This window comes from Cervus canadensis, chromosome 32 (genome assembly GCF_019320065.1).
Source record: "Cervus canadensis isolate Bull #8, Minnesota chromosome 32, ASM1932006v1, whole genome shotgun sequence".
Taxonomy (NCBI): Eukaryota; Metazoa; Chordata; class Mammalia; order Artiodactyla; family Cervidae; genus Cervus; species Cervus canadensis.
Window position 1 is genome coordinate 39,963,629 of NC_057417.1, and position 68,898 is coordinate 40,032,526.

At 60.6% G+C, this 68,898-nt stretch overlaps 3 protein-coding genes and 1 non-coding gene across 4 annotated transcripts; 1 reads left to right on the forward strand and 3 right to left on the reverse strand.

Annotated features, from left to right (window-relative positions):
• Nucleotides 1-2,830: 2,830 nt before the first annotated feature.
• Nucleotides 2,831-3,969, forward strand: SSTR5 (somatostatin receptor 5). Its single transcript, XM_043456654.1, has one exon. It carries the CDS (start codon nucleotides 2,859-2,861, stop codon nucleotides 3,966-3,968), a length of 1,110 nt encoding a protein of 369 aa, XP_043312589.1. The 5' UTR covers nucleotides 2,831-2,858; the 3' UTR covers nucleotide 3,969.
• Nucleotides 3,970-8,037: 4,068 nt separating this feature from the next.
• C1QTNF8 (C1q and TNF related 8) lies at nucleotides 8,038-14,171 on the reverse strand. Its single transcript, XM_043455859.1, has 3 exons — nucleotides 14,073-14,171; nucleotides 12,420-12,636; nucleotides 8,038-11,827 (listed from the first exon to the last, which is right to left on the reverse strand). Exons 1-3 carry the CDS (start codon nucleotides 14,073-14,075, stop codon nucleotides 11,277-11,279), a joined length of 771 nt encoding a protein of 256 aa, XP_043311794.1. The 5' UTR covers nucleotides 14,076-14,171; the 3' UTR covers nucleotides 8,038-11,276.
• Nucleotides 14,172-16,490: 2,319 nt separating this feature from the next.
• On the reverse strand, nucleotides 16,491-23,521 carry TEKT4 (tektin 4). The gene is made up of 6 exons (XM_043456153.1): nucleotides 22,879-23,521; nucleotides 20,985-21,055; nucleotides 20,507-20,650; nucleotides 18,821-19,043; nucleotides 17,332-17,486; nucleotides 16,491-16,760 (listed from the first exon to the last, which is right to left on the reverse strand). Exons 1-6 carry the CDS (start codon nucleotides 23,410-23,412, stop codon nucleotides 16,544-16,546), a joined length of 1,344 nt encoding a protein of 447 aa, XP_043312088.1. The 5' UTR covers nucleotides 23,413-23,521; the 3' UTR covers nucleotides 16,491-16,543.
• A 36,078-nt stretch (nucleotides 23,522-59,599) lies between these two features.
• TRNAR-CCG lies at nucleotides 59,600-59,672 on the reverse strand. The gene has a single exon. It is a non-coding gene; the product is annotated as a tRNA-Arg (tRNA).
• Between the last annotated feature and the right edge of the window lie 9,226 nt (nucleotides 59,673-68,898).

A 68,898-nucleotide genomic window follows, 5' to 3' on the forward strand; every position in this document is an offset into this window, starting at 1 on the left:
AAAATAGATGCTTGTTCATTTTACTTCTCAGAAGCCAAATTCATTTCAGAATATTTTTATCCATGCTTGGAGGATCCTAAACATTTCCAAACGTATCTCAAGCACACTTCTTCATTTTCTTTTACATCACCTCGCGCTGCTGATTTTCCGGGTCGAGTTTCCCAGTGGCCGTTAGCGTCTGGCCGTGGCGGCCGGTCAGGAGCAGAGAGTGTATCCCTGCTGTTGCCAGTGTTGTTTATACTGCACCCCCTTGTCTACCAGATGTCACTCGCCCACCCCCCAAACCCAGGGCCCCCAGCCCAGGCCTGGCAGCCGCTGGGGATGCCCTTTGCATTGAGGTGACTGGGGGGGCACTGAGGGTCAGCTGACCCCAGCTGGTCATCACAGCCCTTTCCAGTTCCCTCAGGGCCTTGTCTGGGTCCCCTGGGGGCTCCTGGACCCCCATTCTGGCTGACGTGTCAGCCCCCATCTTCCCTTCCTCTTCTGCTTCTCGCAGAGGCAGTTCCTTTCTCGTGAGGATCACCATTTTTATGAACCATTTCAATGTACAGAAAAGTACCAGAGTGATACAGTGGGTACACGTGTGCCCGTCACCGCGAGCTTCAGCTGCCACCTCCCCAGCCACGCCCTGGCTATTTCTCTACAAACCCATCACCCCTGAGTCGTCCCCCGCATCCCCCTGCCCCACATTGCCCCCCCGACCACACACACAGACACACAGACACACACACAGAGACACACAGACACAGATACACAGATACACACACAGACACACACAGACACACAGACACAGACACACAGACACATAGACACACAAAGACACACACAGACACACAGACACACACAGACACACAGACACACACAGACACAGACACAGACACACACATGCAGACACACACACACACAGACACAGACACACACACAGAGACACACAGAGACACACAGAGACACACACACAGACACACACACAGACACACAGATACACAAAGACATACACAGACACAAAGACACACACACAGACACACACAGACACAGACACACAGACACACACACACACAGACACGCAGACACACACATGCAGACACACACACACAGACACAGACACATACATGCAGACACACACACACAGACACAGACACATACACAGAGACACACAGACACACACACACACAGACACACAGACACACACACACAGACACACAGACACAGACACACAGACACAGACACACACACACACAGACACACAGACACACACACACAGACACACAGACACAGACACACAGACATACACAGACACACACAGACACAGACACACACAGACACACACACACAAACACACACAGACACAGAGACACACACACACACACACAACACAACACACAGACACACAGACACACACACAAACACACACACAGACACACACAGACACACAAACACACACAGACACACAGACACAGACACACACACACAGACACACACACACAGAGACACACACACACACACACACAGACACACAGACACAGACACACAGACATACACAGACACACACAGACACACACACACAAACACACACAGACACACAGAGACACACACACAGACACACACAGACACACAGAGACATACACAGACACACACACACACTGACACAGACACACACAGACACAGACACACACACAGACACACACACAGACACACAGACACACACACAGACACAGACACACAGACAGACACAGACACACACAGACACAGACACACACACAGACACACACACACAGACACACAGACACACACAGACACAGACACACACACAGACACACACACAGACACACACACAAACACACACAGACACACAGACATAGACACACAGACACACACACACGTGCGTTTCTTCTGTCCCACAGCCCGGGCTGGAATCTGCCTCTGCCTGTCGTGTGTTACCTGTTCACGGGGTGGGTTCCTCACCGACCCACTCCCGCACAGGGTCCTCTGCCTGGGGCTACAGGCTGCTGTCCGGGGGCTAGGGGTGCGGGCCCCACCCCAGAGCACATGCAGCCCCGTCTCCGGTCATCTCCGTGGCCCAGGGGCATCCACGCTGCAGCGGGCAGCTGCTAGGGGCAGGGAGACCAGGTCCTCTTGGCCACATGGCCGGGCTCTGCTGGGTGACGCAGACACAGCTCCAGGGGCAGAGCCTCTGTAGCCTGAGGTCTTGCTTTTCAGCCACACGGAAGGCTGGGTACCTCTGGATGGTTCCAGAGGCCACCTGGAGTCCAGCTCTGGGGTCCCTCAGCAGAGTTGGCCTGGCGGGTGTCTCCGCATTCTGGTTTGCCTGTCTCCGCGCTCTGATTTGCCTGGGCTGGTGGTGCCAGGCTGCTGTCTCAGCCTCCTTGTCCCTCCCCTCCCACCTGTCCTGCGAGTCCCTGGGGAGGCGACTCCGAGGGTCCTCGGTCTGTTACCTGCGAGGTGAGGTATCTGTGCCCTCCCAGGACTCCGCGAGGGCAGCCTGGCTGAGCCTGGAAGGGCACCTCTGGGTGCAGAGGGCTGAAGGGACAGTCAAGTCTCTGGGGGCCACTGTGGCATCTCGGCTCCAGGGGTTGCCTGCCCGGTGCCTCCATGGCCGCCGACCCGCTGCTCCTTCCTTTCCAGGTTTGTTTTCCAAACAATTTGCTTAATGTGATTCCCAGCCCAGTTGAACATGAGTAATCGTGTTTACCCGCCGCCCCGGGGTAATCCCGTGCGTCCTGGGCAGGTGGGGCGGGCGCAGGGGAGACACCCTCAGCTCAGTCGCTCCGTATCCTTCCTTCTCTTGCAGCAGACGCCCCGGCGCTCTCACTCAGCCTGCCCTGCCCGCAGTGGCCGCAATGGAGCCTCTGTTCCCGGCCTCCCCGCTGACCAGCTGGAACACCTCCTCGGCAATGCCCGGCGGCGGCGGCGGCGACGAGAACGGGACGCTGGCGGGGCCGGGGCCCTCACCGGGCGCCCGGGCAGTGGTGGTACCGGTGCTCTACCTGCTGGTGTGTGCGGTGGGGCTGGGCGGCAACGCACTGGTTATCTACGTGGTCCTGCGCCATGCCAAGATGAAGACAGTCACCAACATCTACATCCTCAACCTGGCCGTGGCCGACGTGCTGCTCATGCTGGGGCTGCCTTTCGTGGCCACACAGAACGCCATCTCCTACTGGCCCTTCGGCCCCGTGCTGTGCCGTCTGGTCATGACGCTGGACGGCATCAACCAGTTCACCAGCATCTTCTGCCTGACGGTCATGAGCGTGGACCGCTACCTGGCCGTGGTCCACCCCATCCGCTCCGCCCGCTGGCGCCGCCCCCGGGTGGCCAAGCTGGCCAGCGCCGCGGTCTGGGCCTTCTCGCTAGTCATGTCGCTGCCGCTGGTGGTGTTTGCCGACATCCAGGAGGGCTGGAACACCTGCAACCTCAGCTGGCCAGAGCCCGTGGGGCTGTGGGGGGCCGTGTTCATCATCTACACGTCCGTGCTGGGCTTCTTCGGGCCGCTGCTGGTCATCTGCCTGTGCTACCTGCTCATCGTGGTGAAGCTGAAGGCGTCAGGTGTGCGCGTGGGCTCCACGCGGCGGCGCTCGGAGCGGAAGGTGACCCGCATGGTGGTGGTGGTGGTGCTGGTGTTTGCGGGCTGCTGGCTGCCCTTCTTCATCGTCAACATTGTCAACCTGGCCTTCGCGCTGCCCGAGGAGCCCGCCTCCGCCGGTGCCTACTTCTTCGTGGTTGTGCTGTCCTATGCCAACAGCTGTGCCAACCCCCTGCTCTATGGCTTCCTCTCTGACAACTTCCGCCAGAGCTTCCGGAAGGTTCTGTGCCTCCGCAAAGGCTACGGCGCTGGCGCCGAGGATGCGGATGCCACGGAGCCACGGCCGGGCCCGAGCGGCCGGCTGCAGGAGGTCACAATGCCCGTGCGCAGCTGCAAGGCCAACGGGCTCATGCAGACCAGCAAACTGTGAGTGCTGAGGCTGCGGGGGCAGAGGGGGCCTGGCAAGGCTGCGGGAACCCACAGCCACCTCTTCTGCCTTTCCTCCTGGAGTTGGGGGGCTAGAGCAGAAAAAGAGACTTAGCCAGACAGCAGCGGGCAGGGTGAACCACCTCCTAAGGCAAACAGCAGACTGGAGAGGCCGTGGGCACGTGCAAATGCTGGACCCCGGAGGAATTCAGCTTTCAGTCTGGTCTGGCCGGAATGGTCCTCTCCACCCCCAGAAACACCAGCTCATCCCACCCCCTCCACCCCTGGCCCCAGGCCTAAAACAGGTCCTAGAGAAGGTGCCTGGCAGCATTATTGGGGGAGGGCTGTGCTCCTAGGTGTCCGGGCCTCACTGTGATCACAGCTGGAAGGAGAAGAAGGACATGGGGGTCACTCGCCCACAGGCCCCGCTGAGACAGCCCTACCCAGTGTCCCTCCCGCAGCCGGCATCCACAGCTGGACCAGAGGAGGAAGCAGAAACCAGGGGGGCGTGGGGAGCGGGCAGCACCGTGCTGGGCAGGGGAGAGCCAGGGTCAGCGCTGCTGGGGCTTCGGCACGGACCCCAGACCGAGGCCAAGCCCTGGAAACAAGATCACATAACGAGGGCGCTTGTGTTTGACGACCGCTCCCTGAATAAATTAGAGAATAAATGTTTGACTCTTTCCCAGAGCAAACATTGTCCCTGGAGCCGATCGAAGCCGGTGCACATCAGAGCGGGCAGATCGCAGGCGGCTTGGGCAGGGCGGGCAGCGGGACACCCAGATAACAGTGAGGGGAGCGTCCACACCTGCAGAGAGGAGCCACAGGGCCGGGCTGGCAGGAAGAGGGTGTGGCTACAAGGATTCGGGGGGGCGGGGGGTGGAGGGCGGGAGCATCCAATCCTTCCATGGCTGCCGGGTGTGGGGAGTGGGCAGCTCGCCTGGGGCTCCTGTCCCCGACGCTGGGTGAGTGGGGTCCCGGCCGCCTCCTCTGCCCCAGCTTTAGTATCGGCTCCACCTGGGCTCCGCCTAGGAGGTGGAGGCCACAAATCCTGGTGTCAGTCACAGGGAGCTGGTGACCAAAGCCTCCCCGCCCAGCCCTAGGGGAGAGGCATCCCGTGCAGGGGTGGGTGCCTGGGAGAAACAAGTCCATTCGATCAGTCACCCCCCTCTGCCGGTCAGGTCACCACAGATGGATGCAAAGTCCATCTGTGACTTTGGGGAGCAAGCAGATGGCACGGAAATATCTGCTCGGGTCAATTTCTCCCAATTGATTTGACATGGCGAGCTCCCTCCCGGGGCGGTGCAGATGCCAGAGTGCCTGTGAAGATGGTGTGTGTGGACATGCCTGTGTGTCCATGTGCCTGCTTCTGAGTGTGTGTGCATGTGTATACACTCATGTGAATGTGTGGGTGTGTATGCGTGTGCATGTGCCTGCTTGTGGGTGTGATGCATGTGTGGACATGTGTGTACACACATGTGAATGTGTGTGCCTGTGCGTGTACATGTGTGAACGTGTGTGCACTTGCACTCGTGTGTACACATGTGTGTGCCTGTGTGTGTGCATGTGTGTACACGTGTGAATGTGTGTGCACGCGCCTGCTTGTGGGTACCTGTGTAATGCATGTGTAGACATGTATGTACCTCTGTGTACATGAATATGTGTGCCTGCGTGTACACATTTGCGAGTGTGTGTGTACACATGTATGGAAGTGTGCACCTGTTTGTGCACATGTGTGAATGTGTGCCTGTGTGTGCACGTGTGAATGTGTGTGCCTGTGTGTACACATAGGTGAATGTGTGTGACTGTGTGTGCACACATGTGAATGTACCTGTGTGTGCACGTGTGAATGTGTGTGCCTGTGTGTGCCCAGGCCCGATGGACTCAGCAGGTGGAGGAAGAGATGCCAGGTGGCCTGTAGGCCCTGGGTCTGGGTGGGAGCTGGTGGCCAGGCTTGGCCAGTGTGAACAGTCCCTAAAGCCCTGGGTGGGGGCCACTGAACAGGAGAGAGTGAGCACCTGGGCACCCCTGAGGGCCTGTCGAGGTGCAGGGACAGGAGTGTCCCAGAAGGAGATGAGCCCACAGAGCCGTGGACATGGCACAGTGGGTGTGAGGATGCAGCCTGGCCCATCCGCTGCCCTCCACGCCCAGCACAGGCTGGGGACAGCTGCAGGGGCCACAGAGCACCACACTGCTTGCAGGTCTTGGGGCCCCAGGCTCCAAGCAGGGTGGGGAGGGCAGAGCAAACACCCTCAGTGGAGGGGGTGACCTGCTTTACTGTCTCTCTCTCCGCATCGATGGGTTTTATTGGCCGCTGGGCTCCAGTGGCTCCCAGAGTGACCTTGCTCAGGAAATCCGGCCCGCAGGACAGGGTGAGGCCGCCTCCGGGATCAGGATGGGCTGAGGGGTGGCTATTTGCCAGGCAGGGGGGGTGCGGGGTGGCGGGGCACCGTGGTGCAGCCCCCACGGGCAGAGCCCGTGCTGTGGCCCAACCTGGGGCTGAGAGCGGGCGCCCCTGGAGGGGTCAGCGGGGCCCATCCTGGGGTGTGTCGGGACAGGAGGTGGGTAAATACCAGGAAGAGCTTCCGACCGAGCCTGGGGGCTGAGAGCTGGGATGCCCTTTGGGGGTGTCAGAGAGCAGACTGACTGAGAATAAGGTCTTTGCTGGTCACCTGTCAGGGCCGCCGTGGAGCCTGGGACCTCAAGGACTGGGGTGGCTGAGGCCCTGCAGAGACCACTGAGGCTGTGACCCGCTCCCCCTCCCAGCCTGCGGGGCTCCAGCCCCAGCCTGCCGCCTGCTCTCCCTGCTGTCCTGGCTGCTCACGGCTGGTCCGGCCACTGTGAGCCTCTGTCCAGGTGGAGTCCTCACCTTGAAGGTCCAGCAACTATCCAGGAACCTGAGGGGGTCCCCATCACTGCCCCCCGCCCTGGACTCTCAGGCTCACCCCTCCCCACTCACTAGGCTGCACATCCGGCCGTGGCGGTGACAGGTGTGCATTTGTTGTATCTGCGCTGACGGGGGTCTGGGGGCTCCATCTGGGCACCTGCGTGGGTCCTGACCGGTGTGGGGGGGAGGGTCTCCATCCAAGCAAACCCCCTCCCTGGCTCCTGCCTCTGGGGAGGGAGCTTGAGTCCCCTTCTCAGCCGTCTCTTCTCTGACCTCTGCACACACGGCAAACCGTGGCCATGGTCTGGGTGTGGGCCACCAGGCCTGTGGGTACAGGGGCGGGGGCACCACAGGAGGGGAGGGGCATGGCCATCCACAGGGGCTGGCTGTCCAGGTGAAGGAAACTGACTGTGGGGCAGTGGGGACTGGCCCGATTCCCTTCTGCTCTGCACCCCCGAGTGTCTACTGTGCCCCCACGTGTCCCCCCTCCCCCCATGCCCAGGAAACAGGCGGCCCCTCCATTGCTCAGTTTGAGGAGGGTTTAATGAAAGGACGTTTGCAGAGTGGACCCAGGGTCCTCCTATGGCCAAGGGCAGCAGCCATTCTGGGGGCTGAGGGCCCGTCCTCTCCCCCTCACCCACATGGCCCATGGGGATCCATGTTCTGGTGGTCATCAGGCCTGAAAGGGTGGCCAGAGGAAGGGTCAGCTTCCAGAATCCCATTACCTCTCCCCATTTGGAACCCAGGACCCACCCTCCCAGCTGAGCCCCCAGCCGAGGGGGCTGGCTCCAGGCGGGGGTCCAGGGGGTGCAGGTGTCACGAGAGGGGCCAAGGCTCCCAGGAGCTGTGCTGTGGCCCCTCGGCCCCCTGGACAGTGCACCTGTCTGCCCGTGCATCCTCTGGAGGCGCTGCCCAGAGGAGGGACGCAGATGATGGTGATGACCGGGCAACTTGGAAAGGAGACTCTCTGGATGGACAACCTTGAACACCCTAAATGTTGCTGAGTTGTTCACTTTTCCAGCTTCCCTGCTGGCTCAGCTGGTAAAGAATCCGCCTGCAATGCGGGAGACCTGGGTTCCATCCCTGGGTTGGGAAGATCCCCTGGAGAAGGGGAACTCCAGTATTCTGGCCTGGAGAATTCCATGAACTGTACAGTCCATGGGGTCGCAAAGAGTCAGACACGACTGAGCGACTTTCACTTTGTTCATTTTAAAATGGTACATTTTATGGTTTATGACTTTCACCCAAATTCTAAAAATGGATGTTTTGTTGGAATTCCACCAAACGGAGAAAAACTGAGACGGGAAACGGCTTCCATAGGATTCCGCCTCTGGGCTGCCCCGTGTTCTGGTCGTTTCCAGCTCTCTTCCCCAGGGCAGGTGCACCCTGGTCCCCCCACCCCACCCCAGGCTGCCGTGCGGTTCTTCGAGGATGCTGTTCACCCTCTCGTCTCCTGAGCGAGCCGCACAGGCACGGATTCCTGAGTCTGGAGCTTCTCATCACTTTGTGGACATGACGCCTTCCCCTCACCCCACCTGTTCTCAGTCGTGGGTTTTCACTAAGCCGGGGGTGGGGGGAGGCAGGCCTTGCCGCCCATCCTGCACCCACCTGTGGTGTTCCTGGCGCGTCCCGGGCACGGAGGCTCTGACCAGCAGCCTCCACGGGGTTCTTGCTCGCACTCAGGGGAGACACTACCTGGCCCCTGTTCTCTGAGGGCAGGGGTGGCCTTTACTTTGGAATTGATCGGACACCATCTGTTTGGCCTGCTCTGCCCTCTGGGCAAGCAAGGGGAGCAGGGCTGTCCCGGGGGCTCAGTGGAGCCGCCCCAGTGCCTCTGGTCCAGGCCCCGCGGATGGAGTGAGGTGAGAGGGAGGCCCAGCGGGCAGCAGGTCCGCAGATTTCATGGGAATGCCCCCCAGCCCTGCACCCTCAGGGCCCAGTGCACCCCAGGGCCAGACGGGGAGCCCGAGAGAGCCGGCTTTGCCTGGGCTGCTGGACTGGGCAGCCCTCCCGCCCCCACCCGGCCAGGCTGGCCTGCAGCACTCGCGGGCAGGGTCCCAGTTGGGGGCAGGGAGTCCAGACCTGGGAGGATAGAGGGAGGTCCTTCCACCCCTCATGTTCCTGTGTGGGTGCCTTTATCTCTGCCGTGGGACCCCCCTCGGCACCCGCGGCCCCTCTGAGCACTCCTGATGCCCTGCTGGTTGCCAGGCACCCTGGGCGTGTCCAGCTATTCCAGCCATAAAAGGACCCAGGCCAAAGGGCCAAAGTGCAGCCTGAGGCTCCTCGCCCCAAGCCAGCATCACTGGCGGGGGGGTCGGCGGTACCGAGCGGGTCTCGGGAGGGGCCGGGAGCAGTCCAGGGCCGCCCTCTGGTGCCCCACGGGCTCTTCCAGCACCCTCTAGTCTCAGTGGGGTTGGGCTCACCAGTCCAGGGTGCCCCACTCAGCTCCCAAACCCTCGGCTACAGCAAGCCCCCCGGAGTCCTGCTGCCCCCTGCCCTGTGCCACGGCCAGGCCCAGCTGGGCCTTGGGGCTCCTGGGGGCAGGCATCGCTGTGAACCCTGCCCCCCATGCTCTGCCTCTTGGGGTACAGACCCTGCTTGTGCTGGGGGGTTGGGGTCACAGCCCCGCCCAGGCCTGAGCTCAGGGACCCAGGCCTCTGAGTCCCAGCTTCCTCCTGGGATGTCCCTGTCCGCTGGTGCGGTGATTGTAGGGCCTGCATGGGATGCAAGGGCCTCATACCTGGGACCCCAGGAGCCCCCGATCCTGGTCCAGAGCTGGCCCGAAAGCCAGCCTCAGAGGCGGGACTGTCACAGCCCTTGAGGCCCTGCGGAAGGCTGCCGGCTGGAAGCCCCCTCTCCCTGCAGACTCGGAGTCCCAGTAGCCCCTCTCCAGTGGGGGCCCTCCCCTCCCCCCATCCCAGGCCACACTACAGGAGTCAGCCCTGTTTGAGGGGGATCCAGCTCCCAGCATCACACACACTTGGAGGTCTACACACCCTCGCTGGACCTCAAAATCTCCACCTGTCCAGGATGCCCCGGCCTGGGAGGGTGGGCCCTGCTGCCCACGGGTGTATGTGGATGCTCTTGGCTCCAGCCTCACTCAGGGTGGATGTTCCTGAGGGTCACGGGGTTCCGTGCAGCAGGGGTGGGCGCCGTGCTCCCAGCCGTGCCTTCTCCCCATGCGCAGGGACGAGAGGCTCCCATCCCCTCTCCACCCCCCCAGTCGATAACCATGGTCTGGGGAGGTCTGCCAGAGACCATCTCAGGATGGGCTGGGCTCCTGGGCTGGGGCGGAGGGCCGTGATGAGGAGACAGGACCCAACATGCAGTGTTCTGTGGTCTCAGGGCCCCAGGGTGGAGGCCCCGGCCTATTCATCACCCAGCAGCCCCAGCAGGCTCAGCCTGGCCAGCCTGCAGCTCCAGCCACATCCGCCTGGCTGGGGACCTCAGCCAGCATGCTGGGCTCTGGTGGCTCCAGACACTGCTCCTGCCAGGGCCCTGGCCACCTCACCAGCTCAGCATCCTCACTTGGGCGGAGCGGTCACAGGAGGGGAGGCCGGGGAGGGCCCAGAGAGGAGGCAGTGGGTGGTGGGGCCACAGAGGCCGGACAGAAGGTCCCAGAATGGCCAGAGGACACGTGGCAGGAAAGGAACAGGCTCCAAGTGGATCCGAGGGCGGGGCAGCCTGGTGGCTCCTGCGGGGTGGACAAGGCCTCTAGTGGAGAAAGCTGGGCCAGTCCACACACGCCTGCCCGCAGGGACGGGGCCAGCCTGCTCTCTGCGGGTCCCCACCAGGCCCAGCTTCAGCATGTGGAAGTGGGAGGTGATACCCTAGGGGTCTGGGGCTCCCCGGGCTCAGGCAAGCATCCTCCTCCCAGCCCACTCAAGACAGACCCAGGGATGCCGCAAGCCCCAGAAAATAGACCCACCGGGGCTGGCAGTGTGCTCACCCAGGCCGAGGCCTGTCCTGGCTCGGCCGGCACCCACCTACTCCACGTCATTGGTCCCGTGGCCTCTGCCGCCCTGAGCACCCTGGAATTCAGCACGCTCCACCCCTCCCCCGGAGCCTCACCAGCGTCCAGCCCAGCGCCCAGTAGGCGCTTTGTAATTCTCTCACAGCGCCGGGGCCTGGCACAGCCTTTATAAGCGGAAAGGGAACCCGACCAGGGGGGCAAGCTCCTTAGCAGAGGAAGGTGCCCCGCCCCAACCCCGCCCACCGCGCGCCTGGAACGCGGGCCTGCTCCGGAATCTCTTGCTGGGACCCCTCGGTTGGGATCTGCGTCTAGCAGGTTTGGTGGGTCTGTCTTGCTCCTTCCGGGGCCATGCTCAGCTCAGCGGGTGCACGCAGGCAGCGCTCAATCACAGCTGGCCCCACTCCTGGGCAGGGGGCTTGGGAGGGTGGGCCCTGGAGGCTGGTGGCGCCGGGCCGTCAGAGCTCGGCGTCCGGCTTGACCAGGTGGCCGCTGAAGGTGATGTAGAGGTCGCCGCGCTCGCCGAAGATGGCGTTGTCGCGGTCGCGCTGGAACATGCGCACCCAGACGGCGTCGCCCGCGGCCAGCGGCAGCAGCAGGCTCTGCGCCTGCATCACGCTGCGCTCGCTGGGCTGCGCGTACAGCACGGCGGCCGCGTGCGCGTTGCGCATGATGTGCAGGTAGGTCTCCTTGTAGTTCCAGGTGTGCACGTTGAGGCTCAGGAAATAGACGCCGGGCGCGGTGCAGAGGAAGCGGCCGGAGGCCAGGTCGAAGGCGCCGTCCAGGTTGACCAGCTCCATGTCGAAGGTCACCGCCTGGAGGGCGTCGGCGCTGTGCAGCCCCTCCCGTCGGCCCACCGAGAAGGCCGCGTAGGCGCGCGTGCACTGGGCGCCAGGCAGCCCTGCCTGCCCCTTCTGGCCCTTGCGGCCCCGGAGGCCCCGGGAGCCCGGCGGGCCCTCCTTCCCGCTCCTGCCAGAGTGACCTCTGACCCCGGCCTCACCCTTCTCACCTGCCGGGGAGGGGCAGGGGGTGAGGAGAAGCCCCTGGTCAAGGCTCCCAGGGTCAGATTCTCTGGCCACGTGGCCCTGCAAGTGACCTCACCTCTGTGGGCCTCTGTCTCCTCTCTCGAGGGGCGCTAACCCACCCTCCAAGGGGCAAAGAGAAAGAAGCCACACCCTGAGGGCCTAGCTGTTCTGGGGTCTGTGCTGACGGTCATGCGGGGCCAGGGGGGTCAGGCAGCCACCAGAGGAAGGGTCTGAACTGGGCTTTGAAGGAAGAGAGCGCTGGGGTTCAAGCTCGGTGCAGCCCCCAGGGTGTGGGCCTCCCAGAGCCCCGCCTCTCTCGCCCTCAGAGGGGACCCAGGCCCCTTCCCCTCCCCTGGGTGGTAGGGCTGAGGGTAGCCTCAGGACCCCTGTCCACAGCCCCTTCCCCGGGACACCCTCTGCCCACCCGGGGGGCGGCCGTGGGGAGCAGGCACCCGTCCATTGTCCCCTCGGGGCCCCCTCCTTCCCAGAGCCCGCCCTGGGCCCTGTCCCTCCCCTCAGCACAGGTGTCCCTGTAGGGCCGGGGGTGGGGGTGGCCGCCCCTCTGGGGATGCTCACCTTTGAGGATCGAGATGTCGATGGTGGGCCGCAGGCGGGGCAGCTGTGCCCACGGGTCCCCGTCGCTCATGTGGGCGCCCGGGCCGGGGGCGGCGGGGGGCCAGGCTGGACGGCAGCACTGCACGCACGGCCGGCGGGGCAGCCCCAGGCCACGCCAGGCCCCAGCAGGCAGTGCCAGGAGCAGCAGGAGGGCAGGGGCCACCATTCGGGCCAGGGCCTGGGGCCGGGCAGGAAGTGGGGAGGAGGGTGGGAGAGGAAGGAGGGGAGTGGAGGGCTCACCCTGCTGAGCCCCCAGTTCCCCCCACGGCAGCCTGGCAGCACCCCTGTGTGGGGGAGACGATGGAGGGCCCAGAGAGCCGCCTGGGTGGGGAGGGACAGCTGGGACCCCTCAAAGGGGCTGTGGTCCCAGAGACCGCAGAGAGCGCCTGGTCAGCCCCTCCTGGACTCTCGTCCCGCCCTGACACTGCTGATGGGTCCCTCCCCGGGACTGAGACTCCTCCCTGACACAGCCTGGGGGCCACCACTGCTGGGAAGGCCCCGCACCGCCCTCCCCGAGCCCTAGCAAGCGCCCAGGCGGCCGCCCATGGGATCTGGCACTTCCTGGGCACTGCTCCCTGCTCATGCCCCTCCCTCCCCGAGGCCTTAGTTCTGGGCGGCAGCGGGCACCCTCAGTGCCTGCAGCCGGGGAGTCCAGGTCCCCCAAAGCCCCCATGGCCGGAGACCCCCCACCTGGCAGATGCAGGGGGCACTGAGTGGGGAAGCAGTCCCCCAAGCCCCACTCGCCGTGGCCGGCCAGAGCCCTCCAGGAGGGGCTCCTTCAGGGAAGGGTATGCCCCCCATCCCATACCCCACACTCCGGGCAGCCGGGCCCCGGGCCCGTGTTGGGTGGGGCCCGACATGAGGCAGTTTCTGCCGGGCTGCATTGCTGGGCAGAGGGGACACGTGCATCCTGACCCCCCAGGAGGAGGGAGGGTAACCGGGGAGGCTGCCCCAGCCCCCACCCAGCTGTACAGAAGTTGGTCTTTAATCGCTGCCAGTTCTGAGCCTCCGGCCTCCACGTCCCCTCCCTCGGGAGACCCTGCCTGACCCTGGGCCCATCAGTGCCAGATGGAGCCACACTTTCCAGCTGCTGGGGGCCCTGGGTGAACTCCATAGGGGCCTGGGCCTCAGTTTTCCTGGCAAATGGACTCTGCCTACCCTGTTCTCCCAAGGGCTGCATCCAAGAGGCTCAGGCAGGGTTGGTCTCCTGCAAGGGCAGGTGTGTGATATTGCGGTCCTCACTCTTCCCTGTACCCTGGCCATCCTGAGCAAATACCCAGGCCCCCTCTTCCAGGAAGCCCTCAGGAATGCAGCCCAGGATGAGGGCCTTCCTCTCACATAGTCTGAGACCCACTCCCAGGCTGAGCTTTCCCGGCAGGTGGGACCCCTTCTCTCTACCACCTCCTTCTCAAACCTCGCAGACCCTCACCCAACCCCTGAGCCACATTGGACCCTGCAGGACTCTCCCGGACCCCTCCCATGGAGGAAACAGACCGGCGTGGGTGTCTCCTGGGCAGCCACCCCCGCAGGCAGGCCTGTGCTGCTGGGGCCCCTACCCCAGGTCCTGCTCAAGGTTGCTGTGAAGACCCCCACCCACCCCCACCGCCCCGTTACCATTTCACAACCGGGTGTTGCTGCCTGCCTGGCGGTCTCCGGCGTCTCTGCGCAGCGGCCAGTGAAAGAGCCCTTTCATGCCCACCCCAGGCACCCGTGGCTTCCCTCTGGGCCATCCAAGACCAACAGGCCTCGGGCCAGCTTCCGAGCTCCCGGCAGGAGGCTCATGGGGCCCCGTTGCCCGCCACCCGGCCTGCCACCTGCCGCAGCCCCGCCTCAGGGGCTCCGGGGACCTCCCCTAGCCCTGTTGTGGCGGGACTTGGGGGCCTGGGGTGGCCGGGACTGTGGGGCTGGCTGCCATCCGGGGTGCGGTGACTTAAGGGGAGTCGGGGAGGCTGGAGCAGTGGCTGAATGGAGACAGACCACTCGCGGGTGCCCATCGCTGGCTGGGCTGTGGGGGCTGGGCCTGGCGGGTGGTGCTGGGGGTGGGGGCAGCGTCTGGCCAGGCTGTGGTGTCTGCCCCCACCTTCCACCACACTGTGCCCGGGCCCTGGTGCCCAGCGGAGTGAGAAGCCTGCTGTGATACCCTGTCGGGGGCCCTTGACAGTAGCCCAGCCTTTCAGGGGATGAGGGTTATGTCCCTGTGATGCCAGCCCCCTCCGGCAGGAATGACTCATAGGGCGCCCGGGCAGTGGTAGGCGGGGGCTGTGACTACACCAGTACCTGGCCTCATGCTTGCTTGGGCCTGAGTAGCTGGACACTGGGCCCCGGGCAGCGCCTGGCGCCTCAGCCTCTGAACACGAGGCCGTGCGACTCCCTGAGAAGCATCCCCCCGCCCACCGCCACACCAAGCCAGGCTGCCTGGCGGCGGGGCGCCGACGTGGCCTGGGGAGCCGGGGCCGCCTTCCGGGAGGCAGGCTGCGGGCATCTGGGGCTGGCTTGCTGGGTGGTGAGCAGACCTGGTGAGGGCTGTGGTCAGGGGAGCCCGTCAGCTGGAGCCGGTTCCCAGATGTCCCCGGCCCCTGGAGGTGTGGGTTCACACTGCAGCAGTGCTCAGCCGTCCCCACACCTTGTCCTTGTCTGAACAAGCTCTGCTGGATTCCAGATGTGGGTGGCCTGGACAGAGGCCTCTCTGCAGACGCCACCCGCTCCCGACCCAGGGCTGGGCTAACCCAGGCTCCGGCTGGTGCTGCTGGGCCCAGGGGTGGGCCAGGGGCTCCTCTCTGCCCGCTCCACTTTCGTCTTGGGGGTTCCTGGGGCACCCAGAGAGAGGTGGACGCCCAGGCTCCACTGCTCCCGGCGTCCAACCTCGTTTCCCCATCTGTAAAGTGGGCACCGTGGACTCAGCAGTGGCCAGTGTGTCCCCAGGCTTCAGCCACCCTCAGGGCCCTGGTGTCCCCTGCGCCTCCCAGCTCCCCACTCCTGCAGGGCCTGAATCCCTGGGGGTGGGTGTAGCTGTCTGCCTCCTCCCCAGGGCTGCTGATCCCCCAGAGAGATGCAGCCACCACCTCGGGAACCTGCTGAGCAACCCAGGGCCATCCCTCAGCTCCAGGGCCTGGTCATTTGTCTCTACAAGAGGACAAGATTTCCGGCCTCATGGGTGGTCATGAGACAACTGCAGACAATGAGTGCCCGGCCCCCCGGGTTGTGGAGATAATGAGCCTCGCACAGCATCTCCGCTTGGCTCCCTGTCAGTGGCCACACTGGGGGGTGGGGGCTGGGACACAGAGGCCCTGGGCACTGATGGGGGCTCCGCACATCGCGGCCTCGGCTGATAATGGGATCTGAGAGCTGTGAGCATGCGGCCGGGTTATTATCTCCTGGCCTCTTAATGTAGATTGCCCGAGTCCTGCTGATGAGTTGCTGTTGGGGAGGGAAGCGGCCCCCTTGAGCTCGTCAGCAGCGGGCACAGGGAGAGAGCCTTGGCGGAGGGGTAGAGAGAGGGCCTGGTGCTGCTCGGGGGGCGCCCCAGAGGCAGCGCCCACTTCTGTCCGGAGCCGTGGACCACACCCCCCCCAGCTCAGGTGTGCCCTCTGGCACCCTCCCCGCGCCAGGTGGGGGTGGCAGGGAGTGGTCCCACAGTTCCCTGGGCGGTCACTGCCCCAGGCCTGCAGTGTACATCCTGGGGGCCAAGTCCCTCGCGGGGAGCCGGGCCAGCACCATGTTCTGACACCCCCACTAACGAGAGCAGCATGCCAGCCGGCCTTGGGTGACTGTCCAGAGCATGGCGAAGAACAGAGCTTCAGCCGCCACTGCGGGGCCCAGAGGATGTGACCCATGGTGATGGGAGGTGACGCTCTCCCTGAAGCATCTGGCAGGTGGCCCAGGTGGTCAGCGGAGGGCAACGAGGGGGACCTCGACTGACCCCTGTCCCCAGGTGGGGACTGGGGGTGCCCTAGGCAGGAGACCCCCGGCCTCCCATGGCGGGGACGATGGGGTCCACGGGCAATGCCCACCTGTCCAGGTGCGCACCCTGAGTAGAAAGCTAATGTGCTCTTTATTCAAGGAGGGGTGGGCCCTGCGCCCGGCGGTCACTGGTAGCCGGCCAGCTGCAGCACGGTGGGATAGTAAGCGCGGTGGGCCATGCACTTGTGGCGGTCGATGAAGAGGCTGTTGGTCTTGACCGCGATGTCCTTCTCCAGGCTCATGCGCGTGTCCTCCAGGTTGCGCAGGGACTGCTCTGCTTCCAGAAGCTTCTCCTTCAGCGCTGCCAGGGACAGGTTCAGCTCCTCCACCTCACTTGCCAGCCTGGGGTCAGAGGCGGGCTGAACGGGGCCACCCCAGACGCCAGGCCTGCCGAGGGCGCCGAGGGGGTGGCCCCGGGTTCAAAGGCTGAGCACCCAGGTGGGGCATCCTACTCAATACGCTCGGCCGTAGAAGGATCCCCAAAAGCCCCAGGGGAGACCCAGAAGCCAGGCTGGAGGGGGGTGTGTGTCCACCATGACGTCAGAGGTGTGGAGGGCCAGGACAGGTGGTCGGGGTGGCCATGTGTCTCGGGGACCTCTGCCTCCCAGACCCCGAGATTCCAGACCAGGGTGAAGTGGGGAGTGTGGCCAGCCCTGGCACTTGGAGACCCACACGGTGTCCCCCAAAGGGACATGCAGTGTCCAGTGGTGCTGGGGCAGGAGAAGGGACGTGGGAGCCCTGTGTGGGGGGCAAGGTGGGGGCCAGCATCTTTCCTCTTTACATTTGCAGGGCTGTGTGTTGGGGGGTGTTCAAGGGGGCCCCAGAGGCTGAGGAGGCCTGGGGGCGGGTGGACGATGCCCGTGTGGTGGAGGGTGACCGGCCCAGCCCAGGGCGGCCCCCGTTGCCACAGCACCTGAACTGGGCAGCGTCTCGGCACAGCTCCACATTGGGCCGGTGGGAACGCTGGTAGAGGCGGGTCTGGGCCACCTTCAGAGGCGCCTCCTTGTCCTTGATGGCCTGCTTCAGTGACGCAATGTTGTGCTCCTGGTCCGTGATCTCCCGCAACGTCTGCACACAGGACAGCCCGTGGGTCACCCCGCGCCTCCAGCCCTACCCACATAGGACGGCCCTGAGGGTCACCCCGCGCCTCCAGCCCTACCCACAGAGGACGGCCCCGGGGGTCACCCGGCGCCTCCAGCCCTACCCACAGAGGACGGCCCCGAGGGTCACCCCGCACCCCGAGCCCTACCCACACAGGACAGCCCGTGGGTCACCCCGCGCCTCCAGCCCTACTCACAGAGGATGGCCCCGAGGGTCACCCCGCACCTCCAGCCAGCCCTACCCACAGAGGACGGCCCCGAGGGTCACCCCGCGCCTCCAGCCCTACCCACACAGGACGGCCCCATGGGTCACCCCGGCCCCGAGCCCCGAGCCCTATCACACCCACACCCCAGGACCCACACAGGACGGCCCGAGGATCACCTCACACCCCGAGCCCTACCCCCACACAGGACGGCCCCGAGGGTCACCCCGCACCTCCAGCCCTACCCACACAGGACGGCCCCGAGGGTCACCCCGCACCCCGAGCCCTACCCACACGGGTCGGCCCCATGGGTCACCCCGCGCCTCCAGCCCTACCCACACAGGACGGCCCCGAGGGTCACCTCGCACCCCGAACCCTACCCACACAGGATGGCCCCGTGGGTCACCCCGCACCCCAAGCCCTACTCCCACACAGGACGGCCCCATGGGTCACTTCGCACCCTGAGCCCTACCCTCTGGCTCTGGGGGCGGTGTGGAGGCAGGGCCAAGGTGGCCATGCAGGGAGGCCCTGCCATGGGCACCCAGAGAGCCTGGGGTCAGGGCCCGGCTGCGCCAGGGCCAGCATCAGGGACACCCGCTAGATAGCTGAGCCCCCCACCTCCTTCCACTTTCCCTGCTCTGGCCTGCAGCCCTCCCCCGTATCAGTCACGCCAATGGCAATGCCACCATCCTCAAATGTCACTAGGTTTTCTCATCAGCTTAATGAGGGCCCTGGGGAAGTGGGGCAGCGGATGGGGTCGGCCCTGACCAGGGGTCCCTCATGACGGACAGGGCCAAGGCGGGGCAGGGGCCAGGCCAGGCTGTGACCAGGGCATAGTGGACAGTGGGAGTCTGATGGTCTGGGCTACCCGTTCTGAGCCTGGTCTTTGTAGTTACGGGCGGAGAGCCAGTCTCAGGGGCTGCCCTGGCGGGGCCAGGTCGTGAACTGGGCAGCCTGACAGAGCGATGGGCGTGGCTATACCATAGCCTGGGTGTGGCCTGGTTGCGAGACGGGCGTGGCTGTATCGTGACCAAGGCGTGCCCTGGCTGCGGGATGGGCGTGGCCTGGCCGCGGGCTGCGCGCAATCGCGAGGCGCCACCTTGCGCAGGTGGTGCTCCAGCTTGTGGCGCGCGTCCTCCAGCTCCTCACACCGCCGCCCGAAGGCCAGGTTTACGGCGTCGCACTGCAGCCGCAGGTCCTCGGAAGTGTCCTGCAGGATGCAGTCGATGAGGTTCCTCAGGTTGACCGAGGCCAGTCGCTCGCGCTCAGCGCGATACAGGTGTTCCTGGGTGAACTTGGCCCAGGTCTCGGGCGTGGAGGCACTGCGGGTGGGGGGAGTGGGCCGACACCGCGGTCGGTGGGGGGCACGTACCAGGGCCTCCCCGCGCCCGCCACACCCCGAGCCCCCAGCGCCTCGGCACGAACGACCACCCGCAGTCCTAAGGCCACGCCGCGCCCCCGTGCCTCTCCGGCTATTGCGCCCGTAGGACCTCTGCGTGCGCTCCCGGCGCTTCCTGCGCCGCCCGGGGTCCCCGCGCTCGCGCCCCCACTACCGTGGCTACGACGGGTGGTGGCCGCGCGCCCCCTGCCGGCCGCATGCGGAGCTGCAGCCCGCTCCCCCTTACACACACACGCGCGCGCGCGCGCACACACACACACACACACACTCTCTCACTTTCACACTCACACACTCTCACACATACACTCTCTCACACACACACAGACACACACACAACACACTTTCACTCACACACACACACTTTCTCACAGACACTTTTTCACACACACAACACACTTTCTCTCACAGTCACACACTCACACACTTTCACACACACACACACACACACCCTTTCTCACACACACGCTCTCTCTCCCTCTCACACACTTTTTTCTCTCTCACACACACATTTTCTCACAGACACTCTTTCTCTCACACACACACACAACACACTTTCTCTCAGTCACATACACACACACTTTCTCTCACACACACACACACACACACCCTCTTTCTCACATACACGCTCTCTCTCCCTCTCACACTTTTCTCTCTCTCACACACACACACTTTCTCAGACTCACACACTCTCACACACACACAACACACTTTCACTCTCACACACACAGACACTTTTTCACACACATACACACACACACACTCTCACAGTCACACAGTCTCACACACACACACAACACTTTCACTCACACACTCACAGACACACTCACACACACACTTTCTCTGTCTCACACACTCACACACTTTCTCACACACACACACAGCACACTTTCACTCACACAGACACACTTTCTCACACACACACACACAACGCACTTTCATTCAGTCAGACACACTCTTTCTCACACACTTTCTCACACACACACACTCACACACACACCCTCTTTCTCACACACACACTCTCTCTCCCTCTCACACACTTTTCTCTCACACACACACTTTGTCTCTCTCACACAGACACACTTTCTCACACTCACACACACTGTCACACAGAAACACTTTCACACACTCACACGTACGCTCTCACACACACACTCTCCCTCTCACACACTTTTCTCTCTCTCTCTCACACACACACACACACACACACCCCACCCTCAATGCTGGGTCCTGCTTCCCTCTGTGAAGCCCAGCTGGGACGGTGAACTGTGTGTGCCCGGCACTTGGGTGGGGGTCCCGCCGCTCGCCTGCCCACCCCAGGAGTAGAAGAACTGCACAGAGGACCCCCGGCGGAGGGATGGGGAACCTATTGGGCTCCCGCAGCCCCACCTCTCCTCAAACTTGGCTGAGTGCGGGTAGAACTGCACGTCGGTGCTCTGGTTGTTGTAGCGGCAGCAGGCCTCGTCGATGTTGTAGGCCTCCACCTTGTCAGACCAGTCCATCTCGCAGGTTTCCTTGTGCTCCCGGTTCAGCCTGTGGGCGGACAGCGGGCCGGGCCTGTGTCAGGGCGGGTGGGGAGCTGGGTGCACCCCCGACGCTGGGCACGGCCAGCCCCCAGGCAGCAGGGGGCCCTCATCTGCTGATGGTGGGCCCCGGGGTGCTGGTCTGGCTCTGGGTGTCCAGGCCCCTTGGCCACCTCCACCTGCCCAGTGCCCCCTCCCCGCCCTGTGCTCCTGGCTGTGGCCGGGGACCATCCGTCACCTCGCGGAGCCTCAGTGCTGGGTCACCCGACTTCCTGCCCACAGGGGCCTGAGGGGTAGGGGGACGGGGTCACCCCAGGGTGGCTCTGGAGGCCGCCCAGACCCACCGAGTCTGGCTCACGGCCTGCATGATGGTCCTTTTCAGGAGCTCCTGAATGTTCCGGATGAGCTCGGCCTCCTGGGGGAGAAGACCCCCACCCCTGGTGAGAATCTGAGGACCTGGGAGCTCTTAAACCCCAAGGAGGAGCAGAGTTTGGGGTGACGCCCAGTGGAACTGGGCCCTGCTGGTGGCGCTGCTTATTGACTCCCAGCCTCTTTGGTGGAAGTGGGGGCGAGCATGACTCTCACCGGATTTATTCTGGGCTTGGAGCACCCTGTCTGGGGCACTGCAGTGGGTTCTTTGGGGGTCTTCTATGGGCTGTGGGGAGCATCAGCCAGAGGTGGTTCCCACTTGCTGGGCACGCAGCACCCCCGAGCTCCGGCCCATCACTGGAGCCTTCCCACAGTCCCCGGAGAGCCTGGTAATAGCCTCTGAGAGCCCTGTTGACCAAGTCCCCACCTGGGACTGCCCTCACACATCCAGGACACACGGGAAACCTGTGTTTCCTCCTGCTTCCTGACGGGTTCTTTTCCTGCAGAGGAAAAGCCCTCCCCGGACCTGAATCTTCGCCTCTGCTGGGCTCTAAGCCTTTGCGTCCGGTTCTGACCCATGGGCCCGCCTTCCTGTCCTGACTCTTTTGTCCATGTGCTGCTGGGCGGAGGGCCCGGCTCAGAACAGAGCCATCATTCCTGGAGCCTTGGGAGGTTCTTGAGTGAATGAGTGAGGGTGGGGCCGTTGGGGGGAGGGCAGAGGAAGGGCCTGGGCTTGAGGGAGGTACCCAGGTTTGAGGGGGTCTCCGGATGCCTGACTGTGTGTGTGTCTCCCCACGTCTCATGAGTGCCTGTGGCTGTGGCCTGCTCAGAGCTGAGGCCCTTCCCCACCAGCATCAGGGGCCTGGCCTGGGTGACCCCCGGTCCTAGGGGGCTGCCCCAAGGACAGGTCCTGCCGGGTCTCTTTGTGGGATGCACGTGGCCTCCACCCCACCTTCACCGTCCACACCTGCACCCTGGTCTGAGGCTGGATTTCCAACACAGACATCAGAAGGGTGGGGATGTGGTAGGGCTCCACCTCTGGGAACTCAGGGTCAGGCTTCATCTGCATGACCCAGGGTGACCAGAGGGGCAGTTCAGCAGGTGCCGGGACCCAGGGGTGACTGAGGGACCACCCAGTAGGTACCGGCACCACCACGACCTGACCAGAAGGGTCTCCCTTGCCCTGCACACATCCCAACCCCAGCCAGCTGCCCCTGGGGCTCAGCTCAGGCCCCTCCTGATTTCCTGGGGACTGTGGAGGGGCAGCCAGGCCTGGGGAACAAGCCCCACCCTGCCTCAGGCAAATGTCCTGACACATGTTCCAGGATGAATGCCACCGTGGCCTCACCCCGAGTGGGAGCCGGGGTGGAACGGGCACAGCAGGAACCCTGGGCCCCGGGCTGGGCCGAGTGGACAAGCACCAGGCTCCAGCCCTGCCACCTGTGCAGGGGGGCACCCAGGCCACGGTGCCCCTCACCCAGCAGGGCCTGACTGGCCCACCTTGCAGGGAGCTCAGCCTTGCCCAGCACCCACTGTGGGGACCAGGCCGAGGGAAGGCCAGACCTGGCACCCGCCGGGCCCGGGACACAGGCCCCGCTCCACCTGCCTCTCCCCTCCCCCCAGGCAGCCCTAGTTCTGCCCCTGCCCCCAGCCAGGGAGGCCCCAGGACCAATTGCTTCTGGCACCCCGCCCCTCTGTTCCTGGGCGTGTGCTTGAGTGTCCCCACGTGTGCAGAGGGTGCAGGCTCCCGGGGGTGCCCAGGCACCGAGGCTTCTGCCAGCCAAGTCGAGGGGGGGACACGGGGAAGGTTGTGCTGCCTGGACAGAGCTGGGAGGCCCGTCTGCAGCTCCGGGACCCAGGTGGCCGAACCTTCAGCAGCTCGATCTCCACACAGTCGCGCACGAGGTCAGGGTGCTGTCGGCGCTCGCGGCACTGCAGGTTGTCGGTGACGATGGAGAAGGGCCCGGCCGTGGCGTCCAGGGCGCGCTCCAGCCGCTGCTTCTGGGCCAGCAGCAGCTCGGTCTCAGAGACCAGCTCCCCCACCTGGCGCTGCAGCTCCGACTTCCAGCCGTGCATGTCCTGCAGGCGCTCACCCACCTTCCTCGTGGAGTCCTGCTGCGTGCGCTGCGCCAGTGCCTCGGTCTCTGCCGCTAGCTGCTGGCTCTCGTGGCGCTGCCGCTCCGACTGGTCTCGGTCGGCGAAGGCCTGGTGGTAGCGGGCATAGCAGTTCTGGAACCACTCGTCCAGCAGGTACTTGGCCGTGCGGAAGCCGGAGGTGGCCAGGCCTGAGGAGGTGTGGGCGCCCGTGTTTCGGGCCACATCGTATAGCTTACAGGGCAGCTGGCATGCTGGCACCGTCTGTGGGGCTGGCTCCTTGGTCAGGAGTATGTCCGTCTGCGCCATGGCGCCGCCCAAGCACAGGCAGGAGTGGGGAGAGAGGGAGGGGGGCCGCTCAGCTCACTCAGCAGGGCAGCTCCGGCCACTGGGTCCCCAAGCAGGACGTGGCTTCTGGTCTCCCAGAGACCAGTACACACCAAGCCCTTCTGTTGCTAGGCAACCGGAATTCTCCCCCCTCCCACCACCCAGTGGCCCTCTTAAAGGGCCAGGCAGGCCCCAGCCCCACCTGTCCTGGCCACACCTGGTACCTGCCAGAGGAGCTGCACGAAGGCCAGGCCCTTGTCTCCTGTGTCAGACTTGTTCCCGGGCAGCGCTCTCCTGGGCACCCAGGTGTCCCTGATGGGGGTTTACTCAGCCCCCAGTGAGAGCCTTGAATCAGATCCTCAGATCTGCCCCGTAGGAAGGAGGCAAGTCCTGTCATGGGGACAGTGTCCCCAAGACCACCCAGGGCCTGGCCTGTGTCTCCTGGTCCCTGGGCTGCTCCTTGTCCTTCAGTTGCTCAGTCATGTCCTCCTCTTTGGGGCCTCATGGACGGCAGCACGCCAGGCTTCCCTGTCCATCACCATCTCCTAGAGTTTGCTCAGACTCATGTTGCTTCAGTTGGTGATGCCATCCAACCATCTCATCTTCTGTCTCCCTCCTGCCTTCAGTCTTTCCCAGCATCAAGGTCTTTTCCAGTGAGTCAGTTCTTCGAATCTGGTGGCCAAAGTATTGGAGCTTCAACTGCAGCATCAGTTCTTCTAATGAATATTTGGAGTTGATTTCCTTCAGGATTTTCTGGTTTGATCTCATTGCTGTCCAGATTACTCTCAAGAATCTTCTCCAGCACCACAGTCCTAAAGCATCGATTTTTTGGCACTCAGTCTTCTCTATCATTCAACTCTCACAACTGTACATGACACTGGAAAAATCATAGCTTTGACTATATGGACCTTTGTTGGCAAAGTCACGTCTCTGCTTTTTAATATAGTCTAGGTTTGTCATAGCTTTTCTTCCAAGGAGCAAGCGTCTTTTAATTCCATGGCTGCAGTCACTGTACTCAGTGATCTTGGAGCCCAAGAAAATAAAGTCTGTCACTGTTTCCATTGTTCCCCATCTATTTGCCGTGAAGTGATGGGATGGGGTGGCATGATCTTTGTTTTTTTAATGTTGAGTTTTAAGCCAGCTTTTTCACTCTCCTTTTTCACTCTCATCAAGAGGCTCTTTAATTCCTCATCACTTTCTGCCATTAGGGTGGTGTCATCTGCGTATCTGAGGTTACTTGATATTTCTCCCATTAATCTCATTTCCAGCCTGTGCTCATCCATCCCGGCATTTCACGTAATGTACTCTGTATATAAGTTAATTAAGCAGGGTGACAATATACAGCCTTGATGTTCTACTTTCCCAATTTTGAACCAGTCTGTTGTTCCATGTCTGGTTCTAACTTGCCTCTTGACCTTCACTTGCTACCTGGGGAGGGTGATATCTCCAAATGCCCACTCCTGGGCCAGTCCAAGAGCCCTGTTGATTCCCAACGTGACTGGCAGAGGGAAACATTGGCCGTGAGATGCAGTAAGGAGGCGGGGACGGTGGTCTGGTTTTCCCATCTCTTGAAGAATTTTCTACTTTTTGTTGTGATTCACAGAGTCAAAGGCTTTAACGTAGTCCAGGAAGCAGAGGCAGATATTTTTTCTGGAATTCCCTTGCTTTTTTTGGATCCAGCAGATATTGGCAATTTGATCTCTGGTTCCTCCTTCTTTTCTAAATCCAGCTTGAACATCTGGAGGTTCTCAGTTCACGTACTGTTGAAGCCTGTGCTGAAGGATTTGGAGCATTACCTTGGTAGCATGTGAAATGAACACAATTGTATGGTAGTTTGAACATTCTTTGGCATTGCCCGTCTTTGGGATTGGAATGAAAACTGACCTTTTCCAGTTCTGTGGCCACTGCTGAGTTTTCCAGTTTGCTTGCATATTGAGTGCATCACTTTCACAGCATCGTCTTTTAGGATTTGAAATAGCTCAGCTGGAATTTCATCACCTCCGCTAGCCTGTTCATAGTAATGTTTCATAAGGCCCACTTGACTTCACAGTCCAAGATGTCTGCCTCTAGGTGAGCGACCACCACACCATCTGGGTTATACAGGTCATTAAGACCTTTATTGTACAGTTCTATTGTGTATTTTTGCCATCTCTTCTTAATCTCTTCTGCTTCTTTTAGGTCCTTACGTTTCCTGTCCTTTATTTTGCCCATTTTTGCATGAGATATTGCCTTAGTGTCTCTAATTTTCTTGAAGAGATCTGTAGTCTTTTTCATTCTTTTGTTTTCCTCTACTTCTTTGCTTTGTTCTCTAGAGAAGGCTTTCTTATCTCTCCTTACTATTCTTTGGAACTCTGCATTTTTGGGTATATCTTTCCCTTTCTCCTTTGCTTTTCACTTCTCTTCTTTTCTCAGCTATTTGTAAGACCTCCTCAGAAACCGTTTTGCCTTCTTACATTTCTTTTTCTTGCAGATGGTTTTGGTCACCACCTCCTGTACAAAGTTACAAACCTCCATCCATCCATAGATCTTCAGACACTCTATCAGAGCTAATCCCCTGAATCAATTTGTCACCTCCACTGTATAATCATAAGGGATTTAATTTAGGCCATGCTTGAATGGCCTAGTAGCTTTCCCTACTTTCTTCTTCAATTTGAGCCTGAATTTTGCAATATGGAGCTGATGATCTGAGTCACAGTCAGCTCCAGGCCTTATTTTTTTCTGACTGCGTAGAGCTTCTCCTGGAGGAGGAAATGGCAACCCAGTCCAGTATTCTTGCCTTGAAAGTTCCACGGACAGAGGAGACTTAGGAGCTACAATCCATGGGGTGGCAAAGAGACCGACATGATAGCAGCTGAGCACCACCCTTCATCTTCAGCCACAAGAATATCCACCTGATTTCATTGCTTGATGCCCAACATGGCCAGCAGAGGGCGGCAGTGACCGTGAAATGCTGGAACAGGGACTGGTGTGTGTATGGATTTATCAAATGTATTGGTTTCCAAACCTCAACTGTGTCGGAAAAATTGAGCTTCGGACCTACGGGACTGCCCTGCTCCCTTCTCAGCAGTGTTCATTCGAACAGCGGTCTGAGGCTGCGCTGGGGTCAGCAAAGCTCTGAGGCCCCAAGGACAGGCTGCTTGCACACCCAGGACAGGATGCTACCCTCCTCACAACGGGGCTCTGGAGGGCGCCCCCCCCCCAGATTGCTCCTCCTGTAGTTCATCCCCTCTCATGAGCCCTTCCCTGTCTAATCCTTTAGGGTAAACTGAGGTGGGGAGAGGAAGGTGAGATGATGACACGCAGGAGCCCGCACCGCCCGTACCAGCTCCACCGAGAGCAGAGCGGACCCTGAGCCACGGCAGCGGGAGGCAGCAGGCAGGCTAGGCCCAGGATCTGGCAGGTGGAGTGGATCAGAGAGGGTGTGGTCCCAGCACCTGGGGAGCTAACTGACAGGAGGGGAAGCCCCGAGCTGGGAGGGAGAAGCCCCTGGTGGTTGTTCAGTTGCTGAGTCCTCTCTGACACTTGGGGACCCCATGGACAGCAGCACGCCAGGCTTCCCTGTCCTTCACCATCTCCTAGAGTTTGCTCAAATTCATGTTGATTGAGTCGGTGATGCCATCCAACCATCTCATCCTCTGTCGTCCCCTTCTCCTCCTGCCTTCAATCTTCTCTAGCATCAGGGTGTTTTCTAATGAGTTGGCTCTTCGAATCTGGTGGCCAAAGTATTGGAGCTTCAGCTTTAGCATCAGTCCCTCCAATGAATATTCATGGTTGATTTCCTTCAGGATTTTCTGGTTTGATCTCATTGCTATCCAGGTTACTCTCAAGAGTCTTTCTTCCACAGCACCATAGTCCTAAAGCATTGATTTTTCAGCACTCAGCCTTGTTTACTGTCCAATTCTCACATCCATACAGGACACTGGACAAACCATAGCTTTGACTACATGGACCTTTGTTGGCAAAGTGATGTTTCTGCTTTTTAATACACTGTCTAGGTTTGCCATGGCTTTTCTTCCAAGGGGTAAATGTCTTTTAATTTCATGGATGCAGTTCCTGTTCTCAGTGATCTTGGAGTCCCAAGAAAATAAAGTCTGTCACTGTTTTCATTTTTTCCACATTTACCTTGAAGTGATGGGATGGGACAGGATGCCATGATCTTCGTTTTTTCAGTGTTGAGTTTTAAGCCAGCTTTTTTACTCTGTTTCACCTTCATCTAGAGGTTCTTTAGCTCCTCTTCACTTTCTGCCATTAGGGAGATGTCATCTGTATATCTGCAGTTATTGCTATTTCTCCTGGCAATCTTGATTCCAGCCTGTGATTCATCCAGCCTGGCATTTCACATGATGTACTCTGCATACTGGTGGCTCAGCTGGGAAAGAATCCGCCTGCAATGTGGGAGACCTGGGTTCGATCCCTGGGTTGGGAAGATCCCCTGGAGAAGGGAACAGCTACCCACTCCAGTATTCTAGCCTGGAGAATTCCATGGCATATATAGCATGGGGTCACAAAGAGTCGGACACAACAGAGCAATTTTCACATAGTGACTTAATCTTTGCATATAAGTTAATTAAGCAGGGTGACAATATACAGCCTTGACGTACTCCTTTCCCAAGTTGGAACCAGTCCATTGTTCCATGTCTGGTTCTAACTTGCCCCTTGACCTTCTTTTGGTACCTGGGGAGGATGATATCTCCAAGTGCCCCCTCCTGGGCTGGGAGTCCAAGAGCCTCAGTGCTTCCCAACATGACCAGCAGAGGGAAACATTGGCCGTGAAATTCGATAAGGAGGCAGGGACGGTGGTCTGGTTTTCCCATCTCTTGAAGCATTTTCTACTTTTTGTTGTGATCCAGAGTCAAAGGCTTTAATGTAGTCCAGGAAGCAGAGGTAGATGTTTTTTTCTGGAATTCCCTTGCTTTTTTTTTGATCCAGCGGATATTGGCAATTTGATCTCTGGTTCTTCCTTCTTTTCTAAATCCAGCTTGAACATCTTGGAAGTTCTCAGTTCACATACTGTTGAAGCCTAGCTTGAAGGATTTTGAGCATTACTTTGCTAGCATGTGAAATGAGCACAATTGTATGGTAATTTGAACATTCTTTGGCATTGCCCTTCTTTGGGATTGGAATGAAAACTGACCTTTTCCAGTTCTGTGGCCACTGCTGAGTTTTCCAAATTTGCTGGCATATTGAGTGCAGCGCTTTCACAGCATCATCTTTTAGGATTTGAAATAGCTCCGCTGGAATTCCATCACCTCCACTAGCTTTGTTCCTAGTGATGCTTCCTAATGCCCACTTGACTTCAGACTCCAGGATGTCTGGCTTTGAGTGAGTGATCACACCATCATGGTTATCTGGGTCATGAAGATCTTTTTTGTCCAGTTCTTCTGTGTATTCTTGCCACCTCTTCTTAATCTCTTCTGCTGCTGTTAGGTCCATACCATTTCTGTCCTTTCTTGTGCCCTTTGTCGCTGAAAGTATTCCCTTGGTATCTCTGATTTTCTTTAAGAGATCTCTAGTCTTTATCATTTCATTGTTTTTCTCTATTTCTGTGCATTGTTCCTTTTAGAAGGCTTTCTTACCTCTTCTTCCTATTCTTTGGAACTCTGCATTCAGATGGATATATCTTTCCCTTTCTCCTTTGCTTTTTGCGTCTCTTCTTTTCTCAGCTATTTGTAAGGCCTTCTCAGAAACTGCTTTGCCTTGTTCCACTTCTTTTTCTTGGAGATGGTTTTGGTCACCACCTCCTGTACAAAGTTACAAACCTCCATCCATAGTTCTTCAGGCACTCTTTCTATCGGAACTAATCCCCTGAATCTATTTGTCACCTTCACTGTATAATCATAAGGAATTTGATTTAGGCCATAGTTAATTGGCCTGGTGGTTTTCCCTACTTTCTTCAATTTGACCCTGAATTTTGCAGTAAGGAGCTGATGAACTGAGTCACAGTCAGCTCCAGGTCTTGTTTTTTCTGACTGTGTAGAGCTTCTCCTGGAGGAGGAAATGGCAACCCCCCCACCCCACCCCCAGTATTCTTGCCTGGAAGTTAGATGGACAGAGGAGACTTGTGAGCTACAATCCATGGGGTGGCAGAGTTGGACAGGACTGAGCTCTGAGGACCACCATAGAGTTTCTGTCTTCGGCTACAAAGCATATATTAGATATATTAACAATTTATTAAGTTTATTTGTTTCCAAACTGAATTTGTGTCGGAGAAATTGAACTTCAGATGTGCTGGGACTGCCCAGCACCCTTTTCCGCAGCAGCGTTCAGACAGCGATCTGAGGCTGCGCTGGGGTCAGCAAAGCTCTGAGGCCCCAGGGCACCCGGACAGACTCTGCACACCCAGAATAAACTCCTTGCACACCCAGAGACAGGACGCTCCCTTCCCCACAGGGGAGATCTGCAGGGCGACCCCGGCTGATCCTCCCTGAGTCAGCCCCTGCTTGGCCCTTCCTGACTGGGCCAGTCTCGGGTAAGCTGGGGTGAGAGGAGGCAGAGATGGAGGAGGAGGAGGGCCAGACGATGACCAGCTAACGGGAGCTTGGAAAGCACCTGCCCCTGCTCTGCCGGCTCAGTGCCTGCTGTCCCGGGTGCAGCGGGGCCCTGAGTCACAGGCAGGGCAGCACGGCCAGGAGGCGGCCTGGCCTGGGCTGGGACCCGGGCTGCGGAGACCCAGCAGCTGGAGCAGCTCTTCAAGGATGTGGTCCCAGCGCCTGTGCAAGCTCCTAGAAGGGAGGGCGAAGTCCCTGGGAGGGAGCAACGTAGCTGGTAGGAACGGGGAAGCCCCTGGTAGGAAGGGGGAGCCCCTGGTAGGAAGGGGAAGCCCAAGGTAGGAAGGGGGAGCCCCTGGTAGGAAGGGGAAGCCCAAGGTAGGAAGGGGGAGCCCAAGGTAGGAAGGGGCACCCTTGGTAGGAAGGGGAAGCTCTTGGAACGAAGGGGGAAGCCTCTGGTAGGACACTAAAGGTCCCTGGAAGAAAGATGGAAGGCCCTGGTAGGAAGGAGGAAGCTTCTGGTAGGTAGGAAGAATCCCCTGGTCAGAAGCAGGAAGCCCCTGGGCAGGAGGAGGAAGCCCTTGGTAGGATGGGAGAAACCTCTAGTAGGAAGGGGGAAGTCCCTGGTACAAAGTGGGAAACCCCTGTGAGGGAAGGGGAAGCCCCTGGTAGCAAAGGAGAAGACCCTGGAAGAAGGGGCATTCCATGCTCAAAGGGGGGAGTCGCTGGTTAGGAGGATGAAGCCCCTAGTGGGAAGGGGGATATCCCTGACACAAAAGGGAAGACCCTGGTAGGGTGCTGAAGTCCCTGGAGAAAAGATGAAAGCCACTAGCAGGAAGGGGGAAACCCCCGTTGGGATCGGGGTTGCAAAACTTCACAGAAGGACTACACCAAAATGATTAATGATCCAGATAACCATGATCATATGATCACTCATCTACAGCCAGACACCCTGGAATGTGAAGTCAAGTGGGCCTTAGGAGCATCACTAGGAACGAAGCTAGTGGAGGTGTTGGAATTCCAGCTGAGCTTTTTCAGATCCTAAATGATGATGCTGTGAAAATGCTGCACCCAAGATACCAGCAAATTTGGGAAACTCAGCAGTGGCAACAGGAATGGAAAAAATCAGTTTTTCATTCCATCCCCAAAGAAGGCCAATACCAAAGAATATTCAAACTACTGCACAATTGCACTCATTTCCAATGCTAGCAAAGTAATGCTCAAAATTCTTCAAGTCAGGATTCAGCAGTATGTGAACCAAGAACTTCCAGATGTTCAAGCAGGATTCAGAAAAGGCAGAAGAACCAGAGATCAAATTGGCAACATCCATAGGATCATAGAGAAAGCTATATAATTCCAGAAAAGCATCTACTTTTGCTTCCTTGATTATCTAAAGCCTTTGACTGTGTGAATCACAACAAATTGTTGAAAATTCTCAAAGAGATGGGAGTACCAGACCACCTTACCTGCCTCCTGAGAAATCTGTATGCAGGTCAAGAGTCAACAGTTATAACTGGACATGGACATGGAACAATGGGCTGGTTCCAAATTGGGAAAGTAGTATATGAAGGCTGTATACTGTCACCCTGCTTATTTAACTTATATCTAGAGTAAATGATGCGAAATGCCAGACGGATGTAGCACAGATGGAAATAAAGATTTTTGGGAGAAATATCAATCGCTTCAGATATGCACATGATACCACCCTAATGGCAGAAAGTGAAGAGGAACTAAAGAGCCTCTTCATGAAGGTGAAAGACTGAAAAAGCTGGCTTAAAACTCAACATTCTGGAGAAGGAAATGGCAACCCACTCCAGTATTCTTGCCTGGAAAAGTCCATGGACAGAGGAGCCTGGCGGGCTGCAGTCCATGGGGTTACATGACTGAGCATATGTGCATGAGGGTGGAGGGAGATGGGTTGGTAGCAATAAAGTGGTAGAACTAAAAAAAACAAACAAACAAACAAAAAAAACAAAAAAACAACCAACATTCAAAAATCAAAGATCATGGCATCTGTTCCTGTCACTTCATGGAAAATAGATGGGGAAACAGTGATAGACTTATTTTCTTGGGCTCCAAGATCACTGCAGAAGGTGACTGCAGCCACGAAATTAAAAGATGTGTGCTCCTTGGAAGAAAAGCTATGACAAACCTAGACACTTTTTAAATGGCAGAGACAATGCTTTGCCTGGGTGGCAGGGGGAACCCCCTGAGATGGACAGGTAGCCCCTAGTTGGGAGGCAGGTGGTAAGAATACACAGAAGAACTATGCAAAATAGATGTTAATGACCTGAATAACCATGATGGTGTGATCACTCACCTAGAGTCAGACATCCTGGAGTGCGAAGTCAAGTGGGTCTTAGGAAGCATCACTAGGAACAAAGCTAGTGGAGGTGATGGAATTCCTGCTGAGCTATTTCAAATACTTAAAGATGATGCTGTTAAAGTGCTGCACTCAAGATGCCAGCAAAATTGGAAAACTGAGCAGTGGCCACAGGACTGGAAGGGGTCAGTTTTCATTCCAGTTCCAAAGAAGGGCAACACCAGTTTGGACTATAAAGAAAGCTGAGCACTGAGGAGTTGATGTTTTTGAACTGTGGTGCTAGAGAAGACTCTTGAGAGTCCCTGGACTGCAAGAAGATCCAATCAGTCCATCCTAAAGGAGATCAGTTTTGAATGTTCATTGTAAGGACTGATGCTGAAGCTGAAGCTCCAATACTTTGGCCACCTGAGGCAAAGAACTGACTCATTTGAAAAGACCCTGATGCTGGGAAAGATTGAAGGCAGGAGGAGAAGGGGATGACAGAGGATGAGATAGTTGGATGGTATCACCTACTCGATGGACATGAGTTTGAGCGAACTCTGGGAGAAAGTGAAGGACAGGGAAGTCTGGTGTGCTGCAGTCCATGGGGTCACAAAGGGTCAGACACAACTGAGCGACTGAGCAACAACAAGCCCCCAGTTGGGAGGGGGAAGGCCCTGGGAGGGAGGGGGCGTCCCTGCAGGAATGCTTGGACCCTCTGTGCTCAGTGTCCCGTTTATGCACTTGGGGTCCGATGGGTCAGCTGAAACCCTGAGCTGCATGGGCTGGGTTTCCAGACCACAGGGGCCTTGGAGGGTGCTCTGCATGAACTCAACCCCTTGGTTAGGGACCCAAACACGGGAGGGCAGGGCCAGGTTCACCCCGGCCACAGCTGGAGTTTCGGGTCATGTGTGGGGGCTCGGGTGCAGCCATCAGCCATGTCCCCATGTGGGTGACGGTTAGGATGGCTGCCCCGCAGGACCCTGGGGAGGGTACCCTGTCCACTCCCTGCCCCCGAGCTCCCAGAGGATGCCCGGCCTGGAGGCCTCAGAGCACGGACCCGGGTCCTCAGACAGATGCCCAGGAGAGGTGCCCTGCCCCCTCCATCTGCTTGCCGAGAGCCTGGCCCACAGGCCTGGGGGCTGCAACCCTGCCCCCTCACCGGGCTGACGCAGAGTCCGTCCCTCCGGAACGGCTGTGACCCGTGCCTTGTCACCATCCCCAGGGCCTCCTGCTGGCTCCAGCCTGGCTCACCTCTGCCCAAGCACCACCAGCTCTGTCCCTGCCGGAAGTTCCCAGATGGGGAGCTGGGGGCCTGCGTCTCCTCGAGAGGCCCAGGTGGCCATGACGGACCCAAGGTCACTCCACCGCCAGAGGCAGAGACGCAGCCATCTGGTTTCCTTGGCTCCCCCTCGCCCCCCCACTGTGCCACCTGGAATGTCAGCTCAAGGAGCCGCTGGCCTCCAGACAGAACACCGGCCCCCCCCTCGCCTGGCTCTCCCGGGGCCAGAGGAACATTTTCATAACGAGAGGATTTGAAGTGGCTCAGACAGCCCTGAGCCTGGCCTTGGCACAGTCCGTGGATGTGGGGATCTGGGAGCAGGGAGGGGCCCACGTGCAGGACAGGGGGAAGACCAGGCCCCGCCTCCAGGGGAAGAGCTCAGGAGGGCTTCCTGGAGGAAGTGTCCCTTTAGCGAGGCTTCACAGGCACCCCCAAGGCTGTGGTCTGACCCCCGAGGAGGCAGCAGAGCCTCTTCCCTCAGGGATATGAGGCCCAGGACCGGAAGAGAGACAGGAGACGTGAGCCTGGGCAGGCCGGCCGGGAGCAAGGCTGGCCCCGGCCGAGCTGGGCTCTGAGCCACGTCCCCCACCCAGGCGGCCGGGTGGACGAGAGAGAGGCTGATGGGCTGACGATGGGCCTCGGGCAGCGGGGCAGGCAGGGGCTGAGGGCCGCGGGCGCTGCCCTGTCCATGCCTCCCCAGGGAGGGCGCCACCTGCAGGGCCCAGTTCACCTGCCTGGAGGCGGGGGCTGTGTGGCTGCTGCAGGCACCTTGGCCGGGTCACCCAGCAGGCTGTGTGGCCGGGAGCCACCCTGTGACCCTGCCTCTGTTTCCCCATCTGTGAAATGGGGGTGCGGGCGGTCTCCCCACCTGGTGAGTGAGGATGGAGGGAGGTGGGTGTGTGCAGCTCCCGGGTGGCTGTCCCCTCGTCTGGGCGGACTGAGCCCCCAGCCTGGTTCCCACCCTCAGGTCTTTCCCAGGCGAGGTCTCTGCCGTCTGAGTGGAGAGGTGGCCGCGGGCGGGCTCAAGGGCTGGGAGGGCCTGAAACCAGCGATCCCGGAACAGAAGGCACATGGACATCTCACTCTTGATGGAGGAGGAGGAATCTCCAGATGCAGAATAAACAGTGCTTGTTAAAGTGGTTTCGCAGAGAAGCTTCTGACCAAGGACCTGGAGTAGGACAGAGCTTGGGACACAAGGAACGAGACACCCGCCTGCAAAGCAGGGGGCTGTGGCTCCTCTGGCCAGCCAGCCAGCTGGGAGAGCCACCCTCAGGCCTTGTCCCCATCGGTAAGTCACAGCTATGAGCCACCATGGGAGGTGAGCACCGCGCCCGCCGGGCACAGAGCAGATGCTGCCTGAGCACGTCACTCATGTCACTGCTGCTTTACCGTGACCCTGATGCTGGGAAGGACTGAGGGCAGGAGGAGGAGGGGGCGACAGGATGAGATGGTTGGATGGCATCACCGACTCAATGGACATGAGCTTGAGCAAGCTCTGGGAGGTGGTGAAGGACAGGGAGGCCTAGCGTGCTGCCGTCCACGGGGTCGCAGAGTTGGGCACGACTGAGCCACTGAACACACCACACAGAGCACTCGCCGTGTTCACCGATTAAAGAGTCCAAGTTGGCAGCATCTATTACATTCACCAAGTTGCAGAACTTTCTCGTCGCCCCGTCCCCGTTAGCACTCACTCCCGGCCCCTCCCCCAGCCCCTGGCACTCCCCGCTCCACATTCTGTCTGTGGGTCTCCAGGTTCTGGGTGTTTCCTGTGAATGGAAACACAGATGTTTGTCCTTTGGCATCTAGCTCCTTTTGCTGCACAGTTTCAAGGTTCATCCAGGCTGTGGCCTGTGTCCACGCGTCACTCCTTTTCATGGCTGAGTAATATTCCGCCACATGGATTATCCTCATCGCTGGTGGACATTTGGATTGTTTCCACCTTTCAGCTATTGTGAACATGGGTGTCAGGCTTTTAGTTGAACACTGCTTTCAATTCTTTAGGGTATGTTATTGTTTTTATTACCCAGACGCCACCTGAAAGTAATAAAAATCTGATGGGCTGCCCGCCACCATCACACCCCCATGAGTTTGAAACCCAGCACAGGTGGGGCTGTCATGTGGGCCCAGCCAGTCGGTCGGCTCTTCCAGAAGTGGTTGGGCACGTGACATGAAGAGATGCTCCTGCCCTCAACATGGCACTTCCAGCCCCCAAAATCCAGTCCCTGGAAAGATTGCAACTAAGAGGGAAGCTTTAAACACAAGTAAAAAGTCACCTGTACCAAGCTGCACAGCGGTGGAGTTTATAATCAGAACAAAGCGGAAAGAAGCGGTGTATCCAACAGTCAGATCAGTGCAGCGACAGGGAAGACACAAGCACGTCCTTGAAGGACACAAGCGTCTGGGATCTGAACGCAGATGAGTGAGGCCTGAGACGTGTCCATGGAACAGAGAGCGCTGAGATACAGGCAAGCTTTAATCCTAGCCCGGGGCAGCACGGCTGTACTTCTCACAGGGAGGGAGCTCCCCATCTGTGGAGGAGTTCAAGCAGTCAGGTGTGAGGATGTGGGGTTGAAGCCTGGAACCAGAATGGACAGGCCCTCTGTGACACCTGAGGGCTCTCTGACTGCCCACTGCAAGGACGCTAGCGCGGAGTAGACACAGAGGCCGGACCTGGAGTTCGCCTCCAGGGGCTGGACAGAGGCGGCAGCACCAAGGTGGGGCCCGCCCTGATCCCCAGGGCCCTCCATCCACAGTCCAGCACACCTGGACCCCATCCACCTGCCCCGCGGAACGACAAAAGGACGGGGGCGGCTGGGGGACACTGCTTCTCAGTGGGGGACCTGCCGCCTCTGAGGTCGGGGTGGGCCCGGTACACAGGAGCCTGGACAACAGGGGTCTTCTCCTCACAGTTGGAGCCAGACCCCAAGTCCCGTCTCTGCACGAGGTAGCTCGGGAGAGGCCCCAGCATCCCCTGGAAGCTGGATGAAGCCCTGTGCCCTGCTCGGGTCAATAACACAGGAGCAGAAGTGACCCAAGTCACTCACAGGCAGAGAGTCAAAGAGCTGGTGCCGGTTCTCCTTCTGCCCTGACCCTGCTGGGTGGCCACTGACATGTCCCTGAGCAAGGATGGTGTGGGGCAGGCCCTGGACAGCCCTCCAGGGACCGAAATGCCTTTGCTGTGGGAAGTCACCACGATGACCAGAGCTGTCACTGCAGCAAAACCAGGACCTGGGTCACCCCAGGCTTCAGCACCCATCCTGGGATGCTCTCTACCCCGCTTCCTGCAGACTCACCCCTCCTCCAGGAAGTCTGCTCTGATTGCCTCCTGCAGTCTGAATTGGCTCAGGAGCTCCTCCGTCCTCTCCCTTCAGCAGTCCAGAGTCAGGGCCACACCCAGTATTCACAAACTTTTGCTTGAGTAAAAGGAACTCAGACTCAGCTAAGGAAACAAGAAACCAGCTTGAGGTGTGTGCGAGGAGAGAGGAGATGCTCCAGAGGCAAAGAGGGTACAGAGGGGTCCGATGGGCAACTCACAACACTCAGGTTTGAGCCACCTCCTGCCCACCAGCTAAACATCAGTTCAGTTCAGTTCAGCCGCTCAGTCCTGTCCGACTCTTTGCAACCCCATGGACTGCTGCACGCCAGGCCTCCCTGTCCATCACCAACTCCTGGAGTTTACTCAAACTCATGTCCATTGAGTCAGTGATGCCACCCAACCACCTCATCCTCTGTCATCCCCTTCTCCTCCTGCCTTCAATCTTTCCCAGTATCAGGGTCTTTTCTAATGAGTCGGTTCTTTGCATCAGGTGGCCAAAGTATTGGAGCTTCAGCTTCAACATCACCAGCATTAACATCACTTGCATTAAAAAGATAAATCCAACAGTAATGAGCAAACCAGACGAAAATTGCCCTACCCACTAGGATTTCCGAGGCCCCTGGTGGACATTAGCCAGTAGGTTTCAAGACTGACAAACCAAATGTCATCTGGGGTCACATTAAAGGATGTATATGTTCCCAAATGAGGGAGGTTATCATCCTACTACCCCACTCAGCTCTGGCCACACGTGTGGGAGATTGGAAGAGACTATTCTGGGGCTGAGGCTCTTGGCTAAGTCCAGGGCAGAGTAGCCAGCGAGGGCAGGATTGACACCACCTCCCCCAGGGGAAGGGTCTCTGGAAGCACAACTTTGAGAAGAGGGTTCAAAGGATGGCTGAGCATCAACAACTGCCCCCCACCCTGCTACATGTAATTCGGCCCCTTAAGTCTTGCTGTGCACGGACTCACCTTCTAACAGCGCCTTGAAGGTGTTCCTTGGGGTCTGACCCCCATGTGTGTCCTTCACGCCCCTCACCCTGGGGAACCTGCTGACCCAGCTGTAGACTCTTTAGGCCCGCTGGGGGGGCTGTGTGTGCTCTGAGTGGGCTCCTAAGCCGACTCGGTCATCCTCGACCCACCTCCCCCCTCCCAGTCCAAGAGTTTCTGCAAGAACAGCCAAATCCCTGACTTATCAGCTCAGCTTTATCTCCAAAACCTCCTACAATTTCCCAGAGAACAAAATTAAATACAGGATTTAGGGGAGATTTTGCGTCTGCGTGAGCAGGGCCAGAAACAGGCTGACATGACGAGGCCGCTGATGGCCGGAGGCGAGGGCGGGCGGGCGGCGAGGCTGCCCAGCTCAGCCTCCACCTGGCCACGCTCAGCGGCCACGTGCAGAGTCACAGGCCCCTGCACCTGTGTTCCCCTTCTACACCGCCCCCACCTCATCACCCTGGAGAGCCTTCCAGAACCCCACAGAGGCTCCATCACCTGGGCCTCGACGTCCGGCGTGGATGTTAGGGGTGGACACACGCATGGTCCAGGGCAGGATTCAACCTACCTCCCACCCAGTCCTTTCCCGGGCGAGGAAGCTGAGGCTGGGGGAGGTGAGGGCATCTCCGGATCACAGAGCCCAGTCAGCAGTGCGGCTGGGAGTGGCCTCAGGGAGGCTCCTGGGGGTCCCTGAGCTCGTAGCATCCCCAGGGACACCCCTGCACATGGCTTGGAGCGCTGCCCATGTGTCCTCACAGATGTGCCAGGGGTGGGTTTGGGGGTGACAGGGGGTCTGGGGTCTGGACCCTGGCCCACCAGGGCTCTGTCCCTGTGATAAGCCGTGCCCCTGAGCATCATGGGACTGTGCCCCAAGCATCATGGGACCGTGCCCCTGAGCATCATGGGACTCTGAGTCCTGAAGATTCTTGGAAGCTCGGGGTGGTCTCGGGGACCCGGACTTGCAGCAGGGTCAGGAGTGAGGGCCTTAGGGTGGTCCTTAACTTGACAGTCCCCTACAGGCTGACGGGTGGAAGCCGGTGGGCCTGGCAGGGGGCCTGGGGGCAGGGAGGGGCGCCCGACTGGCCTGCCGGCCCACCACCTGTCCAGACTCCTTGCCCCCAGGCTGGCGCCCACCACCACGGGCTCCGCTGGCCTCAAAAGGGCTGTGGGCTCTGGCACCTTCATCCTGTCACCTCTTAGCCAGACTGGGCCTGGCCGAGCCCTGTGGAAGTGACTGGACTGACTGGCGATGGTCCTCCGTGTCCTGGAGGCCCTGGTCCCGGGGGGGCAGGCGTGGGGTCACAGCGGAGGTGGTGGGGTGCAGCGCATCAAGCCCCGAGCGGGTCTGGGGCCTGCCCAGCCCCCACCGGTTGGGCAACTTTGCCTCTCTAACGGGAATAACGGGACTCGGGGGCCTTTGCGGGGAGGATGGGTGATGATGAGTAGCTGGGCTGAGGCGTCCCCGGGGCATAGGTGTGGTTGGGCCCCAGGGCTATTTGGACGCTGTTAGTGCTGGGGCCTGAGCCCCAGCCAAGCCCTGGGTCTCGGGCTCTGGGGCTGGCTGTCCTGGACATCCTAAACTTTGACAGGTCTCAGGGCTGCTCACATCCCTCCCCACTTTATACCTCTGCAACCCCAGGAGAAAAAACGAGTGGGGGTCCCAGGGCAGCCAGGGGGCACGCCGCATCCCTGGCCGACCCTGAGTGGAGACAGTGAGGTCCCTGGAGACAGGGCCTGGAGGGGCCTTGAGGGGTCCCCTCTCCCCCTCTGCACGGGGTGCCTCCCCCCCGTAAAACTCAGCTGGCCTGTCCCCAAGGGGGGCACCACGCTCCCCACCCCCATTCTCGACACCCCCTGCAGGCGTGGCCCTAGTGACCTTGGGACGTCTGGCGGAGAGTCAGGCGGGGGAGCCGCCTCTGATGTTAAGAGGCTCCAGTGACATCAGCTGCAAGTGCTTTTGTGGGCAATCGAGCCGATTAGGGGTGTGCGGGCTCCAGATAAGAGCCCAGGTCACTCAGAGGGCAGGCACAGAGGAGGACCAGTGCAAACGCATACTCTCCACCCAATCCCTGCCTCCTGCCTACCTCCCCCACCCCCCGCCCAGCCCCTGGAGGCTCCCATCAAGGGCATGGAGCTCAGTTCTCCCAGACGAGCCCTCATCTGGCCTGAGTGCTGTGTGACCGCTGGCAAACCCCTAACCTCTCTGTGACTTGTCTGCAAACTGGAGGCATGGTCTGCCATCAGTGATTATGAAGGGGTGTCTGGCTCTCTGCCTGGCAGGCTACAGGCCACGGTGGGCTGGGGGTTCCTGTCCTCTCATGCAGGGGACTTTGGGACTCGTCAGGGAGGAGGGTGAAGTCTGACGCTCCCCAGGGGGCCGGCAGTGGGGTCTGGGCTACACTACGGCCCCCATCAGACAACAGGGGTCAGGGTCCCACATGCAGTGCGATAGGAGGTCCTCAGACCCCAAACATTCCCACACAGGAGTCCCCAGGAGATCTTCACATCACCTTTCTGTGGGACCCCCCTCATATCCCCCTTGCAGCAGCAGTTCTCAGTGAGGGGATTCTGTCCAGGGGACACTTTGCAATGTCTGGAAACATTCGTGGCCCTCATGATGGCCGGGGAAGGGGCCCGCCGGCATCCTGTGGGTAGCAGCCAGTGGCTCTGGTTACCTTCTCAGCACACACCCCCACCACTTGCTGCATCAAGTGGATGGACTGGGGGGGAGGTCCTGCCCTGGAAGGAGCCTGGCTCTTCCTGCTGGCCATCCTGAGCACAAGCCTTCCTCTCTCTCTCAGACCACACTTTTCCAGCAGGAAAGAGGAGCTGGCGCCACCCCCCACCCCCAGCATCCTTGGCCAAGGGCATCCCAAGAACATCTGAAGGGACATCCGGCCCCAGGAGGCGCCAGGAGCCAGAGGCCCCAGAGAGGACGCAAATAGCCCCAGTGCAGCCCCCCAGGGGCCGCAGCGGCAGGCCGGGCTCCACCCAGCACTCAGCCCAAAGAGCCCTGAAAATAGACAGAGGACGCGGCTAGACGCATACCGAACCCCAAAGGCCCTCACGGCAGCGGTGGACGTGGCGTGGAGCCACTTAGCTGAGAACCAGGACCACTCAGCGTCTCCAAGAGGGAGCAAGCAGCCGGTTAAGTACTTGGAGGAGGGGGGCAAGGTCACCGCCGGGCCTGGCCAAGGGGGCGGCTGCAGGCCTGCCTGCCCTCCTCTGTCTGCCTGCCGCCCCCACGCCAGCACCCCCAGCTTCCCCACAAGGCCCCCCACACCTGCACCCACTGCCCTGCCCCGGACCACGTGCGCTCTCTGCCGAGGGCCCTTGCCCAGCCAGTTTCCCAAGCTCGGGGTCCAGGGTGAGGGTCCCCAGATAATGCTTGCGTTCCTGTTTTACCTCCTCGATTCCTCTGGTCTCTGGGGCTGTGGAAGCGACCCCAGGAATAAATTCAGCTCCCCAGGCAGGTAGGCCCAGGCAAGCTGGGCCACTTGTGTCACTGGCCTGGGCCCGCCGGGGGTGGGGCAGTGGGCTCCAGAGGTCAGTGCAGACAGAGTCTGACAGGGATGGGCCCCAAGGAGAAGGGGGCTCGGTAGTTGCCCTCTGAACTCCAGGTGCTCCCCAAGCTGGGAGACCATCCAGGGAACGGTCCTCTAGACCGTCCTGGAGGACCAAGGCCCCCGACACAGGCCCTGAGCCCATTGGAGGCCAGGGGAGGCCCCAAGGTGGGCCTGCCAAGGCCAGAGCCTTCTGTCTCCAGTCTCTGCTCGGCCAGGCACCTCTGGGAGCTGACAGTCCCAAGGCCAGGAAGGATGGTGGGCAATGCAGCCCGGGTGGGACTCCCCCCACCCCACCCAGTGACCCGCACCTGCCCACGGCAGAGTCACCCTGGGAGCACCCAGTGTGTGTCCAGAGCCCCAGGAGTTAGCCGGGGCTTGGACAGGCCCTGAGTCCACCAGCCCATCAGAGACCAGATCTCTGGCTGCCGTGTACCTCAGTGCCTGGTCGAGCTGACCATGGTCCCAGCTAGTGTCCACCCTCTGGGTCCCCTAAGAAGGGCAAGGAGGCTCCTGGGAATCAGGGTCTTCCTTGCAGGTAAGGTACTTGCAGACAGGGCCTCCTGGGGAGAGGGGTAGACCTGGCACGGGCCGGAGGGGTGCTGGGGGGGCCAGGGAACAGCCTCTGCCAGCCCCCAGTGCCTGTGAGAGCCACCCCTCCCGCACAGCTCCGGGCAGCTCTAAACAGCTGTCAGCTAAGGCATCACCGCCTGACATGAAGGCCATGAGGAAGGCCGGCCGCCAGGGGGGGGGCCCAGGCCCCCTGCCCCCACCGCCCGCCTGCTAATGCACTTTGCATTATTGTGCATCTCGCTTCCCTGAGAAGAGTGGAAGGGTGCTCTGGGGACCCTGCCTCTGCAAGGAGCTGGCGCCTTGTCCGCACAAATACCATTTACTCCTGATCTGCAGAAAGTTTCCTCCCCGCGGGTCCTGTGTGCCCGCCCCCTGCCCCACCGCCACAGCCCCTGCCAGTCCCCCGCCCGTCCCCTCTGCTGGCCAGGCCAGCCTCGTGGGTCCTCAGAGCCCGGGATATCCTGCCCCTGGATCTCCTCCAGGCTGCTCACCCTCCCGTCTCTCTCCATCCTCAGGACCGGCCCCGGGAACCCTCCTGAGGAAGCTCCCAGGCATCACCAGACCCTCCTGGGCCTCCAGCTGGGCCTCCGAGTCGCCCACACCTCAGCCTCCAATGGCAAGTGGCCACTGAGCGCCCGGGCTGACCATGCGGGGGGACCCCACCAGGCCGAGCCAGCGTCCCTCCTCCAGGCGCGGTGTGACCGCTGCCTGAGGGGCCCCCCAGGCCTGGAAGGTCCACCAGCCCGGCCCAGCCAGGCCGGCCCCTTGGCCACTCTACGGCCAGCTGACTGGCAGGAATACCGTCACAGACAGAGTGAGACTGTCACCCCGCCAGGCTCCTCTGTCCATGGAATTCTCCAGGCAAGAATACTGGAGTGGGTTGCCATGCCCTCCTCCAGGGGAACTTAACCCAGGACTCGAATCCGGGTCTCCTGCATTGCAGGCAGATTCTTTATCTTCTGAGCCACCAGGGAAGCCCAGTGTTAGCACCACAACCAGGGGCTTAACCCAAAGCTCATCCTCTTGCAATCTGGAGGCTGCAAGTTCCGAAGTGAAGTGTCTCAGCACCTTGCTCCCTCTGCAGCTCCTGGGAGAATCCTGTCAGCCTCTCCCAACTTCTGGGGCCCCTATGTTCCTTGACTTGTAACTAACTGAGTTCTGAGGCCAGAATGGGCTTCGGCTCAGCGTGTTGCTGGCCAGCAGGGGCTGGCACTGGTATGGCGCCTTAGGGGGGACGGGAGAGATGTGGTTTGGGGGAGGATTTGATTTCTGTGTGACGAGAAGCTGGCCCAGGTGGGTGGTGTACAGCGGGGCCCTGACCCCTTTCGTCTCATTAGCAGATGCGGGGAGGAGAGGTCGCCTCCCCACTCACTCCTGGCCCCGGCCAGAGAGGGACACAGATGGCCATGGTTACTCTGGGAACATGGTCTGTTTCTATGGCGACTGGGCCTCCTGGTTTTGGTGGAGAATTGCCCACCCGGCCTTGGGAGTGGGGTGAGGGGGCAGGGGCAGAGCTAGGCCCCAGATCTTTGAGCAAGGAGCACAGCCTGCTTCTTGGACATCTGGGTGCCCGGGGTCCATGAGGTGGGGCTTGGGATTGGCCAGAGAAAAGCTGCGTGGGTCCCTGAGCAGACCTGAGCTCGCCAGTGGAGGGTCTGCCTCTCCCCGACCACCCCCATGGAGGGGGACAAGCGCCCCCACTGGGGGCCCAATTTGCCACATCCCTGCCCCGTGTCCAGAGCAGGCGCTCATGGTGAGATGCACAGCACTGCACCCTGAGCTCCAGCCTCGGCCTCTCAAAGTCTTTAGTGGTGTGTGAGCACCTAATGGGGTGTGCCATCAGGGAATTGTGCTGGATCAATAGGGACAGTCCAGGTTTAGCCCTCCTTGGCCTGCCGTCTGTCCCCCAAGCTCAGCCTAGAAGACCCCAGAAGCTTCTTCCAGAGACTGGAAGGAGAGTTACGGGGCTGGGAGCAGGAAGGCTTGGCTACGACCTATGAACGCTATGGCCCGCAAACCTCCTCCCCGCCCACAGCCTGTCTGTAAGCCGCACCCATGGGAGGCATCAAAGGCCTCAGAGACCCCATGAAAGGCGCCCCCCTCAGGAGGTCACTGTGGCCGGCAGGGACCCCAGGGTCTGCGCGGAGCAGAGAGGGGGTTCCATGACCTGTGTCTGAGAGTCCTCACTGTAGAGTCTCCACTGCTGGGTCAAAGAAACCCTAAAACAAACCAGAAGCACAGTGGGCCTGGAAGCCTCCTACGTCCAGAGGCTGGAGAGAGGCTGCCCCTCTTACAGGGCGCAAGAGAGTGGACCCCAGCCCCGACATGGGCTCAGAGGGACCAGGCACATGGGGAGGCCTGGTCGTAGGGCAGGTGGTTGGCTGGGGCCCCCAGGTCCAGGGCCCGGGGGTGGGGGGCTGGCTGGGAACCCCTCCGTAAACACCCCCCAGCTCTGCAGGACATCTGCTGGCAGCCAGCACTTGGCACCAGGCTCAGCGTACATTTGCACGCGGAAATCTTGGGTGTGCGTTTTACATTCAACAAAGAGAAAGACTCGAGTCTGTCTGGCTCACGTGTGTGAATGTGTACGTGTGTGGCGGCCCCCCTCCTGAGCCCACATCCATCTGCTGGTTTGGGCTGAGACTTCACAGGCTGGGGAGGGCCCTGCCTCCCGGGAGAAGTGAGTCCTCGAGCATCAGGAAACCTGGACCCCCTCGGGGAAGCTCAGCTGAGGCTACTGGCCTCCAGGGGGACCACAGCCTGGGGTGGCCAGGTGCCCCTGAGCCGACGGAGGGCTCATGCCTCGGGGGAATTCATCCACTCAGCTGTCTGCCCCCACTGCGGGACACCCCTCAGTGTGTAGACAGTCCTTGAGAACTGAGGGTCCCCATGATGTAGAGACCCCCACAATGACCACAGAGTCCTGGCATGTGGGCATGGAGACCCCCTACCCCCTGGGCAAGGGGGTCATCACATCATTTCCCCTTCAAAGCCAGCTGCCCCCCACTCCCCAGCATCACACCCTCTGACTGGGGGTCTGGGGTCGTGTGGCCTGGACCAGGCCCCCCGTGGGTGGAAAGCTGGAATGCCAGCAGGGGGAGCCTGCAGCCCGGCCCTGGAGGCCCCGCTTGCCTCACTCCTCAGCTGGGACGACTGTGTACTCAGTGCCAGCCGGCCGGGGTCGGGGGACACCCTCAGATCAGGAACGTCCCAGTCTCTGTGAGGGTGTGAAGTGGAAGGAGCTGGTGACCCGGGCCTGCAGAGGCACAGACAGCAGGAGGACCAGGGCAAGATGGAGCAAGACCACAGTGGGGCTGAAGCCCAGCCACCCCGCAGAGTGGACGACCCAGCTCACCCGGCCAGTGGCTGGGGTTTGGCCCACGAGGAGAGGACCAGGATGGACCAGACTAGAAGCTTGGTGGGCAGTATCCCCAAGCCTGGATGGAGGCCCCCACTGTCCTCAGCCCTCCCCCCTAGGAAGCCTGGCATGTAGTCAGTGCTGCGGGTAGTTCTGGGCCCCCGGGGCGGCCAACTTCGATCTTGCCTCCCCCACAGCCAGCACCTTCTTTCCTGGAGTCTGCGGGATCCCCGTCTTCTGGCCAGTAGGGCCCTGGGCCAAGGGTCACCCTGGGTCCTCAGGGAGCAGACAGGCCCCCCCACCCAGGGCCAGGGTTTCAGGCGTCTGGGGGCCGCACCCTGGTCCCCCACCAGCTGTGGAGCTGCACTCAGAGCCCCAGCGGGGGAGGCTCTGCTGGTGTGATGCGTGCCACTGAGGATCACCAGGAGCAGCCGGCCCCGGGCTGGGTCTGACCCTCACTTTCAGCCAGGCTGAGGGAACAGGCAGCCCTCAGGGTCTACTTGGGCCCAGCAGGACGGCCCCAGACCTGAGATCCCCTGTCACAGATTGTGGGCCAGCAGCTCTAAGCCGCTGGGAGGGCTCCTGGGCCCTTCCCCTGACAGCAGGACAGGGGACACAGTGTTGTCCTCTCCGGGGACCCGGGGGCATACGGGACACACTCCCCTCCTGCGGCCTTAGCGAGCGGCCAGCCCAGCTCCTGGCACTGGGGCTCCTCCACCCCCCGGAGCCCAGACACAGGCGATGCACGTGGTGGTTGCCTGGCAACCCCGCTGCAGCGCCGCGCCCCACGCCCACGCAGGCCGGTCCTGCTTCCCCCTGCACCTCCGGCTTGGCCAGCCTGAGGGTGGGGCCACGGGCGGGGGACACCCCGGGGTCTCAGCCGGGCTGGCCCCTCTGCAGAGGAGCCACACAGCCTCTCCCTCACCCCCTGGGCTGGGCCCTGGACTGCAGGCCCCGGGGGGATGGGTCCTGGTCAATGGGGGCATCTGCTGGTCCAGCCTCTGTCCTCAGCATCCGATGTCCAGTCCCAGCAAGAGGAAGGGAAAGCAGGGCCCCAACCGCCAGGAGCCCCTGCCCTCTTAAGCCTCCGAGCGGCCACGCAGGCCTCTGGGCAGGCCTCAGACCAGGAGACGGACTCCGAACAGCAGTGCTGGGTCAAAGTCTCGGACTGCGTGGCCCCGATTGAGGCCACACTGCTTTTTTGAGAAGTGGAAGACCAATTTTAGGCTGGCGAGTGACAGCCCCCCCAGGTGTGAAGTGTGATCTGCGCTCACCTGGCGGGTGCGATGCTCCCGGTTAGAGCAGTGACGTCTTCAGAGCAAGGGTGAGGCCCCCCCACCGCATCACACCTGGAGAGGAAGTCCGCGTGCCCCTCATCACCTGGGGTCACATGCTGGACCAGAGCTGGGACGGGACCCAGGCCACCAGGTCTCACCGTTCCGGCTCCCACCCGGGAACTCACCCTGGAGCGGGGGCTGCCTTCGTGCAGCCTGGTCTCTGCAGGGTCCCCAGTTCAGCCCTCGGGTGGCCCTCCAGCCACCCACACCCCCGGGGCCGAGGGCTCCCCGCCCTGCAGTCCCTGCTCTGACAGGGGGCTGGGGACCTTGCTGTCACCCACTCGGAGGAAGGCTGATCACAGACACTGGCTCTTCCCTCCTGGTGCGGGGCCTCCAGCCTCCTGGCCTGGCCGAGCTGCATCCCCTGGGCAAGGAAGCACCAGCTGGTCCTCCCCTCCGGGGACACACAGGCTGTTCTGGGTGGGGGGCCGGGGGCGGGACTGGGCCCAGGGCTCTTCCCCCACCACCACCCCCCTCGCCCCCAAGCCGGGCCTACGCACTCTGGGGCGGACACACACCACCCTGCAGTGTCTCTTTATTATTATTATTATTATTTGTTTATCTTTGGCTGTGCTGGGTCTTTGCTGTTTGTGAGCTTTCTCTAGTGTGGCGGGTGGGGGCTACCCTTGAGTTGCAGGGCAGACTTCTCACTTTAGAGGGGAGGAGTGGCCCCTCTTGCAGAGCACAGGTGCCAGGCGCACATGTTTAAGTAGCTGTGGCTACGGGCTCAGTTGCTCTGAGGCATGTGGGATCTTCCTGGACCAGGGATCGAACCTGCGCTCCCACACTGGCAGATTCTCACCCACTGCACCTCCAGGCACCCCCCACTGAAGCTCCTACCTCCCCTCTGACCTCCGCTCTGGATGAGATCAAGGCGCTGGTAAAGCCTGGCTCTGCAGACACCTCGGGTCCTGCAGGCCGTGGCGGGCACCTGAATGGGCCTGGCATCCCCCAGGGCAGCGAGGGGGCCAGCCTGGAGCCCTCCACCCCTCCCTGCTCGGCCCTTCCAGAGGCACCTCAGAAGGTGCTCCAGGTGAGGGCGGGGCCCATGCGGCTGCCTTGAGGTCCCTAGAGCTCAGCAGAAAGCCCAAGGACTGGGATTTCCAGGAGTCCCCACTCCTCAGAGCCTGAAGAAAGTGTGTGCCCGCCCCCCCCACCCCCCTCCAACAGGGCTGTCAGCAGGGCTGGAGCTGCCGAGCCCAGCAGTTCCATGACTCTGAGATGAAACCAGTGAGGGGGTCCCACCCCCATTCCAGGGTGTTGGGGGCAGAGGGGCCGCTCCTGCATGCTCTCACCAGGGGTGGTGGACGCCGGGTAGCCAGCTCAGGGCTCCGGGAGCCCATGTGTGACTGTTTGTTGGAAACAGAGAAGCAATATTTGCATTTCAAGGCCATCAGCCCTGGAAACCAAATATTTTGTTTGGGAATCAGGCCTGGCACACTGTGACGAGCAGACGCCCAGTGCCCATCGGGGAGGAGACAAGGCCGGAGCCTGGGAGCCCCTGGCGTCTCCGAGTGCCCAGCCCGAGGCGAGGGTGACACCCGCACCCCCACTGGCAGATGGTGCCCGGCCACCTTCCCCTGGCCCCACCCCGTCCCCTCAAGTGATGCTCCGGACATCGGGGGCCCTGGGTGTGGCCTCAGCCTCCTGCAGTCTCCTGAGGGCCCCCCGAGGCCTTTGCACTCGGCAGGCTCCCCCACAGTTCTCCTGGAAGCCTTTGCCCGAGCCTTCTTCTCCGGGAACAAGGGGCTCTGAGCCTCCCTGACCCCCTGACCCCTGCCTCTGCTCCTTCGACTGCTCACAGAGCCCCCCCCAGGCTCAGCCTGAGCCAACACGTCCCTGGAGTGTTATCTTGCTTAACCCTCAGGGTGAAGTTTAAAGAGATAGTTTAAGGAGCATCCCGGCAGGGATGGGTAACCTCTAACCCTAAAGTCTGCCCCTCCCAGCCTGTGCTTCCTGCTGGCGGGACTGGGGCGCCAGCCTTGCTCGATTCGGCCTTTCTGCCTTGTCCCCAGGATCCCGTCTGTCTTGGCAGCTGAGTGGTGTCTACGCACACAGTGCTCCTTAGGCACTTTTGGATGAACAGTGAATCGGGGCTCCAGGGCCGCGCAGCGAGAGTGGCCTCCTCCTCCTGCCCTGCTCCTTCCTGCTCCTGTGAGTCACTCAGTCGTGTCCGCCTCTTTGTGACCCCGTGGACTGTAGCCCACCAGGCTCCTCTGTCTGTGGGATTCTCCAGGCAAGAATACTGGAGTGGGTTGGCATGCCCTCCTCCAGGGGATCTTCTCAATCTGGGGATCGAACCTGGGTCTCCTGCGTTGTAGGCAGATGCTTTACCATCTGAGCCACCAGGGAAGCCCCCTCCCTACTTTCTACTAGACTCCTAGCTCAGCCCAGCCCAGCCCTCCTCCTCAGAGGCCAGCTTTGCCCTCTCCCTGGAGCACTGGACAGCCTGGTCTGCAGACCAGAGGCATCAACTGCGTACGTGAGCTGTGTGGGCAGGGGGTCCTCTGTGCCTCCTGGGGAGAGCCTCGGGTCGGGGCCGGGGTCGGGTCACCAGGAGGCTCCACTACAGGCTTTGAGATGTTGGAGGAGACCTTTGTTGGCCTTGGTTGCCCCTCTGGGAGGAGGAGGGGGGCCCACATCTCCATGGGGTCCATTCACCCAGGCGAGGCCCCCGCCAGCACCCGCGGACCCCCGGGATGCTCGGGGCCGTCTCTTCTTCGGCTCTTGCTGCCCCGTGGATGGGCCCAGGGAGAGGACACACGCCCTCCCCCAACCATGCCCGGGCCTCCTGACCCCATCAGGCATCTGGGGGGCGGCCGAGGAGTCAGAGGTGGGGTCCCCACCCCGTCACCAGGTGAGGGTCACTTAAGTGGGGCCAATGGAGGGGCTCAGGGGTCCTGGGGCTTGTTACCACCTGAGTGCAGGGCTAGGGCCCCTGGAGCCCACAGTGTGGGCTGTGGGCCTCCTGGCTCCACACGTACTTCAGAGAGCCTCCGCCGGCCCAGCCCCGGGTCCAGAGGGGACAGGTCAGGGGGCAGCCTGGGTGCTGGCTGTCAGAAGCTCTGTGGCGTCTGCATGTGCAGCCAGGTTGACCATATGATCGGGACCCTCCCCAGGCTCCGCGGCGAGCAGCCCCCCTCCCCAGGCTGGCCCCTCCCACTGGGCTGTGGCTAATGACATCACTACAGCCCCCAGGGGCCGCCTTGGCAGCACGGGACCCCCAGGCAGGCGTGGGGCCAAGGGGCTTCGTTAGGAGGGAACCAAGATCTGCCTGGCCACCCAGCCCCCAGCCCAGGCCTCTCCCACCCGCCCTGGATGCCCCCAAACTCCAGCACCAGGTCCCCACCCGGCCTCTCTGGAGGGCATCAGGAGGCCTTCCACAGCTGCCCACGACTGGTTGCCATGGCTGTTTCCGTGGGGACCACCCCTGCCCGGCCACTCCAGCTCTGCCCCCAGGATGGCCGTGGAGGCAGAGAGGGACACAGTGAGGGGAGAGGGGCCCGGAGCTGCGCCAAAGCCAGGCTGGATTCCCCGAGGTTCCTCAGGACACAGACAGGACTCGCACGTGACCCGGGACCCGGGGAGCAGCTGTCCAACAGCAAAGCAGGACCCCTCCAGCTCCCCGTGTCTGGGACGACACCTCCCCCAGCCGCCTCTTGCAGGGAAGTAGGGGTGGCTCACGTCAACCCAAAAGGTCTCTTCCAGGAACCCACACTGCCCACACCCTCCCACTCAGCCTCAACTCCCAGAGATGGAAATAGAAGGCACTTCACTATTTTTTCCAAGATCTTTACCTCTATTGAAGAATAATTGCATGTAGTGAAAAGCTCAAATTTCAAGATTACAGATCTCATGGGGTTTTGAAGAGTTAATAGGAGTTTGTTCTGGTGGGCAGAATAAGGAAAGACATTCTTACTAGAGAGACTGAAATAAGCAGCAGGTCAGTTTTTTTGTTAGGGTGGGGGGATCTTAGTTCCTCCATCAGGGATGTAACCTGTACCCCCTGCAGTGGAAGCATGGAGCCCTAACCACTGGACCACCAGGGAAATCCCAGCAGGTCAGTTTGCTGGTGTGAACCCTGAGGGGCAGTGATGCTGTGAGCTGCGTCTATGGTGGCCCATTTATCAGAGCTACAGGAGAGATTCGGGGAGACTACGAAGAGTACCCCCCAGGTTGACTATGGGAAGTTGGCAGTGTGACTAGATCACAGCCTGTCTAGGAGATCCAGTGGAAATCTGGACAATCTTCTCGTCGCCCTGGAATCCGCGTCCAGGGCACTGCGTCCCAGCCGAGGCTCCTGGTTAATTCCCTCGCTCTCGGCCTCAGTGTCTGCTGCTCTCTAGTCACTGCCGAGGAGCCAGCAGCTTCGGGTGCGAAGCTCAGAGGCCTTTCCTGGGAAAGTTAAAAGGCCCTGGGCCTCCTGCCCCCAAGCTGTCCCCACAGCCCTCCCACTGCGCCTGCCCAGGAGCAGAGTCAGAGCCTGGCTTCCAGCTCCAGCCTGCTCCCCCCCTTGCACTGTCTGTCTGTCTGTCCCCTGGACTCTGAGGCCCGCGGAGGCGCAGAGGGTCCCCTTCACCCAGGTGATGAGTGGCAGGCAGTGTCTTCTCTTCCCAAGAAAATCCCCCCACATACCCCCTCCTGCAGCCCCGGCGCCCCCTCCCCACTCGAGGTCTGTGAAGGGGGTGGTTCCATCTCTAGGTCCCTCTTGATGAATCCTGACCCCCGACCCCCGACTTCCCTGCCATCCCAAGATGAACCCTGTCCCCCTCTGACACTCACTCTCTGCGCTGGGGGCCTGCAGAGCAGGTCAGAGACTAGAAGGAGAGTCGGAGGCAGGGGCCCAGGGTGCGGGGCGGCCAGGTGGCGGGAGGAGTGTCTGAGCTTCCTGCCTGAGACCAGCGAGGGGGAATCTGGGTCACGGGCTTCCGGGCCTGGCCGCCACTTCCCAGCAGCCGGCAGTGGAGGCGGGGGGCTACAGAAGACCCTAGGCCTCTGCTCCTCCCAGGCTCTGACCTGCTTCCCCCCGTTGTGTGTCTGTCTCCCTCCAGGAGGACACCCTGACAGATGGACAACCAGGGCCCAGTCTCAGGGCTCGTTCTATGTTGCAGCCCGTGACCGCCCCGCCGCAGGCACAGTGGTTCAGCCCATCTTACAGGTGAGGGAATTGCGGCGAGTCGTGCAGCCCCGAGGTAGAGCGCCAGTCCTTGGCCTGAGCCTACGCCTGCTCTGGGGCCAGGGGAGGGCCGGGCGGGGGCCGAATGCGTCCCAAGTGCCCCCCATCCCCCGTGAGGATTTGGACCCCTCGGGGCCTCCCCCACCCTGCCCTGCTGCTCCTTCAGAGCTGGACCGCCTCAGGAAGCTCTGGGTCTACCTGGAACGCGGCCGTCATCCTGGCCCGGGGCACGGGCTGTCTCTCCCAGTTCCCAGGGTCTGTAAGACATCACGAGGGGCCGGCCGCCTTGCTCACTTCCTCCGAGAGGCCCTGACATTCCGCAGACGCGGCTCGGCCTGGCCACGTGGGTGCTGCGTGTGGGAAGCCACCCGCCCGGGCGGGAGCCGAGCCGGACACCTGGCGCCCCTCCAGCCCCGTCCTGGCTGCGCGATGGCCTCCCAGCTGCAGCTGCCCACAGGCCCGCGGCGCAGAGGGCCGCCCGGGGAGGGCTCCCGTGGCCCCCTGGGAGCTGCTGAGTTCTCATGGGGACCCTGGGCCTGGGACTGGACGTCTGCCTCCTGCCAGCCGTGCAGAGACAGTGGGGCCTGGAGACTGAAGGCCAAGGGGCTGCACCCCAGCTGCCCCACCCCCTCGGTGCTCAGCTCGCCGCACCTCCTGGAGGAGTCGGGGGGTCAGACTGGGAGAGGACACTGCAGCCCGGAAACTCCACAACAGCCCCTTGGCGGCACCAGCGCTTTCTTAGGGGACAAAGACCAAGCCTTCCAGTTCAGGAGGAAGGTTGAAGGGAAGGGGAAATTCGGGGATGGGTCATTCCCAGCCTCAGGGCACGGACCGTCGTCTCTGGTCACTGAAGGTCCCAGCTGTCCCCAGCACAGTCCCCACATACCCTGCCTGGTCTTCCTCTGCTCTTGTACTCCAAGTCAGAAACCGGGAACCACGGGCTCAGACCTGCCTGCCTGTCCATCGAGGGACCAGACTTGGGCTCTTAAGGGGCCCGGGGCCACCCAGGGTTACACACGGTTGACCCCCAGCTCAGTACAAGTGACACTGGCTGGTAGGTTGAATTGTTTCCCTCAGGAGATAAGTTGGAGTCCCAACCCCCAGCAGATAAGTCAGGGTCCCGACCCCCAGGAGATAAGTCAGGATCCTGACCTCAGTACCTGGGAATGGACCTTATTTGGAAATTGCTGTTTGCAAATGAGTCACTGGGGACCCTGGTCCCTTGGGTGCTGTCCTTATGCGAGAGGAGACTTGGCGACTCAGACACACAGGGGAGGCCGAGTGATGACGAGGCAGGGGCTGGAGGGAGCTGGGCGGGGCAGGAAGAGCCCCGAGGCCTCCTCACTCCTGGACTGTGGCCTCCAGAGCGTGGGAGGATGAGCTCCGCGCCGGCTCCGGCTGCCCGCAGCCCCGGGGGAGACACACACCCCATGTCCTCGCCCCGCTCCCTGCGACGGTCCCTCCAGTCGCCCGCCCCCAGGCCACCTCCCTGCTGGACAGTGCTGGACGTGAGCCAGTCTGGCCCCACTGCAGCCCCTGCCCCTCACCACCCCACCCCCACCACGTGTCAGACTCAGGTGGGTCCCCAGGACTCCAGACGGGAAGCCCTAGCTGGCGCTGCCCGAAGGGAGCTAGTGCCAGGGGAGCCGGGGTGGGTCTCCCTAGCAGCCTCGGTCCTCCGGCCTGGTACCTCTGCTGGGAGCCGCTCAGTCAAGGACGGTGCTGAGTACCCGCTGCACGTGGGGAGTTGCCGATGCTGCCAAGCCTGCAGCACTTAGAATCCTCGTGAATGGCATGGGGCAGGGGGGTGACTGTGTGTAACAGCGAACCGGCCCAGTGCTGGCGGGCTTCCTGGAGGAGGCAGCGCCTCACAGTCACAGGAGCACTTGCAAGGCAGTCCCTACCCCCAGGCCTGCTTGGCACAGTTGGCACTCAGTAAACAGGGTCCCACGGAAGGGGCTGGAGATGCCGTGTGAGCACCCGCCAGCGGTCAGCCCTGAGAGATGGACCAGTCGGCCCCTTGGAAGGAGAACCCTTGAGCTCCTGCTGTTTTGCTGGCCAAGTGAGGCCTGCCCTGTCTTCAGGACTGGTCCCCACATCTCCCTGGGCCACCGTGCTCCCTGTCAACTCATCCTGTTTAAATATTTAATCCTGTTAAATATTAAACCTCTTCCAAGCCCCAGTTACGATCAGATCGATTCTGGGCTGCGGTTGTGCTGTCTGCTGGCGTTCTGCCTCCTGGCGCCCAGGTTGGCCCAGGGTGCGTGTAGGGGAAGAGAGCCCACAGGTGCTGCCCAGCACATGTCTGGGGGCAGGAGGCGGACGGGCCCCGGGACCCCGGAGGAGGCCCCTCTGCAGCCCAAGGCAGGCGTCAGCCCAGAGCCCAGGGGCGGGCAGCCCCAAGCCCGCACAGCTGTCCTGCTTTCATGGCCACGGCCGCAAGTAGGCAGAAGCAGGGTCTGGCATCTGTCTTCTGGCTGTTCTGTGAACCAGCAAACCCTCCTCTCCACTCTCACCAGGACCCTGTCTTTGCCTGGGTCCTGTGGCTGCCCCAGGTCCAGCCTCAGCAGAAATTTACTCCTAGTTATCATATCCATCCATGTCCATGTTTGGACTCCGTGTGTCTCTGGAATCTGACGTGTCTCGGCTCTCGCCAGTTCTGGAGAATTCTCGGCTGTAACGGTCCCACTCCTGCATCTTCTTCCTTTCTTCTCTGGCACTCCTTCCAGGGCAGGTGTCGCAATTATTTCAGGCTTCGCCGGCTGGAGTGTCTTTATCAATGATGTGACTGCAGCTTCAGTGTGAGAATTCACAGATGACACGTGAGCTCCTGGGCGAGGCTCTGGTCACCCACCGCTGATCTCCTGACCTCTCTTTCATTTATTCCATCTGTTGGCCCCTCTGTGGGGCACTTGGGGTGGTCCCCAAACCTTTATCTTCCAACTCACTAATTCTCTCCTCAGCTTCGCACAATGTGATGTCCACCATACTGTGCAAAGCTCAAAGGTCATCCTCACATCTCCAAGTTCCACTGCCCTCCCCACGACGTCTCACCCTTCCCTGGGGTCTTAGGCTCCTTCTTGTGTGTTTTGAGCACTCTTCCGCACCCTCTTCCTATTTCTTGTCAGTAATGGTGTGTGTGCGTGCGTGTGTGTGTGTGTGTGCGTGTGAGTCGCTCAGTTGTGTCTGACCCTTTGTGACCCCATGGACTGTAGCCTGCTAGGCTCCTCTGTCCATGGAATTCTCCAGGCAAGAATACCACAGTGGGTTGCCATTCCCACCTCCGGGGATCTTCCCGACCCAGGGATTGAACCTGAGTCAGCTCTTTCAAAAACTATTTGTTCATTTATTTATTTTTTTTTGGCTGCATCTTGAGGAATCCTAGCTCCCCACCCGGGACTGAACATGTGCCCCCAGGCAGCAGAAGTGTGGAGCCCTACCCGCTGGACCACCAGGCAAGTCCCCAGCTCCCGTTTCTGAGCTCATGGAGCCGATCTCCTTGTGAGCTGAAACTGATGGAGGGCTGCCCCTTCAGAGGAGTTGACAGCTCATGCTCTAGGGACCTGGGTTTGTCGCTGGCCCAGTTTCTCAGTCATGACTTGGTTGGAGGACTCCTAGGCCTGCAGGGCCTGTGGGAGGCCAGGCTGTGGTCTCAAGTCCAGGGACACACCTCTCCCTCCTGCCCGGGGGCCAGGCGGACACAGACAACACTAGCGCCTGGACCTCTCCAGCCTCCCGGTCCCCAGTTCTAACCCCCGCCCCCCCAACCCCTGCCAGATGGAAAGCCTTGTCAGTCGACACCGAATCCCCTGGTTAGGAGACAGGAACGCAGGCCATCCCAGCCCCTAATCCAGATGGTGAGCGCACATCCCAGCCTCACCACCTGGTTCCCCGTGCCCGCAACCTCCTGTGGTCTGTCTGTGTTCCCCAGATCCACATGTGTGAACCTGAGCCCCAGGTTATGGTGTCAGGAGGCGGGGCCTTCGGGAGGTCACCAGGCTGTGAGGGTGGAGCCTCGGGGGGAAGCAGCGTCCTTACTAAGGAGATCCCTCAGAGCCCCTCTCTCCCCACCCAGGCACAGAGATAGGTCGGCCACCGGCAGCCCAGCCACGTGGGCACCTGGCTTCAGACGTCCGGCCTCTGGACCTCAAGGAGGAAATCCCTCTGGTGGACGAGCTGCCCAGCCCACTGCATTCTGGGGTGGTTTGTCCAGCATTTCCAGTGTCAGTGGGTGGGGTTTTCAGCTCATCCTTTGCTCCTCACTGCTGCTGCGCTGGGTCCCCTGCCCCACCCCATCCATCCTGGAAGTCCCTGCAGGGCCACGAGCCCCTCGGCCAGACCCCGGCTCCCACTGGACACCCAGAGGGGACAGAGGCCACAGCGTCCAGAGGGGAAGTGGTGGTCAGCGTGGGCTCTGGGGATGCAGGGCAGGCTTTGTCCTCATCCCAGCGGGGCTGTTAAACACAAGCTGTCCGCACTCCAGCTGAGGAGGGATAAAAGAGAGAGAGGATGCAGGTCTGGCACTGCGGGGAACTGACCGGCCGGGCGGCCGTTGCGATGCTCGACGTAACGAAGGGAAGCGGTGGCAATGGGACCACATGGCCGTGGAGGGCAGCTCCCGGGGGGTCTGGGGCACCCCGGCCCTGAGGCCACAACGGGGCTGGAGCATGAGCCGCAATGGGGCCAGGTCTCCAAGGATGACAGGGGGAAGGAGGGCTGAATGCCGAGGGGAGTCGGGAGCGAACGCTGGGGTGGTGGTCAGGCGATGGTGGTCATGAGGGCAGGGCCCTCAGAGAGAGCCCCCTGAGAGTCCCCCGACCTGGCTCGGTCGTGGAACAAATACTGGCCCCAAAGACACAACCCCTCTTGATCCCAGGACCTGCGGGCAGGACCTCACCTGGGAGAAGCATCTTTGCAGATGGAGTGAAGGATGCTGATCATCCAGACGGGCCCTGAGTCCAGTCCCTTCTGAGACAAGAGAGGGAGGTAAGACACGGCCACACACAGGAGTCGGCCAGTGACCAAGGGGCAGGGACAGAGGCAGACGGGCCTCCCCTGGCAGCTCCGAGGGTGCACGGCCCCTCAACCCCTTGGTGTTGGACTCTAACTCAGGCTGAGGGGGTAGATCCTGCTGTTTGAAGCCCCCTGGCGTGTCTCTGTGGACCCCAGACACCACACAGGGCTCCTTGAGAGCAGAGACCCCTTGGGGAGCATGAGTGCCGGCACTGTTTACAGCGCTGACCAGGCACTTCCCGTGTAGGGACCGAGCATCCCGTGCGGGGACCAGGGATTCCGTGTGGGGACCAAGGATCCCGTGCGGAGACCGAGCATCCCATGTAGGGACCGAGGATCCCGTGCGGGGACTGAGCATCCCATGTAGGGACCGAAGATCTCGTGTAGGGACCAAGCATCCCATGCGGGGACCAGAGATCCTGTGTGGGGACCAAGGATCCCGTGTGGGGACCAAGGATCCCGTGTAGAGACTGAGCTTCCTGTGTAAGGACCGAGCACAGCCCCTGCCCAAGGTCCCTGGGGACCCTCACCCACCGCCCATCTCCTGGCCACGGAGCAGCCCCAAGAGCATGTGCTGGAGGCCCTGGGTCCCAGCGGGGGCGGCAGAGGATCCCCAGCCCCCGCGCCCTGTGCTGCCTCGCTCGGGGCTGAGATGTCGCTTCCTCCGCCCCGGGCGCAGGATCAGAGGGGAGGAAAGACGAGAGCGTGAGTGAGAGGATGTGTGTGGCCTGGAATCAAAGCCTCTGCGGAAACCGCGTGCCTGTGGGAACCTCGGCCACGTCAGGACACACGGACTGGTGCTCAGCCCGGGGCCCCGTGGCCACGCCCCACACCGGCCGCCTGCCCCTCCCTGCTCCAGCGCGAGGCTCCCTGGGTCTCTGCTCTTTGTGACTGAGGACAAAGGGACCTGGAGCAGAGGATGTGCGCAGGCCCCTGGAGGCCGGGCCGGCATCTCTGCACGCCTTGCTGTCAAGCAGCTCCCGGAGGTGCAGTTCTTGTGCAATAAACCACATGCGTTTGAAGTTGGACACACGTGATGCCTGTGAAACCACCGAGATCAAGACAGTGGAAACGCCAGTCTCCTCGGAAGTCAGGAGCTCCCCACGTCCTGGTGTCACTGCAGGTGGACCGACGAGGATGGCGGGCAGAGGTGTGCCCTACCCCCGGCTCCTTTCCCTCGGCCTCTCTGCTCTGGGCTCTGTCTGCACCCAGCCACCCTGCCTGCCATGTCCTTGTGCTCCGGGGCTGCCCTGCTGAGGGCATTCGGGTCGTTTCCAGTGCGTGGCTTGAGTTTGCAGTCTGGACGTTTGTTCTGTCGCTAAGTCGCATCCGACTCTTTGTGACCCCGTGGACTGCAGCAGGCCAGGCTCCCCTCTCCCTCACCATCTCCCGGACTTTGCTCAAACTCATGTTGGTTGAGTCAGTGATGCCATCCAACCATCTCATCCTCTGTGTCCCCTTCTCCTTTTGCCTTCAATCACATTTGTGTCCCCCTAAATTCACACACTTACACCTGACCCCAGTAATGGTGTTAGGATGTGGGGCCTTTGGGAGGTGATCAGTCAGAAGGGTGGGTTAGAGACTAGGCAGAGAAATGGAAATGACCAGTGAAACCTGAAGACAGGTATGTAAGGCTTGAACTGTGGTGCTGGAGAAGATTCTTGAGAGTCCCTCGGACAGCGAAGAGATCCAACCAGTCAACCCTAAAGGAAATCAACCTTGAATATTCACTGAAAGGACTGATGCTAAAGCTGAAGCTCCTATACTTTGGCCACCTGATGCAAAGAGCCAACTCATTAGAAAAGACCTTGATGATAGGAAAGATTGAGGGCAGGAGGAGAAGGGGGCGACAGAGGATGAGATGGTTGGATGGCATCACCGACTCAATGGAGATGAGCCTGAGCAAGCTCCAGGAGATGGTGAAGGACAAGGAAGCCTAGCGTGCTGCAGTCCAGGGGGTCGCAGAGTCAGAAACAACTGAGCGACGGAACAACAACAGATGGGACCCTGGAGGGCTCCCTCACACCTCCGACCGAGGACACCACAGGAAGCCGCCCCACCAGATGCAGGAATGCTGAGGTCTCGGACTCGCGGCCTCCAGACAGCGGGAGATAATTATGTCTGCTGTTAGTAAATGGCCCAGATCGTGGTATTTTGTTCTGGTGGCCTGGGCCAGCGGGGACTGGGAATTACGAGGAAGCTGCTGTGAACCTTCAGGCAAATCTTGGTAAGACTCATGCTTCCATCTCTCTGGAGTAAATACCAGCTGCAGAAAGATCAGACTGTACACTGTGAGCACATTTAAGGAACAGCCAAAATCCTGCCGAGTGATCCCGCCACTTTCTGATCCCACCAGCAGTGCGAGAGCCCGGACCCTGCTCACCAGCCGACACGGGGTACCGCAGCCCGCCTGACAGGGGAAGGTCTCTGCTGCGGCCAGCGGGTCGGGGCCTCGTTCCCCCAGTGACCCGTCTCCACCACACGCACATCTTCCTCGGTGACATGTGTATTCCAGCCTTTGACCATTTCCAAATCGGGTTGTCATTTCAACGTGAGTTGGTTTCTTCAGCCATCCCAGACTCGAGAGTTTCCTGTGGACCACTCGAATGCCCATGCCCAGTCTGCATCATCCCTTGACTTCCTTTCGATGGGCAGGTTTTAACTGATGTAGCTCAGTGTATCAAAATGTTTAAAAATATTTATTTATTTGGCTGTGCCGGGTCTTAGCTACAACACGCAGACACTTAGTTGGGGCATGTGGGATCAAGTTCCCTGACCAGGGATTGAACCTGGGTCCCCCGCACCGGGGACATGGAGTCCTAGCCACTGGACCACCAGGGAAGTCCCTCGCTGTATCAGTTTTTCATGTTATGTTATGTTTTTGTGTTTTCTTTGAGAAATATTTGCCCACTTCAGAGTTGCCTAGATACTCACCCAGAACTTCTACAGACAGTCACAGTTTTCGTTTCTATGCGGGGGTCTCTGCTTCATTTCTGAGGTGGTGCTAGTGGTAAGCAACCCACCTGCCAATGCAGGAGACCTAAGAGATGTGGGTTCCATCCCTGGGTCAGGAAGATCCCTTGGAGGAGGGCATGGCAACCCACTCCAGTATGCTTGCCTGGAGAATCCCACGGACAGAGGAGCCTGGTACAGTCCACAGGGTCACTAAAAGTCGGACACAACTGACGCGACTTAGCACGCAGACACGCATGCTTTGTTTCAGACCACCATGTGTGGCAGATGAGGGAGGGCTGGGGTGGTCTTCCTGCTGAGTCTGCTGGTTTTCCCGGCACCGTCAGTTGGAGCGAGTTCCTTCCTCCCACTGAACCCCAGCCCGGCGCCGTCGGGGCCGCGTGTGTGCTCAGCCCTGCTGTGGCGTCGATCGCTGAGGCTCCCCGGCCAACCGCGGGAGGCAAGGGTGAGTCCTCCAGCTCTGCTCGCCTTTCTCAGGATGGTTTCAGCTCTTCACTCTGCTTGTCCACATGCATCGTGGATTCAGCTGGTTAACTGCCACCAAAATAAAATAAAATAATAATAAAGCCTTGGGGTCTCGTTTGGGGATCCCTGAATCTCACAGGGGGACATGGGAGGGGTGATGTCTTGGTGACGCGAAGGCTCCTGGTCCCTGATTGAGGATCAAGTCTGAGCCTCTGCCAGCTGAGGCCTGGACCTTCTCGCATCAAATTTCTGCTACTCAGTTCACTCCAGAGGTCGGCACATCTTCTGTTAAAATGCTTTCCACATATTTTATGGTTTGTGATATTTTATATATTTTTTAAAGTTTATTTATTTATTTTGACCACACTGCACAGCATGTGGGATCTTAGTTCCCCAACCAGGGGTCGAACTCCTGCCTCCTGCATTGGAAGCTTGGAGTCTTAACCCCTGGACCACCAGGGAAGTCCCTGTTTCGTGATACTTTAAGTGGAAATGTCTCCAACTTTCCTCTGCCGTTTGGCGCCGGATCCCACTTCTGTCTGTGGTCCTGCGCTCTCGCTAAGCTCCATTTTGGTTCCGGCTGATTTGGGGCAGATTCCTCAAGATCCCCAGTCCTGACGTCTGTGTGTAAACAGTTTTGCTCTTTCCTTCCCAAACTTTCAGCCTTCTATTTCTTGTCCTTGCCTAAGTGGGCTAGGCCTCCAGCACCGTACTGAGTGGCAGTGGCCAGGGTGGGCGTCCTCGTCTCGGCTCTGACCTCAGGGGGAAAGCTTCCAGCCTTTCGTCACTAAGCGTGAGGTCAGTGAGGGGTTATAGACGCCTCGTTCAGGTAGATGCATTCCCGCTGTTCTGGCCCCAGTGGGAGGACGCCAAGCACCCGAGGCTCCCGGAGGCCCAGGGTCCCCCGACCGCCCTGCGGGAGGCAGAGCGTCACTGCTGTCTCGCCAAGCAGCTGCACACCAGAGAGGAGCCGGACAGGGACGAGCTCCATCCACATCTCTTGATGAAGCCGCAGAGGAGGCTATAAATCCAGGAAATTAAAGCAGCGGCATCTCCCGTCTCCCACAGCTGCTCCCCGGCCAGGCGTGGGGGCAGGAGCCAGAGAAGTTTCCTGGCAGCTGGGCGGGGGGCTTGGAGAGGCCGTGTGGTCATTGCCCCACGCCCAGCCTCAGTGAGCCTGGCTGTGGGGGCCTCCTGGGTCCAGGGCCCTGTCTCAGGGCCCTGCCCATGGAGGGGAGGGCGTGCACGGGGCCCTGGGGACCAGAGAGGCCCCCGAGGGGCTGAGCCGCCAGCACAGGCGCAAAGCTCAGTCCTGGAGTCAGGCCCCGCTGCACCCAGCATGAGCCCACATGTGCGGATGCCCCCTCCCCGCGGCCCAGAGGGTGGCTGCTCTCAGCTCACGGGACCCTCCATTTCTCACAGAGATGCCCCTGGAGCCCCCTCCTTGGGCAGCCTGGCCCACCCCTGCCGTCCCCAAGCCCTCATCCCCTAAAAGCCTCCGCAGGAGGCCTGATCCACTGGCTCTGTGGACCCGCTCTGCGCCCCTGAAACAACCCTGCCTCCAAGCTGTCATGGGTCTCCCCAGGGCCCAGAACTACATCAACCCCGCCCTGCTGAGCCCCCAGGTCCCTCTCAGGCCAGGAGCTCCTCCATGCTCTTTCCCACCTCATCCCACCTCTGTTCCCCACCATTGTCGATGGGGAAGGACTGCAGGAACTCATTCATACTAAAATGTGAATGGTTGCTACAGCTCAAGACATAGCCCCTCCCAGAGAATGTGGTCTTTGAAAAGACGAGCACAAGGAGTGTGGGGGCAATGCTTAACCTGTCACTGGAGCTCTGGGGGAAAGGCTCTCCAATGACCCTCTCACTCGTGTGAGTACCTTTCTCTGGAGAGGATGGGACGCCCCTGAGTCCCGCAGGCTGGTGACCTGTGGGGGTCAGGTCAGATCAACTTCGCAGGGCCTGCAGCGTGGCAGCCGGCCGAGTGAGGGACTGAGCCAGCTTGACAACAGACGTCCGCCTTATCACAGACGCTGCCAGAACATACTTGTTATAATGGCAAATGATACTGTTTCCCTTCACCTTCACCTGCTCTGACAACAGAGGATGATTTACTAGTAAACACAGGAGGAGAAAGCCTCAGCTCTCTCCTTGCTGTGAGTAAAGGGCCAGCTGGAAGCATCTCTTGGAACGCGTGGCTCCCCATCAGGGGTCGGCCACGTGGCGGTAGGGAGCCCCTGATGCCCTGGCAGCCTTTCGGCCCCTCCCCCTGCCCTGGGCTCACGGCGCTCCCCGCTGAGGACCTGCTGGGTGCTGGGGAGGAAGGCAGGGCTCCGACCCCCGCCCCGAAGCCCTGGGCACGGAGAGGGCGCCAGGCAGGGTCACCAGCACTGACGTCTGCACTCGGAGGCCCCAGGGCCAGGGCAGTAACACGGGAGCACCTGCTCAAGAAACAGGTGGGAGAGGCAACCCAGAGGCTCGGCCGAGCAAGGCCACAGCCAGCTCTTCAGGGAGGGGCCCCCGGGGGTGACAGGAGCGGGCGGACGACACCGCCCTCCCGCGTCCCTCAGAGGATGACTCTGGCTGCCGTCTGCCTGATCCTGTCCTGCGGGAGTCCCAGCAGGACTGAGGCCTGGCTGCCCAGGAGCAAACCCTCCTTTTAGTGTGGTGGCCAACTCGTGGAAGAACCTGTCGTTTTACATCGTTTATTCTCAGCCCCTTCAGTCTTCGAGCCTGCCTCATCCACCCCGCACCGCCTTCTGCTCAGGGCTGCCCGCCCTTCCTCAGCTGCCCTGCGGCCTTGCTCACCAGGCCTGCACCCCTGCGCAAGTGTGCTTTCCAGGAAACAGATCAGGCCCCACACGCACAGCCTGAGTTGTGGGGGTACAAGACTCATTTGGGGCTTCCCAGATGGAGCTAATGGTAAAGAATTTGCCTGGCAATGCAGGAGACGTAAGAGATGGGGGTTTGCTCCCTGGGTGGGGAAGATCCCCTGGAGGAGGAAATGGCAACCCATTCCAGTATTCTGGCCTGGGAAATCCCATGGACAGAGGAGCCTGAAGCGGTACAATCTGTGGGGTTGCCAAGAGTCGGTCATGAGTGAGCAACTGCACACATACACACACACACACACACACACACACACACACAAGACTAACCTGGGTTGCAGAACACGTCTGGGGACCCGGGCGAGCTGGATGGCCACCATCCATCCTGCTCAGGAGCCCCCCGGGGAATAGTAGGGACCTGCCACCCCAAGCAGACTCTGGAGTCGGGACCCTGGCACCTTTCTGCTGAGCTGGGGTGGGGGAGGGGCCAGTGCTCCCATGGACAGATGGGGACACGGTGAGGGGGACGCTGCCCGTGGGGCCCTGGGGCCACTCTGGACCTGGCCCACCATCTCGCCTGGAGGCCTATGGCCACCCAGCCCCTCGCGGCTCTCCCCAGCCTCCAGGTCGCGGCCGAGAGGCCTGCCTGGCCAGGCCTCCACCCCCACCCAGGGCCACTAAGGCCCCTGCCCCATCTCAAGAAGGCAGGCCCCTGGGTCAGCAGCGAAGCGTCAAGGCTGTGAACGTGACCAGGTATTAGCCGAGCCAGGCCTGTGCAGACCCACGTTGGAAGCCAGAGAGTTCCAACGTGCCCTCTTAGGCCTGGAATCCTCTGGCTGCTGGCCTGCCCACTTCTGCTTCAAGGGCCCAGATTTGCACAAGTTGATGTTGGGGAATCCAAGGTGCCCCTGGCGTCCACAGAGACACTTCCTGGCCCTGGTGGGTCCCTGGCAGGTCAGCCTGCTCCCGGGGCCGGGGAGGCCGGCCTGGTGGCTCTGCCTCCCGCCCCCACTTCTGGGCAGGAATGGACCAAATTGGCCTTTCCACAGCGTCTGCTTCTGTTTCCTCAGCCCCATCTGAGGGACTGGCCCAGGCCCGCTCAGCCCAGACGGCCGCGCCGCGTGCCTCCGTGTGTCCCAGGCTGTCTCCTCGGGCCCTGGGTCCCCACGCAGGAGGCCCGACAGCCATTTGCCAGGAGTTAGCGCTCTGCCACCAGGTCTGGGCACCAGGTTGGGAGCCCGGGCAATCCGAAACTCCTTCCGGGGGAGGCAGGGTGCCCCATGCAGGAAGGGAGGCTGGGCGTGCTGCGTGGCACAAGCGGCATGACCGCAGTGTCTCCCTGCTGGGCGTGTCTCACCGTCTCGGAAAACGCGAACTTCCCGCAGCGTCTGGCGGCAGCCACGGAGAAGCTAGTATTAAGTGGAATCAAAGGAACCTTAAACAAAGTGGGAGCAATTTACAATAAATTATGTAAATGCTGCTGGAGCCTCCACCTCTGCCCGGCCTGGTGGTGCCCAGGGCGCCACCTCTGCCGTGGGGTCCCCTGACGCTCAGCTGGGCGGCCCTGCACTGAACCCACAGCTGGGAGGGGTGTCCCTCGGGAAAGGCTGCTCCGTACGTGGCACCCAACAACTTACCCATTTAACCCAAAAGATGACATGGCCAGTGAAGGAACTAGTGGTACCTCCCTCCCCGCTGGGCTCCCTGCGGCCCGCCGACTGCTGACCATTGACCACCTCACCTGGGTTGATGCCTGATCTTCCCCAGCGAAGAACAGGTGCAAAGTCAGGGCTGCTGCAGTGCGCAGGGCAGCCTGGCCCCCAGGAAGTGCTTCCCAGGCTCAGATGTCACACTCACACCTGCCTCCATCTGCTCCCCTGGATCACCCGTCGGTTCGAGGGTCTCTGCCCTGCTGCATCCAAGCTCCAGCGCTGGCACATGGGGGAGGGAGGGAGCGGGTCAGGGAAGAGGCCCCTGGCAGACCACCCAGTGGGCGGCCTTATCTGGGTCTCAGGGAGGACCAGAGCCCCCCGGAGAGTCACCGGTGGCCAAGGACAGGTGGACAGGGAGGCTGGCTGAGGATGAGCCCAGGGTCTGTGGGCCAGCAGTTTCGGCCTTTCGGGGCCCCCCCGGGAGGGCCCCCTTGAGCAACTGCCTGCAGGAGGAGGTGGTGGAACTGGGGGGCTGTGCAGGAAACCGGGGTGTGGGGAGATGCGCTGACATCCACCTCAGGCCTCTGGCTTGCCCACGGCCCCTCCAAAGTGCTCGGAACCACCGGCTGACTCACAGCCTCCTTCCTCCCCAGGTCAGCCTCCCTCTGGGGGAGCGTTCCCCTTTGGGGGACATTCAGTGGCTCAGGCAGCAGGGGGCCTGCATCCCCGGATTCCAGGCTGAGACACCCCACTTGGAGGAGGTCCTGGAGGCCGCCCTGACTTATTGGGGTGGAGGCTGTGCTCCGTGTGTGACCCCTGCCGGGCTGGCCACGAGGCCCCGGCCCAATGCCATTGCAAGGTGGCCATCCTGGGCCCTCGATGCCTGAGGACCCTGGGGGGCAGACGAGCACCCCAAAGGCCACCAAATCCGCTCCCCCGGGCCCCCCATCTTGGGGCAGCTCACCTCCCCGCCCCCAGGCCTGGGGGTCATTAAACATGGCCGCGGTCGTGGGAGTTCACCCAGTGCCACGCCCTCCCTGCGGACTCCCAGCTCGCCAGGGTGGGGTTCCCACACCACAGGGTCTCCAGATGCATGGGGGTCTCAGGAGATTAGGGTGGGCCACCACCCCAGTCAACATTTAGGACATTCTCATCACCCCAAAGGACACCCACTGAGTTCCCCTCCTTCCCCCCGTGGCAACCTTGGGCCTCCCAGGTGTGGACACCCTGCGTCTGTGGCCTTGTCTGGCCGCTGTCACTCAGCGTCATGGTTTCAAGATTCGTCTGTGTTTCACTCCTCTCTGTGGCCGAGTGGACTCCGCTGTGTGCACGCACCACATGCAGCTCACCCACGTGTCTGGCAACACTGGGTGGCCTCACCGTTTGTCTGCAGCAGATCCGGCTGCTGTGAACATTTGGGTAAAGTGTCTGGAGTGGATCCTCAGTTCTCTTGGTCACATACCAGGGAGCGGAATTGCTGGTCCCTTGGTAACACTGTCCTTAGCCGTTTGACAGGAGCAGCCAGTTTAATGTCACTTTTCACCTGATGCAGGTTTTATCTTTCAGGGGAGGCAACTTAAGGCTCAGAGAGGTCAAGACATTTGCCCAAAGCCACACTGCCAGTGTGTGGCAGGCCTGGGATCAGAACCCAGGCCCTGTGGTTGCAGAGCCCAAGAAAGGCCCTGTGACAAGGTGGGAGGATGCTGCATTCAGCACCACTAAGGCTTAAGCACTTCATGTTGAAACTTTCAAAATGCATTGCTGCTCAGGTAAGATTCCAGGCAATATCTGAGGTCCCCAGAAAAGGGCAGCCCCCTCTGTGAGCTGAGGGCCGGGTTCCCACCACTCAGCCATCGCAAGGCCCCTGTCTATGGTGAGGTTATTCCTCCCAATATAACCTGAGCAGCTGTGGTTCCCCAAATCCCTTCAAGGCAAGCACAAGCCCCTGCATGGCATGTCAACACACACTCATTTAGCACCTGCTGTATGCCAGGCACTGAGCAAAAAAGAGCCCCCACTCCTGCCCTTGTGGGCCTTGTGTCCAAAGCCCCACGGAGCCATGCAGTTGGAGATGAAGGTCAAGAAGCCTGCGTGTTCCACGGTGACCCACCACACTTTCTCCTGCTTCTGGAGTCCAGGGCTTAAAGGCCACCGTCCTCAAGCCCCTTTCCCTCCCACACTGACCCAAGGGAAGCTGAGCTGGCTGTCCTGGGGTGGAGACTGAACCCTCCGAGCCTCCATGGGGTGAGGCCAGCCTGCAGGGTGCTGGCCACACAGACACACACACTGGGGGTGCTCCCACCCTAGTTTAAGACCCCCCCCCCCAGGAACCTGGCTCAGCTGGAACTGGCCCCTTTCCTCCCTTGCTCCCGCCCTCCCAGCCCTTTATAGACCTACCAAGCTGCCCGAAGAAGGGACCCTAGATAAGATATAACGCATGCAGTTAAATTTGAATTTCAGATACAAACTAATGTGTTAAGTATAAATACATCCTAACTATTGCACTGGACCATAAAGAAGGTTGCTGTTGTTCAGTCACTAAGTTGTGCCTGACTCTTTGCCGTCCCATGAACTGCTGCACACCAGGCTTCCCTGTCCTTCACTGTCTCCCGGAGTTTCCACAAAGTCACATCCATTGAATCAGCGATGCCATCCAACCATCTCATCCTCTGTTGCCCCCTCCTCCCCCTGCCCTCAATCTTTCCAAGCATCAGGGTCTTTTCCAATGAGTTGGCTCTTCGCATCAGAAGGCTGAGTGCAGAAGAATTGATGCTTTTGAACTGTGATGCTTGAGAAGAATCTTGAGAGTCCCTTGGACTGCAAGAAGATCAAACCAGTCAATCCTAAAGGAAATCAATCCTGAATATTCACTGGAAGGATAGATACTGAAGCTGAAGCTCTACTACTTTGGCCACATGATGTGAACAGCCGACTCATTGTAAAAGACTTTGATGCTGGGAAAGATTGAGGGCAGGAGAAGGGGACAACAGAGATGAGATGGTTGGATGGCATCACCAACTCAACGGACATGAGTTTGAACAAACTCTGTGAGATGGTGAAGGACAAGGAAGCCTGGCATGCTGCAGTCCATGGGGTCACGAAGAGTCAAGCACGACTTAGCGACTGGTATTTCGGTGGAATATACTTACACAAAACATTATTCATGTTTGTCTGAAATTCAAAGTTAACTGGGCAAGCTGTGTTTTTATCTGCTAAATTGGAGGCTTCGGTGAGTAGAGTGAACAGTGCCCATTCTGCGGCCAGAGACCAGAGGGCTGCCGGAGGCCCAGGACACCCGCTCCTCCTGGTCCGTGGTCCAGCACTGCCCTGTGGGGACCCAGAGGTGGAGGAGCCTGGGGGACGTGAGGGTGGGGGGGCCGCAGAGCAACTTGTCTGAGCGGGCTGATTCCACAGGCACAGCTCAAGAAATAAACAGGACACTAAAATGCAAAGGAGACTACTGAGCGTTACACAAACAGCATCTCCTGGACACCTCTGTCGACCGGAGCTGTGAGTGTCAAGGAAAATTTAGAAAAGCCTGGCCTTTAGCTGCCGCCTTGTGCTGGGGTCGGGGGTGGCACTGTCCAGGGGGCAGGCAGCCCCCAAATCGCCCTTGAGCTGGGATGACAGCCCAAGGTGCTTGGGCCCGGGCAGGCGGCCGGGCCTGTTACTGGAGGCATCCCAGCCGGGCAGGGGTCCAGGCCTGTGCTGGCCCTGCCGCCTGCCCTGAAGGGGCAGGGCTGCTCCTGTAGAGCCTGGCCTCCAGCCCCACGCAGGCTGAGGGAGGCACCTCTGGGTTCAGTTTCTAGGCAGCGGGGCGCTAGGCCCTGCTCCTCGGAGACGGTGGCTCGTCCAGAAGTGTTGGGGGGCTCAGCGGGACCAGGGATGGCTGAGGGGGATCGGCCAACTGCAGAAGGCCCAGGACCCCTCCTGTGCGGTGTGAGCCCCCACAAGGGCTGGGGCGATCAGGGCTTCGGTGACCAGCGCCCCACCTCTCCCCCCCCTCGCTCAGGTCGCCGCTCTGCCACTCCACGCCCACCAAGTGTCTCCTGGCCTCCCCACACCCACCTGCTAGGCACCGCAGGCACATCAGACATGACACAGTGGCTGCCCTGGGAGCCCCAGGCCGGCCTGAGCACCGTGAGG

Excerpts from the sequence above, each read along its gene's own strand:
- SSTR5 (XM_043456654.1), top strand. The coding sequence starts at position 2,859 with ATGGAGCCTCTGTTCCCGGCCTCCCCGCTGACCAGCTGGAACACCTCC.
- C1QTNF8 (XM_043455859.1), bottom strand. Across the intron at positions 11,828-12,419 it reads CGACATCTCGATCCTCAAAG|GTGAGAAGGGTGAGGCCGGG; the intron begins GTGAGCATCCCC and ends CCTCCCCGGCAG.
- TEKT4 (XM_043456153.1), bottom strand. The coding sequence starts at position 23,412 with ATGGCGCAGACGGACATACTCCTGACCAAGGAGCCAGCCCCACAGACG. Across the intron at positions 19,044-20,506 it reads TCAGCCAAGTTTGAGGAGAG|TGCCTCCACGCCCGAGACCT; the intron begins GTGGGGCTGCGG and ends CCCCACCCGCAG. Across the intron at positions 17,487-18,820 it reads TGGAGCACCACCTGCGCAAG|ACGTTGCGGGAGATCACGGA; the intron begins GTGGCGCCTCGC and ends TCCTGTGTGCAG.